This window comes from Myotis nattereri (assembly GCF_964212035.1).
Source record: "Myotis nattereri genome assembly, chromosome: 8".
NCBI lineage: Eukaryota > Metazoa > Chordata > Mammalia > Chiroptera > Vespertilionidae > Myotis > Myotis nattereri.
In genome coordinates this window covers 32,364,557-32,436,317 of record NC_138083.1, presented here as the reverse complement: position 1 = coordinate 32,436,317, position 71,761 = coordinate 32,364,557, and the positions used below count along the sequence as shown (strand labels likewise).

The window sequence follows — 71,761 nt, the reverse complement described above, 5'->3', positions numbered from 1 at the left end:
AGGGTTTAAGGGGAGAGTGGGATGGGGCAGTGGAGGTGAGGGCTCTCCCTTCCCCACTTTAGTTTTGGGTAGGGCTCTTAATTCAACCCAAAGACATCTCTCAACTTGGAGATAGTTCGGCCCTCAACAGCGCCTCAAGTCTGCTATGGCTTTGCAGCGCAGCAGCAAGAATGTTTAATATATAATAGATAAAAATTTCATCCAAAAAAAATAAAATAAAATAAAGATTCTTGCATCCCCCACACACCAATTCCTAGTCTAAAGTTAACCCATTATTTGTGCTGTTAATACTTGACTAACATGTAATTGAAAACCTAGATCCAAAAGACTGAAACTGAATCTTCACCCCAAAACAAAAATAAAAAGAGTAACTTGAGGTTTATGGCATGTAGTTTAGGTCAACACACATACGAGGAGAAAGGGGAAGAGCAAAGCTGGGTGACAGAACACATTCAGTCGGGGCAGATGTTTATACAAAGTGTAGTGGAACATCAGGAAAAGCTCCGCACGGATTCGCGTGTGCACGTCGGGGGCGCCAGATCCCTCCATGGCACATCTGTTGGGGACAGAAAATTTGTGAGTTCCAGCAACTCAGTGCTCTTTGTGTGCAGTGGGACAGACAACCACAGGGCTGGCTGCCACACCAAGTCCCTTCTTCAACATCTGGGAGGTCTTACTTGGACCAAGCTACCTCTGCTTGAGCTGGGAGAGGCACTGGGCTCAGGCTAGATTCCCAGATGAACCACCTCCTTCCTACTTAAATAGATTGTTCTTTTTTATAAACCTAAGGTAAGTTTATCTTGCTGAGGACAGTAGGAGGGGCAGTCCACCAAGGCCACTAACAAATACAGGTCCCTATTATCATTGGTTACATATAGGAATTGCTTGGGGGTGGGGGGTGGGGTGTTAAAAATCTTTAATGCCTGGATCTCACTCCCAGTGATTGTGGTCAACTGTGGCCTGGGCATCAGGAGAGTTTTAAAAGCTTCTCAGGTATCTTTAATGTGCAAAGCCCTAAACGGATATTCCCCATGTTGAACATACTTAAGCCTGTTCCCAAATCAGAATAACTCCAAGGCTCCCTCAAATACATTCATGTTCAAAGGACTCAGCTCTCCAAGAACAGGAAAGAGGGTTTGGACTAGGTGTAGACCTTTGGGCAGAGGGAGGCTCTCTAAAGTGTCAGGAGTTCCCCCCTGGTAGAAATAACAAATGGAGAAGCCAAAGTCATTAAACCTGACCAGGACTGTATGACCCAGGTGTGCAGGGTTCAAGCCACTAAAAGAGAAAATAACTACTAATTTTTAAAAAGCTCCTCTACTTAAGGAAGACCACAACAGGACAAGGTTACACCATAACCGACAGCTGGCAGACACCTATTGTAGCTTTCAAACAAAAGCATTCTTCCCAGCCACTGGCTGTGGTCCTCTGGTTCCTGAGGGGAGCAAACAGAAGTGTGGGGCCAGCTAGAAAGACGACAACATTCATGTGTTTTATGATTCATTAGGATATGGAGTTTTGTTTCCTACAAATGAAGGTAATGGGAAGAAAAAAAGTCTAGAAAGGGATTCTGGTCTGGTCCTAGTTTGCCATAAAATGAGACCTTAAGGCCCTTTTCTCTGAGCCTCAGTTCCCCACCTGTTGCATAGGAAGGCTGACACCCTAAGATTCCTTCCTACAGCTGTCTGAGAGCACCCTTTACACTTCCATAACATCCTCTGGCCTCACTTTCAACCCACTGATAAGAAGCTGGCCTGCTGGCCTCAACTATCCTGAGTTTGCTCCCCAAGGCAGGTAGCCACAAACTGTGGATGAGGAAGGTGTACAAACCAGGACAGGGTAAGCAAAGTCACCAACACTCTTACTTCTAAAGAACTAAAATATTGGCACTAAAAATCAGCCTAATATTTTCAGTTCCCAACTGAGGTTTAGCTTATAAGCTACATAAAAAAAAAAATACTTCATTTAAACAGCTACATTAAGCTGCCCCATCCCCATAAATACATTCAAGAACATAGGCCATCCCTTTCATAGGGTGACCAATCTTTACATTCAAGGTGTACACTGATAACTAAAATTGAAAGGATACCCGAGAGAGGAAGAAGAGGGGGAGGGAGGAGGCAGCCCATGACATTTTTCATTCTCTCTACTATCCACCCATCAGATGCTGAGCATAACATGGGAGGAGCAAAGGTAATTTAAAGGTTCTTTAGCATTAAGTTCCTTACCCAAGCACAGGGAACTCAGGGAGTAGGCCATTCCTGTCATTCCAGTTTTAGAAGTTCCACATCAAAGACGAGAGTGGCATTTGGTGGGATGATGCCTGGGTGCCCAGTGGCACCATAGGCATAGTCTGGGGAGATAGTCAGTTTGGCTCTCTGACCCACACTCATCTGTAAAAAGAACAAGGAAAAAAGAATCAGTTGGATGCATTCCTCAGCTGTCTCTGGAAGAAGTCTGGGTGTCCCTTGCCCAGGACAATGTGAGTAGGACATTACAGCGACTGTGCAGCTGCATGGGCATTGGGCACTCCCCTGTGCAGTACATGGAGATTGGCAGTCAGGTGGGATGATCCCTGCATCTGGCTCAAAGGGGCCCAAAGGCAGATAAAAACCTCTGGTTCCTGAAACAGTCAGGCCCTCAACCTTTCTGCCCAGGTGTTACTAACCTGACTCCAGGCAGCCAACACTCGGGAAGTGTCACCACCTAGTCCTTCAGTGGCCTGCTCAGTCAAAGGACATGTTAAGTGGCATCTATGCTCTTGAAAAAGGAGTACTTTGTCCAAAACTTTGCTTGAAAAGCACACAGAGAAAGTAATATTGGGGGCAGGAGGGTAGTCTACTTTTCTGCACTTCCTATATTTAGACTCATACCTCAGAAATATAGAAAAAGTTTTTAAAAGACTATGATTTTCTGGAGTACAAAGTACACGATACAATATCGATCACTTGTGTGAAAATATTTATATATTTGTACCTGCCTATAAAAACCAGCATTTTTCTATAGGGAGAACAGGGTATAGTATTGGCCAAGGTGGGAGGCAACTGATTAAATTAACAAAGAAAAAAAAGAAATTTTTTACTTAAAAAAAATATTCGTATTGCCCTGGCTGGTGTGGTTCAGTTGAGTGTCCAATGAACCAGAAGGTCTCAGGTTTGATTCCTGGTCAGGGCACACACTTATGTTGTGGGTTTGATCCCCGGCAACCAATAGATGTCTCTTTCATATATCTCCATCTCTCTCTCCCCCCCCCCCTCCCTCCTTCCCTCCTTCCGTCCCTCTCTAAAATCAAGAAGAAAAAGAAATTTGTGCTTTTTTCATTTTCTAATCAAATACACATATAAGTTTAACTAGCTATTTTATTCTGAAGAGTGAGCAGGTTTTTTGCTGTATTTCCATTCTGTAACTATCTCTGACCCAGACTAAGGGTGACTGAAGAGGAAGCAGCAGGCTGCAATGAAGTTTCCAATGAAACTCAAAAGCCTTGCTTCCTACAGCTCCCTTCAGAAACAAGGACATATTAGACCAAGGTGGTAAAGACAGTTAAAAGCATGAGTTAATATAAAAAAATTCAAAACAATTATATCTTTTTACCCAGTAATTCTACTTCCAGAATCTTCTGCTAACAACCCCAAATGCCCATTACAGGAGAAGTCATGTCAAAGACACATGCACACCATGGATTAGCCACTAGAAAGAATATAATGACTTTAAGTATATTAATATGGACAGATGCTCAAGATACAGCGTTAAATGAAAAAAGCAAGCTGCCAAAATAGTACTTGTGGTAGGATTACATACCTGTCAACACTTAAAACCAAAACAATATCAAAAGAAGGGGAACGGGGCACAAAACAATCCCATCTTCCTGTGCTTTTAGCTCACTTGCTGAAGTAGTACCTGTAGGAGTTTAAAAGATGCCCTGCAGAGGTCTCAGAGCACCCAGGCTTCTCACAAGTGAGCTGTGATTGATTCCAAAGCACACTGGGTCCAGGGGGAGTCTGGGCATCTTCCCAGTACCATGTCATGCCTTGCCAAGCCTGGGATGTGGAACAGGCTGATAATACTACCTTGGTGACAATTACGGCTATTGGAACACACAACGCAATTACTGTTCTAGTGCTAGAATAGCCACAGAAGATGAGTTGTGGTATGGACAATGGCTGGCATGGGAGGTGGGGGAAGGGCTACAGACCAGAAGCTGGCCAGACATGGGGGAGGGGAGACAGGATGAGACAGAAAGGTACAGCTGAAGGGGTTTCCAAAGGGAAGTAAATCACAAAGATCCTCTCCTTCTTATACTGCCAACTCTCTGCCCTGCAGGAACAGAAATCTAGATACCTAGGAGTGGAATGGCTTAAAGTTCCTAAAAGTTAAGCAATTTATTTGGAGGTAAATCAGTGATATTTTATAGAGGAAGTGGAGCAATGTCTATTCTAGAAAAGAGAAAGAGAGCCGTAGCCAGTTTTGCTCAGTGGATAGAGTTATTGGCCTGCAGACTGAAGGGTCCCGGGTTTGATTCCCAGTCAAGGCCATGTACCTTGGTTGAAGGCTCAACCCCTGGACCTGGTCAGGGCCTGTGTGGGAGGCAAGCAATCAGTCTTTCTCACATCAATGTTTTTCTCTCTCTGTCTCTCCCCCTTCCTTCTACTCTCTCTAAAGATCAATGGAAATATATCCTCGGGTGAGGACTAACAACAACAACAAAAACAAAGAAATCTCTCTACACTTTGGTTAAATCTCCCAATTCTCTTTGGTGAGAGGGAAACAGACTGATTAGTATTATTCAGGGCCTAATTATAAAGCCCGCTGGGTCTCAGGCCACTGTGAACACCCTTTACCTGGTAGAGGCAAGAAAAAAATTTCTGGACTCCATGGAAGGCTAGAATCCAACTAAAATTTGGCAACCCTATTGTGTACTGGAAATTTTGCAGTGTTGGCGGACAAAAGCTGTTTACACAATGGGGAGGGAGAGGTGAAGAAAGACTCAAGACAAACAAAACTACTTTATCCATGAATATGACCTCTCAGAAGTAGTCTGACACAACATGGTCCACAATAAGACAAACACAAATTGAAACTACCCCAAATAACATTTGCTACTCATACTGCCGAGCCAAAAGTCTAACAACATTCACTGCTGGCAGGGCTGAGAGGAGACAGGCAGCTTCAGAGGCCACTGGTGGCAGTTCAGTGTGATCCCTATGGATGGCAACTTGGCAGTATGTCAAAGACAGCCACTGAACCACTCACCCCACTACATAGAATTTGCCTATGCCAACACTTAACAAACGTAAAATAAAGTCCATACAAGGTTAGTCACTGCAGCACGGTTTACAATAGCAAAACGATCCAAACGGCCATCAATTGAGTTCAGGTCAAGTAAATTAGATTGCACACACCTAAGGAAACACTATGAAGCTGAAAGAAAACTTGTTTTTTTTTAATCCTGGTATATAAAGTGTTTTAAAGAGAGATTAAGTAAAAAAGCAAACTGCAGAACAATGTGTGTGTATGTCTAAAAGAAAAAAAAAGTATATGCCTTTATACATGCTTAAAGAAACTCTACAAGAAACATTAATAACAAGAGTTATTTGGCGGGGGGGGGGGGGGGGGGGAGGACTGGATAGATTGGGTGGGATGGGAATAAAATGTTTTACTTGTACCTTTCTTATTTTTGAACCATATGAATGTTCTAACCATAAATATAGTTTAAAAGGTAGACACTCAGAAACAGAACAAAACAAATGAGAGCATACCTGGGCAACCCCTTCTTCCCAGCCTCGGATCACCTCCTGCTTGCCTAGCATAAACTTAAAGGGCTTGTTTCTGTCCCGGGAGGAATCAAATTTCTTTCCATCTTCAAGCATCCCTGTGAAAAAGGGCAGTTGTAACATGAGCAACAAGGAGTAATGACACGAGGCAAGTCATAAGCCATCAGCAGAGTGCAAATCCCAGATGCCTGAACTGAAGGGCCTGGCAGGGTGTCTAGGCCTGAAGAGGGACTGCAGAGTCCAGGGAGCACTCAGTGGGTCTCTAAGGAGTAGGGTAGTCCTCTAGCCAGGCCTTGTGAATGCTCTTCCTTAACTCCAAGTAGTAAGTTGACCACGGGAGGCAGGCAGCAATGCACCTTGGTCTGGAGAATAGGAAAGTGTACACACTCCTTGCATGAATTTCCAGTACCCTGTGGATTTCCTCCCAGACTAACTGTGGGCCCTTTAGGCACACACAATGGCTCAAAGTCACATACAGGGTAAGCAGCAATATTCCTTCCTTAATTCACCCATCATCTTTTACAGAAATGTGGGTAGTGGCAGAACTGAACTGAGTTGTAGGACACCAGCTGGTCAGAATCAGAGGAGTGGCATGGAAAAGACACAGGAAACCTCTTCCTAGTGAACTGCTGACAATTCCAGTTGAACTGTGGGGCAGTGCTTCCACCTCAAGCCAGGGGCTGAGCGAGGCACTTTCCATATATAAACTCAGTCAATCCTCCCCATGGCACTGTCTCCATTTCCCAGACGAAGGAACTGAGGCAGAGAGTAGTGAAGTAGCTTGCTGAAATAATAAAGCTAGACTACAAATCCAAAAATCATGTTCAGTTTACTATTCCAGTTTCCCAGAAGCCAGACAAACCACAAAGGCACCTTCCTAAAAGGGGGAATTCCAGGGAAGAAGATAACGCCCGAGAAAAGAGGAACAGACATCTGCAACTCCTTGTTCAAAAAAGACTGTCAGTCATGGCCAGCTGGAGTGGCTCAGTGGTTGAGCATCTACCTATGAACCAGGAGGTCACGGTTCAAATTCTGGTCAGGACACATGTCTGATTTTCGAGCTCAATCCTCAATATGGGACATGCAGGGGGCAGCCGATCTATGATTCTCTCATCATGGATGTTTCTATCTCCCTCTCCCTTCCTCTCTGAAATCAATAAAAATAAAAATATCGAAAAGAGCCGCATTTTGGACAGCCAGTTGGCCTGGAGGTCAAATCCCCGCCAGTGATACCTACAACAATCTAGGCTTAACTACAACAAGACTGCGCATAAAGACCACTAGGGGTTGCCCCAAGAAAGCATAAAAAATGCGGAGACAAAGAAACAGGACGCAGATGTCAGAAATGGAAGATATAGAGCTCAAAACCACACTTTTAAGGTCTTTCAATAATTTTCTAAAAACTGCCGATAAATGTAGTGAGATCCTTAAGAAATCTAATGAGACCCTTGATGTTGTGATAAAGAACCAACTAGAAATTAAGCATACACTGACTGAAATAAAGAATATTATACAGACACCCAACAGCAGACCAGAGGAGCGCAAGAATCAAGTCAAAGAATTGAAATGCGAAGAAGCAAAAACACCCAACCGGAAAAGCAGAATGAAAAAAGAATCTGAAAATACGAAGATAGTGTAAGGAGCCTCTGGGACAGCTTCAAGCGTACCAACATCAGAATTATATTGCCGAAACCGGTTTGGCTCAGTGGATAGAGCGTCAGCCTGCGGACTGAAGGGTCCCAGGTTCGGTTCCAGTCAGGGGCATGTACCTGGGTTGCGGGCACATCCCCCACCGGTGGGGGATGTGCAGGAGGCGGCTGGTCGATGTTTCTGACTATCTCTCTCTCTTCCTCTCTGTAAGAAATCAATAAAATATATTAAAAAAAAAAAGAATTATAGGGGTGCCAGAAGATGAGAGAGAGCAAGATATTGAAAACCTATTTGAAGAAATAATGACAGAAAACTTCCCCCACCTGGTGAAAGAAATAAGACTTACAGGTCCAAGAAGCGCAGAGAACGCCAAACAAAAGGAATCCAAAGAGGACCACACCAAGACACATCATAATTAAAATGCCAAGGGCAAAAGACAAAGAGAGAATCTTAAAAGCAGCAAGAGAAAGAAACTCAGTTACCTACAAGGGAATACCCATAAGACTGTCAGCTGATTTCTCAACAGAAACTTTGCAGGCCAGAAGGGAGTGGCAAGAAATATTCAAAGTGATGAATGCCAAGAACCTACAACCAAGATTACTTTATCCAGCAAAGCTATCATTCAGAATTGAAGGTAAGATAAAGAGCTTCACAGATAAGGAAAAGCTAAAGGAGTTCATCACCACCAAACCAGTATTATATGAAATGCTGAAAGGTATCCTTTAAGAAGAGGAAGAGGAAGAAAAAGGTAAAGATACAAATTATGAACAACAAATATGCATCTATCAACAAGTGAATCTAAGAATCAAGTGAATAAATAATCTGATGAACAGAATGAACTGGTGATTATAATAGAATCAGGGACATAGAAAGGGAATGGCCTTACTATTCTTGGGAGGGAAAGGGGTGTGGGAGATGCGGGAAGAGACTGGACAAAAATCGTGCACCTATGGATGAGGACAGTGGGTGGGGAGTGAGGGCGGAGGGTGGGGCGGGAACTGGGAGGAGGGGAGTTATGGGGGGAAAAAAGAGGAACAAATGTAATAATCTGAACAATAAAGATTTAATTAAAAAAAACCAAAAAACAAAAAAATAAAAAATAAAAATACCTTAAAAATAAATGTACAGAAAATATTTTTTAAAAGACTGTCAGCCAATTGTGATAACTGTTAGTTAGGTCTTGAAAACTCTTATGCCAGGATCCCAGACTGGAAGGGGTCAGCCAGTTGTCACGTAATACAAAGCTAATTCCATTGGAGGCTGAGGGCAGGCACCCGACGTGTTTCTAAGAATCACTCAGAAGACCCCAAAAAATATAGAATTTAGTTGTGTTTGTATTTTTGACAGGAAGAGAGAAATCCCAACAAAATCCCAACCTAAAAATGTCAACACTTGTAGGTGGGATGGGGAAGCAGAGATCAAGTGAGAGCTTTATCACAGACACCAGACTATCTGTACTTTGACAAAATAGGGAACTGGGGAGGGAGGTGGACAGGAACTGCTGTCCTTACCGAGCAGGAGGGGAGATTGATGTCCTGGGGGCAGAGTACATGCTGAGACTGCCTGGAACTGGGAGCTAAGGACTGAGAGGAAGATAGAAGGACAGGAATCCACCCCTGCCAAGTGCAGGGCCAGGAACTGGCACCCAGAACTAACAAGCTGGGTTATAATGAAGCTCATCTCCTTGCCAGAACACATTCACTACCTGGTAAAAGAAACGACAAATGGCAGGACTTGAACAGTTTTCGATGAGTAACTAGGAGAAGAACAGGTCTCCGCTCTCCACAATACTCACTGTAGAGATCCCTTTTCTACACATTGGGCTCTGCTTCATACACTGAACTCAACCCAGCTGAACTCAGCATTAAGGGTGAGAGTAGGCAATGAACAGCTAGGATTCTCAGATTCTCTGTCTGCCAGGCAGGGAGCCTTCCCATTCACTCTCCTGAGACTGCGTGTAACAGAAATAAGGGAACCAACTTCCAGGTTCAGTAACCTGTTCAAGGTCAGAGCCAGTGAGCAGTGGGGTCTGGCTCTACCAAAAGGTTTTATTTAGCACAATGGGGACTGTGAGCTACAAAGGAGGCTAATGAGGAGAAAATCGCCTCTTCCTGGTCTGCATGTTATAGAGCAGAATGTGAGGAGCCAGCCCCAGGGTTTCCTGAGGGGCGATGGTGGGTAAGTCACTGGTGAGGAACCCCTCGGGGAAAGAGCCAAGGATGGAAGGATGAGGTCCCCAGCCCTGACTGTCTGCAAAGGCTAGCCAAACAAAACCCAGAGAAATACCTGCCCAGAGAGGCACCTGGAACCCAGGCTGTGGCACATTCCAAACTCAGTGCCCCTCCCCTCCTGTTTAACTGAATATCAACTTTCCAGGAGCAGCAACAGCCTGGCCCAGTACATGAACTGGAATCAATCTAAGCCGTTCTTTTATACCAGGGTTGGGGCATATGTGTCAGTCTGGGCATTCAGACCAACTGTGAAGTCTACTGAAATCTTGCAGGAAAATACCTGTCTCAGTGGTAAAAAAGAAAAACACACTCAGGAAGAAAGCTCCTGCTCTCCCTTCCTGTCGAATGCTGCTGTGCGAGGATGGCAGCCACCTTATAACCATGAAAAGGTCAGCACCACAGAGCAGTTGTCCCACTGATCTAAACCAGACCCAAACCACCTCCCTCAAGACTTGTGTTCTAAGATGACTGAAAGTCTGCTTTGCCTTAAGTCAGGTTTTCAGTTACTTGCAGCTGAAAGTAACCTAATCGGTATGAGGTACATCTTTATTTCACATTTACTTAGCATACTCAGTTGCAGTGCTGCCAAGAGGGGAGTAACAGAGAAATGGAACTCAACCACCCACCCACAAAGAGCTATCACTGATTGAGGTATTTACATTATGTAATAGTTACTACATGGGACATACTTCTCATTATTAAGAGGAATGCTGAGTGTGATCCCTAAATTTATTTCATGATACACTAATGGGTTGCAACTCACTTTTAAATACAGTAAACCTATGAAAGAATTATCCTATTTCCTGCAAAATTTGAACATGCCCTGAACCAGGGCAAGACTGCATTTAATTGCAATGAAAAACCACAGGGTACTGAGACAGACTCCTCTTATTCCTGATTAAATGCATTGCCACGCATTCTCCAGATGTGCATCCACCTCACTTTGCCTAAAGGTAATATGCTTTAGTGTCTGACTGGTATCAAGCTGGAAGCACAAGGTGGAATCCAGCCTCTACCTGCTACTGAGCCAGCCTAGAAAACCAGAGTTCAGCAAAGAGACTGTAGGTCTGGGAGAATGTCTTTCTTAAACTCTTCTGGGACACTGAGGGGCAAAGCCTCTTCCTATTATTTTAAAAAACTATAAATGCCAACAAAGGGGCTTTAAGCAAGAGCTTTGCCAAGGATCTGATTCTCCTACTCAATTTCAGATGAGCTCTTGTTTCCAGGAAGAGTACATGAGCCTTGCCCCAGATCAGACCACAGTCACCAACTGTCAATCCCGTCTACTTCCTTTGAGAAATCTTCACAGGGAAGGGCTGAGTGGTGGTATTGGTAAATGATAGGGGTCTCTTTGGCCTGAGGAGGGGATTTCCTATAATCTAAGTCTAAAAAGTAAACAATATCCCCAGAGCTGAGCACAAAGTCACACAACTGGCACAGGCTATAGGGGCAAGGAGGTGCTAGGAGGGCTTCCTCGCAATGGGGAGGAACAGACCACTTTATATATGGCTGTAAGTTGTTAGCCTGGGGGAGAAGCTGATTCAGGAGAGGAAGCAGTGTCCACTAAGCAGCAGGAACGAATGTGCATACAGTATTTTCTGAAGTGGGAATTAGGCTGGTCAGTGTTGAATGTAGAATGTAAGAGAAGCTGTGACATCAAAACAGGTCACAGTTCTGGCCAAGACGGAGAAACAGGAATCAAGGTTTACCCTCCCATCTAAACCAAAAACAAAAATCCCAAACAAATAAAAAAACAAACACCCCCCCCCCCCCCACACACACACACACACAAAAGAAACTAACAAGGTGAGCCTTATGACTGTGGCAGCTTACATCCTTGAGTTTCCAGGGAGAGGAAACTGGGATGGAGCTTAAGACAGCCCGAGTCTACAAGACATGTACCAGGGAGTGGAGAACTACAGAGAGATCCCCAGGGATTTGGAGAGGGTCCCCCTTAAGTATTCAGAGAGTACCAATCAATGCATGTCTTTGAGGAAACTACTTAAGGCCAGGAAAAGAACCACCCAAAATGTTCAAAAGGGTCAGCATCTGTTCCCACTAGCCAGACAGGAGAAAGACACAGTTCATGAGGCACTGGGTAGGATACCCAAGAAGATCTGAGGCAAGATCTTGGAAACTGCTTTCAAGTAAATAAAGTGGTTCCCAGTACAAAGCTCAGGATGATTTACAGGAATGAAAATAGCTAGTACCCCACAAAAAGATAAAACTCATAATGTATATTACCTGATTACCAAGCACGCAAAGAGGCAGGAAAACATGACTCACAATGTGAAGACTAATCAATCAATTGGAAACAACCCAGAACTGACACAGACATTAAAATTAGTAGAGAAGGACAGTAAGATTCAAATCAAACTTCCAGAGATGAAAACTACAATGCCTGAAAAATACACTGTGCTGGAACAATGGGATATCCACAGGCAAAAAGTAAAAATCTAAATCTGCACTTCACATCAGAATCAATATCAACTTAAAATGGGTAACAGATCTAAATATAAACAAGAAATCTATAAAACTTCTAGAAGAAAATGGGGAAATAATCATTGTAACTGTGGTTTAGGCAAAGATTCCTTAGATATGAAGCTAAAAAGCATAATCCATAAAAGGATAAACTGAACTTCATCAAAATTAAAAACTTCTGTACTTTAAAAGATACTTTTAAGAGAATGCAAAGTTAAGTCACAAGACAGAGAAAAAAAATATTTGCAAAGCATATAGCATTGCTGGAAAGGTGTGGCTCAGTGGTTGAGCATCAATCCATGAACCAGGAGGTCACAGCTCGATTCCTGATTAGGGCACATGCCCCAAGTACAGGCTGGATCCCCAGTGGGGGCCATGCGGGAGGCAGCCAATCAATGATTATCTCCCATCACGGATGTTTCTGTCTCTCTTTCCCTCTTCCTTCCTCTCTCTGAAATCAATTAAAAAAAGAAAACTATTCAGTAATAAAAAGGAATGAACTATTAACACATGGAATAACACAAAAATCTCAAAATAATTATGCCAAGTGAAAGACAGACAAAAAAGAGTACATACTGACACCTGAGACTAATATAATATTGAATGTCAACTGTAACTGAAAAGTTAAAGAGTACATACTGTATGATTCCATTTATATAAAGCTTTATAAAATGCAAACTAATCTATGCTGTCAGAAAAAATCGTGTGGTTGTTGGAGATGGGAAGAAAGGGTAACAAAGAAACACATCAAAACTTATGAACAGCCCTAACCGGTTTGGCTCAGTGGATAAGAGCGTCGGCCTGCGGACTCAAAGGTCCCAGGTTCTATTCCGGCCAAGGGCATGTACCTTGGTTGCAGGCACATACCCAGTAGGGAGTGTGCAGGAGGCAGCTGAATGATGTTTCTCTCTCATCGATGTTTCTAACTCTCTATTCCTCTCCCTTCCTCTCTGTAAAAAAAAAAATCAATAAAATATACTTAAAAAAACAACAACCAAAAACTTATGAACAAATTGTACACATTAAGTATGATCAGTTTATTGGATGTCAATTATGCCTCTATAAAACTGTTGTTTTTTTAAAGGGAGAAAAAAAAAGAGTGAGATTTACTAAAATCCTGCTTGTTACCTACTACACCCAACCTGGCAGTAGACAGTAAGGTGCTTTATCTGGGGAAGGAGCAGGTAAAGCAGGCAGCAAGTTAAGTCTCAGCAGCTGTTTCCATTTTAACTCTAGACATCTCCGTGCCAGGGCCTGGAGCCCGGCAACAGTGAAACCACCTGCCAAGTTAGTGCCATAATTTCCTAGAGAAAGCATGCTCTATTGCACAAAGGCAACTGAAGTTACAGTTCAGGCACGACAGCTGACATTCTTTAAGCTCCAAAGGGCACTCTTAGGGAAAATCATCAGCATGACCGAGTTCATTTCTGACTATACACAAACCTATATACCGCATGACCCAGAATCTTCCTGGGATAGCTCCATATTCTCGATTTCAAGAACTCTCTTGAGGTCACAGACCTGGACTCAGAGTTCTATGTCCTTGTGGCACTCAGCTTAACTCCTGGCACTCATGAGCACTTTCAGATTTGCTTCACTCGCATGATTTTTAAGAATTAGCAGGACAAGCACAAGGCTTCCATATTTAGACCTCTTCCCTATATGCAGAAAGAATCGGGTAATCCCAGAGCGGCAGATTTTACTTTCAGCACCTTTAAGTTACTGATCAGTGAGAAAAATGTAAAAATTTGGGAGTCTTCAGTTAAAAATCGTTAAGACTATGACAGGAACGAAGGCTGTATTGCGAGGGACTGTTAAAGCAGCCTCTGGCTGCAAGGCAGTCGATGTCACCTGTGTCTGGGTCTCTTCCCAAACTGTTTAGCTGTTCTTCTGGGGAAGAACCAGACTCAAATCCTTGGAGAGGGAGCAGATGGTCTTCAACAAGAACAAAAGGCATGGGGAGGAGTCTTGAGTTCATCTACCCCTCCGCAGGCTGTTCTTTCTTGCTGCTCATGTGTTTGAAACTGCTCTCGCTCAGAAGGAACCATCAAAGGCAGACTTGGCCAGCAGTTCCTGAGCAAAGCACCCCAGGACTGTGTTCCTGTGGCTGGCCCAAGTCGCAGAAGCAGTGGTTAAGATCCACGGTCAGGATTTAGATATTCAAGAGGACCACTGGGTTTTTATTTTGCTAATAATCCAACAGAAATAGAGCTATTTCCAGTGTATTCTGCTTTGTGGAAGGCAGAGTCACCATATACTCTCAAATGGATAAGGAAAGATAACTGAAGAAGGCATTTGCGGACTCTCTCGGGTCCTCGTTTCCAAGATGACCAAGAAAAGGAATAAGAGTCGTGCCAAAAAAGGCCGAGGCTACGTGCAGCCTATTCGTTGCACCAACTGCGCCTGATGCGTGCCCAAGGACAAGGCCATTAAGAAGTCTGTCATTCGAAACATAGTAGAGGCTGCAGCCATTAGGGACATCTCCGAAGCAAATGTCTTTGACACCTATGTGCTTCCCAAGCTGTATGTAAAACTACATTACTGTGTGAGCTGTGCCATTCACAGCAAAATAGTCAGGAATCGTTCCCATGAAGCCTGGAAGGACTGAATCCCCTCACCCTGATTTAGACCTGTGGGTGCTGCCCCATGATCTTCACCAAAGCCCATGTAAGGAGTTAAGTCCTTAAGGAGTGAAGAAAAGTTCTCTGGGGTAAAAATAAATGGAAATTGTACTTAAAAAAAAAAAAGATGGCATCTGGGGAGTTACGGCTTTAGCACTTGTTACAGCTCATGACTCACAATATGGTTTGCAGTTGCTGATGAATCTTTGCAGATGGTTTTCATAGGCAGCATTTTACAGGGGCCAAAAGATTAAAAAAATCAAAAAAACTCAAACCTAAATCAAACAATGGCAATAACAAAAGAGTATCCCAAACACCAAACTCTCAAAACAAAATAAAGTTCTTGTCATTTATAGCTGGGAGGGTGAGAAAGGATTTCTATTTTTAATTCAGTAGGTAGTTTCTTAAGTACAAAAAATACAACGGATGAATGGAGGTGGGGGAACCAAATTCAAAGTTGCCAACGTTTCTGCAGACTTGCATTTGAAGCCACCTGGAGCATTTCTCATACAAATGGATGTAATGACCCAGGTACGAATGGGTATACTAACTTAGGCTTAGCTGTTTCTCTTCTTTCTTATTATACTGGTATACAGAGCTCTCTCAAACACCTTTTATTTAACTGCCTTGCTAGAGACTTTATAAGAACCACAGTCCAACCCAGCCGGTGTTGCTCAGTGGCTGAGCATCAACCTATGAACCAGGAGGTCACAGTTCAATTCCTAGTCAGGGCACATGCCCAGGTTGCAAGCTCGATCCCCAGTGGGAGGCATGCAAAAGGCAACTGATCAGTGATTCTCTCTCATTATTGATGATTCTATCTCACTCTTCCTTCCTCTCTGAAAAAAAAAAAAAAAAAAAAAAGAAAAGAAAAAAAGAACCACAGCCTGTACAGCCCCAGCCCTGGTGGAGACTCCTTCCTGCCCCAGTCTTCAGTGCAGCCTCACTCCTTTCCCATACAAGTTCGATGCTTACCAAGTGTCCGTCAGCTATGTTTATTCCCAAATCCATTTAATGCAATTTTATTTACTGAGTATTAATAACATAATTAAATAGTATACAAACAAATGATATATGAGTGTGAATAGAAAAAGAGTGGCCCTGGATGACTGTTTGGAAAGACTCAATAAACACAAGTCACTAGAAAATATTGCTGGTCCCCTGGCTGGGTGGCTCAGTTGGATGGAGCATCATCCCATACACCAAAAAGTTATGGCTTCGATTCCCAGTCAGTGTGCATAAGGGAGGCATACATAAGGGAGGCAACAGATTGATGTTTCTCTCTCACTGATGTCTCTCTCCCTTCCTCTCTCTAAATATATCCTCAGGCGAGGATTAAAAAAAATCTGTATCGCCGAACCGGTTTGGCTCAGTGGATAGAGCGTCGGCCTGCGGACTCAAGGGTCCCGGGTTCGATTCCGGTCAAGGGCATGTACCGTGGTTGCAGGCACGTCCCCACTGGGGGGCGTACAGGAGGCAGCTGATGGATCTCTCTCATCGATGTTTCTGACTTTCTATCCCTCTCCCTTCTTCTCTGTAAAAAATCAATAAAATATATTTTAAAAAAAAAATCTGTACCTATTGACCTATTGCTGGTGAATAATTACGTATGGGTGAGACCAATGTATGTTTGGAGAAAGAAATCTTAAAAATCTAGAAAGGTTTGGCATTTAAATGACCTTACAATAGCCCTTGCTCCACTTTAAAAGCCAAAGTTAGGTTTTGCAAGAACCTTAATGGTAAACTCCCCAAGAAGAGCCATCCTAAAAGAAAGACAGTCATTTAGCCAATGATTTATGTTTGGATTTAAAATGTTTACAGAAAAGCCTTAGCCGGTTTTGCTCAGTGGATAGAACATCGGCCTGCAGACTCAAGGGTCCTGAGTTTGATTCCTGTCAAGGTCACATGCCCGGGTTGTGGGTTCGATTCCCCCAGTAGGGGGCGTGCAGGAGGCAGCCGATCAACGATTCTCTTTCATCATTGATGTTTCTATCTCTCCTCCCTTTCTCTCTGAAATCAATAAATATATGTTTTAAAAAATGTTTACAGAAGATGTCATTTTTATGATTAATGTGTCAACCATCCATTTGTCTCAACCCTGATGGTGAAAAGAGATTCTACACACTGAGATAGCTAAGAGATAATTCAAAATTCAGTCTTTGTCCTGTTTTTAGATCTCTGAGGTTGCATGCACATGGCAGTATTCCTGAATCAAAGTTCTGAGAGCCTACTGTGGTACAAAGGTCAAATGCCTACCTAAAGACAGAACCAGCTTCTTTCTCCCCACCACACAAAATGACTGCAAGAATATTTCCCATCTGGAAATGCTTCTAACCTTTGCCAAATCCCTCTAGGTTCTATGACTAAAAGTGTATTTTCAAAGGAGGGCCCATGAGGGGTAGAACACACAGGATCTCAGGACACAAATCAGACTGTGAGGAAGGCTAAGAAGGAAATGGACAGGTGCCTTGTTGGAGAATCAGAGGTGTGTAGAGGGTCAAGGTTCAAGGGCCATGGGAGATCTACTGAAAGGGTGTCATTACAGCTGCAATAACAGCCTGCCTTGTGGTGGGGAGTGGAGGCAGTGTGGTGGCACATAAGCATAGGGGTAGAGACCTTCCTAGAGGGGGGATGCTTGGTGTGCTTGAGGAAATGAATGCAAGCCAGGACGGTTTGAGTCCTGGGAAGGAAGTGTGAAGGCAATGAGAGCATAGACAGCAGCATCCAGGAGCTGATTATTTCTTTTGCGCTCTTCCTTTTCCCTCCTGCTTCTTTCTGAAACTGCTAGAATTTATCTGGTTCAAGTTAAAGGGTGCTGGTGGAAGGAATGCAAAGACCCACTTCAGTTCCTTAGTAGGTAAAAATAACAAAAACAAAACAGGACAGGGAAAATAGAAATGAAAACAAGCAAACATTACCAAGAGCACCAAAGGGAGAACTGGATCGTACATGCCTGTTATACAAAATACCCCTGGCCTTTTCCAGGAAATAGCAGGTGACAATACTATTTTTAGAGAAAATCGCAAGACAGACAAATGATTCCCCAGGGTGCGGGTACAGTGACTCCATTAGACTTCACAAAAACATTAGTTTTTAACCACCAAAAATGTTCAAGTTAAAAAGCCTCTGGGTAAATTGGTGAATTTTTGGTACATAACTTATATCCAATAAAGCTGCTAATGAAAATAAAAGTCCACGAGACCCACTAAAAGGAACCAGAGCAGTAAAACCAAGTTAGTGATTAAGAAATAATGGGAGCATGTCAAAAAGGCACTGGAGCCAGTCTGAAGGGACTCCTACTGGCAAAATTTGAGACAATGTATCAAAAAGAGTAATGAAAATCAATTATTTTAGGACCCTTAGTACAATGTATGAGTTCAGAGTATACTAAAAATAAATAGAGGAGGGAAAAGTCACTTGCCACACCATTGGGGAAGACTATAAAACTAACTTCTCACTTTAAAAACGTGGCCAGAACCGGTTTGGCTCAGTGGATAGAGCGTCGGCCTGCGGACTGAGAGGTCCCAGGTTCGATTCCGGTCAGGGGCATGTACCTGGGTTGCGGGCACGTCCCCAGTGGGAGATGTGCAGGAGGCAGCTGATTGATGTTTCTCTCTCATCGATGTTTCTAACTCTCTGTCTCTCTCCCTTCCTCTCTGTGAAAAATCAATAAAATATATTTAAAAAAAAATGTGGGGGGGTCTAGAGTTAAAATCACAAGACCATAGTAATCAAAAGAATTAAGCTTTACCCTACTTTATAGAGTTGCAGCTAACAAATGTACAAGGTATGAAAGAATTATAAAATCGCCATGTTGTAAATGGCAATGAAATAATTTCCTCCAGTATGAATTATCATTGGTGTAAATGCCAGTAGGGAGAAGCCTGATGAGGAGCAGGGCATTTGCAGGATGTGCAAGTACCTCCCAGACTGCCTGCTCCTTGCAAAGGGGAAATGTTCCTTTACAAAAAAGATCACATTTAAAATTACAAATAGTGAAGCTGAGTTTGACGTAAACAGCATCATATATGAAGTCTTCATACTCAAATGTTTAACCGGAAACCATTCAGACAGTCTCAGGAGGCGCAGCTCTGAGGAGATTCGTGTAAAATTCCAGTGAAATGGCACCTGTACAGCAGCTTGCATGCCATGGTCAGGGTTGAGCCTCACAGTCAGCCAGCCTGAGGATTGATCCCACCAACAAATGGGTCAACAACAATCAAGACCCAATTACAACAGGAAGGCCCATATAATCCACACAAAGGACATTCCTAGAGCACCCAGCTCAGGGGATCAAGGAGACTATTCCACTGGTCCCACAGGACACCTACTACATTAGGCCACCCCACAAAGACTGGGAGTCATAGAAATTCTACCTAATACGCAGAAACATATACAACGAGACAACCACAATGGGAGACAAAAAAAAAACAACAGGCCCCAAATGAAAGAACAGAAGAAATCTCTAGACAAAAACCTAAATGAAATGGAGGTAAAAAAATTTAGCAGATATAGAGTTCAAAGTAATGCTAATTAAGGATGCTCAAGGAAATCAGTAAGAACTACACCAGCATGAAAAGGGACACAGAAACTATGAAAAAGAACCAGTCAGAAATGAAAAATACCATATCTCACAAATATTCAAAGAATACACAGAAGGTATAAAAAGTAGGATAGATAAAGCAAAGGACTGAATCAGATTTGAAAAACAACGTAGAAAAAAAGTCAGAATGGGGTGAAGAAAAAATGAAAAAGAACCAGGATAGTTTAAGGGAATTTTGGGACATGAAATGAAACAACATGCACATCACAGGGGTACCATAAGGAGAAGAGACAGAGAGCAAGGAATCAAGAATCTGTTTCAAGAAATAATGACTGAAAATTTCCCTAACCTGGTGAAGGAAAAAGACACACAGTCCAGGAAGCACAGGGAGTCCCAAACAAGATGAACCAAAAGAGACCCATATCAAGACACATCTATATACATAAAAGGCTAATATGCAAAGTGTTCCCTTGGAAGTTCGACCGGGAGTTCGATCGCTAGCTATGATGTGTGCTGATCACCAGGGAGTGGCATGGAACATGGTGGGCCAACAGTGGCAGCAGCAGGGCGCTGAGGAAGGGGAAGGCGGGGGGGGGGGGGGGGGGGGGAGGGCGGGGAAAAACGCACACGCTGGTGGCGCGTGGGTAGCAAGGGAAGGAGGTGGGGAAGCGGGAAACCTGATCAGCCCTGATCGCAGGACAGGCCTAGGGACCCTACCCACACACGAATTTCGTTCACCGGGCCTCTTGTCATAATTAAAATCCCAAAAGATTGAAGACAGAGAATCTTAACACATTTCGTACCACTCAGGAGTTTTCTCGTGTTTCGCGCGCCATCTATTAAGGACCATTCACAAGTGTTCTCGGTTTTCACGCCCATGGAAAAAGGAGCGAATCTAGATACTTATGTAAATTTTGTTGGGTCCCTCTTCATAGAGGAAAATGTTTTACACACTACCATACGTTTAAAAAGTACTAGGAACTTTAATTGTTTAATTGTTTTTGTAAATAAAAATGTTGTAATTATTGAAAAACAACACCTAAAGTGCATTATGATGATTTAAATAACGTGCAGTTTGCCCAAAAATGTGCGGTCCCTGGCATATGTCTTAGAAATGTCTATGCGGTACGCAATGTGTTAAAAGCATCACGAGAAAAGCAGGTAATTATCTACAAGGTGTAGTTCAGTGGTTAGTATTGGCCTGCACACTGAAAGGTTGTGGATTCAATTCCCGGTCAAGGGCATGTACCTGGTGCAGGTTTGACCCCTGGCCCCGATCAAGATGCGTGCAGGAGGCAACCAATCAATGCGTCTCTCTCACATTGATGCCCCCCCCCCCCCGATTCCTCCCTTCCACTCCCTCTAAAAAAAACAATGGGAAAATATCCTTGGGTAAGGATTAACCAAAAAAAAAAAAGAAAGAAAGAAAATGACAAACAACTATATGCTAACAAACCGGACAATCTGGAAGAAATCAATAAATTCCTAGAAACATACAATCCTCCAAAACTGAATCAGGAAGAATCAGAGAATCTGAATAGACAGATTACAAACAGTGAAACTGAAGCAGTAAAAAAACAACCAACAACAAAAAATACCTCCCAACAAATAAAAGTCCTGAAAACTTCCAACAAATAAAAGTCCTGAACTGGATGGCTTCACAGATGAATTTCACCAAGCATCCAAAGATCTAACATCTATCCTTCTTGAAGTGTTCCAAAAAATTAAAAAGGAGGGAAAACTTCCAAGCTCATTTTACCAAGTTAGCATTATCTGAATTCCAAAACCAGATAAAGACATGACAAAAATAGAAAATTAGAAAAAACCAAGATGGCAGCATAGGTAAACACCGGAAATTGCTGCCCCCCACAACAACTTCAAAAATACAACTAAAAGACAAAACGGACATCATCCAGAACTACAGAAGGGCTGGCTGAGTGGAAATTCTACAACTAGAAGGAAAGAGAAAAGCACACTGAGACTCAGAGGAGGTGCGTGCAGAGTTACGGAGGCGCACATGGCAAGGGCTGGCACTGAGGACGCGGTTGTCTTTTTGAATCAGGAGGGAGTCACAAGCCCCCAACTGCTCTGAACTCCAGTTCCGGGTGAGTCTCTGGGGACCCAGACTCATACGGGGAGAAACTGGACTGTCTGGCAGCGGGCAGAACTCAGAACTCGAGGGCGGCTCTCTCTCAGAGGTGCTTGCAGTGATTACTGGGACACTGAGACTTGGGGCCTCTCAGGGTAGAACTGAGGATCAGCCATAGCTGTTTGCTCCGCCCTGTTGATTCCCTGAGACCCCGTCCCACCCAAGCTGTGGCAGAGGCTTTTCAATATGAATGCCCTGGCCCTTTGCAATCTGAAAATTACCTAACAAACTGCAGCTTGGCCAGACAGACCCAGAACTTCCAAGAGTAGGCCCGAGGCCCCACAGCAGCTTGCACTGCTTCACAGCTGGGCCTCATCTGGGCACCTCCAAACCCCAAACAAGGAGGGGGAATCTGCAGATCTCTTCGTAGCTCCTGCTGGGTAGCCTCAGGCAGAGGCTAAATTAGCACCTCCTTAGATCCAAGAGCCAGTGTACCCAGTGGTCAGAGTGGGTGGGACCATCCAGATTACAACTCCTCAGATCCATACGGGACACACTCAGGGGGCAGACTCAGTGAGCACCAAAGGGCCACTGAACCAAGTCTTACCCCATAAGGGTGTCTTCAGCACAGAAGTTCTCCCACTGTAGACACAGCTGATTCTCACAGCCAATTGGCCTGGAGGTCAATTCCTCCCAGAGATACCTACAACAATCAAGGCTTAACTACAACAAGACTGTGCACAAAGCCCACAAACAGCTGCACCAAGAGTGTCCACCTCAGGTAATTGGAGAGGCTGAGCCACTGGGCCCTATAGGACACCTAGCACACAAAGCCACTTTATCAACACAGGGAAGCATAAAAAATGCGGAGACAAAGAAACAGGTCACAAATGACAGAAATGGAGGAAAGCAAACTACTGGATATAGAGTTCAAAACCACGGTTATAAGGTTTTCCAGAATTTTCTAGAAACCACTGATAAATTTAGTGAGATCCTGGAGGATATGAAAAAGGACCAACTAGAAATTAAGCATACACTGACTGAAATAAAGAATAATATACAGAGATCCAATAGCAGACAAGAGGATCCCAAGAATCAAGTCAAAGATTTGAGATACGAAGAAGCAAAAAATACCCAACCAGAAAAGCAAAAAAAAAAAAAAAAAAAAAAAAGAATCCAAAAATATGAAGATAGTGTAAGAAGCCTCTAGGACAACTTCAAGCGCACCAACATCCGAATTATAGGGGTGCCAGAAGAAGAGAGAGAGCAAGATATTGAAAACCTATTTGAAGAAATAATGACAGAAAACTTCCCCTACCCGGTGAAAGAAATAGACTTACAAGTCCAGGAAGCACAGAGAACCCCAAACAAAAGGAATCCAAAGAGGATCACACCAAGACACATCATAATTAAAATGCCAAGGGCAAAAGACAAAGAGAGAATCTTAAAAGCAGCAAGAGAAAAACAGTTACCTACAAGGGAGTACCCATACGACTGTCAGCTGATTTCTCAACAGAAACTATGCAGGCCAGAAGGGAGTGGCAAGAAATATTCAAAGTGATGAATGCCAAGAACCTACAACCAAGATTACTTTATCCAGCAAAGCTATCATTCAGAATTGAAGGTCAGATAAAGAGCTTTACCAATAAGAAAAAGCTAAAGGAGTTCATCACCACCAAACCAGTATAATATGAAATGCTGAAAGGTATTCTTTAAGAGGAAGAAGAAAAAGGTAAAGATACAAATTATGAACAACAAATACATACATATCTATCAACAAGTGAATCTAAAAATCAAGTGAATAAAAAATCTGATGAACAGAGTAAACTGGTGAATATAATAAAACCAGGGGCATAGAAAGGGAGTGGACTGACAAATCTTGGGGGGAAAGGGGTGTGGGGGTGCAGGAAGAGACTGGACAAAAATCGTACACGTATGGATGAGGACAGTGGGAGGGGTAAGGGCAGAGGGTGGGGTGGGAACTGGGTGGAGGAGAGCTATGGGGGAAAAAAGAGAAACAACTGTAATAATCTGAACAATAAAGATGTAATTACAAAGAAAAAGAAAATTATAGGGCAATATCCCAAATGAACTTAAATGGTAAAATAATCAAGAAAATATTAGCAAACTAGATCCAGCAATACAATAAAAAGGTCATACACCAAGATTAAGTGGGATTTATGCCAGGAATGCAAGGTTGGTACAATATTCACAAATCAATAAACATGATATACCACATAAACAAAATGAAGGATAAAAATCACATGATCATACACATAGATGCAGAAAAAGCATTTAATGAAATCTAGCACCCATTTATGATAAAAACTCTAAGCAAAGTGGAAATAGAAGGAACATACCCCAACATAATAAAGACCATATGACAAATACACAGCCAACATTATACTCAATGGGCAAAAACTAAAAGTGTCTGCCTTAAGCCCAGCCAGCATGGCTCAGTGGTTGTGTCAACCAGGTCACGGTTCAATTCCTGGTCAGGGCACATGTCTGGGTTGCAGGCTCGATCCTCAGTGGGGGTCGTGCAGGAGGCAGCCGATCAATGATTCTTTCTCGTCACTGATGTTTCTCTCTCTCTCTCTTTCTCCCTTCCTCTTTGAAACCAATAAAAAAAAATATTCTTAAAAAAAGTGTTGCCTAACCGGTTTGGCTCAGTGGATAGAGCATCAGCCCGGGGACTGAATGGTCCCAGGTTCGATTCCGGTAAAGGGCATGTACCTTGGTTACAGGCACATCCCCAGTAGGAGGAGTGCAGGAGGCAGCTGATCGACGTTTCTCTCTCATTGATGTTTCTAACTCTCTATCCCTCTCCCTTCCTCTCTGTAAAAAAATCAATAAAATATATTTTTTTAAAAAAGTGTTTCCCTCAAGATCAGGAACAAGATAGGTATGTCCGCTTTCACCAATATTATTCAACACTAGAGGCCCAGTGCACGAAATTCGTGCACGGGGTGTGTGTGTGGGGGGGTGGTGCGGGGGTCTCTCAACCCAGCCTGCACCCTCTCCAATATGGGACATCCCTCTCTCACAATCGGGGACCGCTGGCTCCTAACTGCTCACCTGCCTGCCTGCCTGATTGCCCCTAACCCCTTCTGCCTGCCAGCCCGACTGATGCCTAACTGCTCCCCTGCCGGCCCGATCGCCCCCAATTGCCCTCCCTTGTAGGCCTGATGGCCCACAACTGTCCTCCCCTGCAATGACCCTCCTCCTCCACTGGGACCCGCATCCTCCATGCAAGGCAGCAGAGACACCAAGACGGACCTCCTCCATGCCACGCGGAGCCACGGGATCCCCAGACCTTATGGTGCAGAGCGGCACCAGGCCCCGCCTCCGCTGTGCGTGGGGGCCATTTTGTGGCAGCCATCTTGTGGTGATGTAGCGTGAGGGTGTGACGCCACCTAGGCTTTTATTATATAGGAGACAGTACTGAAAGTTCTAGCCATGGCAATCAAAGAAGAAATAAAAGGCATATAAATCGAAAGGAGGAAGTAAAACTCATTATTCACAGATGACATGATACTGTACATAGAAAACCCTGAAGACTATACCAATAACCTACCAGAACTAGTAAATGAATTCAGCAAAATTAATAACCAGAAATCGGTGGTATTTCTATACACCAACAATGAGCTATAAGAAAGAGAAACTAAGAAAACAATCCCATTTACTATTGCAACAACAAAAAAATAATGTACCTAGCAATAAATTTAACCAAGGAGGTTAAAGACCTGTACTCAGAAAATATAAATAAGGGGAAGCATATACCATGTATATGGATTTGAAGAATTAACATCATTAGCATGTCTATACTATCCAAAGCAAGCTATAGATTTAACGCAATTCCTATTAAAATACCAATGGCATATTTCACAGATCTAGAACAAATATTCAAAAATTTATATGGAACCAAAAAGACCCAGATAGCCTCAGCAATCTGAAGAAAGAAGAACAAAGTTGGATACAATACCTGATATCAATCCAAACAGTCCGGTACTGGCATAAGAACAGGCACATACATCAATAGAACAGAACAGAGAGCCCAGAAATCAACTGACACCTAAATGGTCAATTAATATTTGACAAAGGAAGCAAGAACATACAATGGAATAAAGGCAGTCTCTTCAACATACAGTGTTGAGAAAATTGGACAGGTACATGCAAAAAAAATGAAAGGAGACCATCAACTTACAAACTCAAAATGGATACAGACTTAAATGTAAGTCACAAAACCATAAAAATCCTAAAAGAAAACACAAGCAGTAAAATATCAGACATCTCTTGTAGTAATATTTTTATTGATATGCCTTCAGGGCAAGGGCAATAAAAGAAAAAATAAACAAATGGGACTCCATCAAACTAAAAAGTTTCTGTACAGCAAAAGAAGCCGCCAGCAAAATGAAAAGGGAACCCATTGTATGGGAGAACATATTTTCCAATGATACATCTGGTAAGAAGTTAATACCCAAAATACATAACGACTTATACACCAGTAAGACAAATAATCCAATTAAAAATGGGCAAAAGACCTGAATAGATAGTTCTCCAAAGAGGACAGATGGCCAATAGACATATGAAAAAATGCTCCACATTACTAACCGTCAGAGAGATGCAAATTAAAACCACAATGAGGTATCATCTCACACCTGCAATAATGGCTACCATCAATAAATTAACAAACAAGTACTGGCGAGGATGTGAAGACAAGGGAACCCTAGTGCAATGTTGGTGGGAATGCAGACTGGTGCAGCCACTGTAGAAAACAGTGCGGATGTGTTCCCTTAAAAAATTTTAAATGGAACTGTCTTTTGACCCAGCTATCCCACTTCTGGGGAACACATCCCAAGAATCCCCAAACACCAACTCAAAAGAATATATGCACCCCTATGTTCATAGCAGCATTATTTGTAACTAGAGGCCTGGTGCACAGATTCCCACAGCCTGGCCTGCGCCCTCTCCCAATCCGGGACTCCTCGGGGATGTCGGAGAGCCGGTTTCGGCCCAATCCCCACAGGCCAGGCCGAGGGACCCCACTGGTGCACGAATCTGTGCACCGGGCCTCTAATATGCATATAGATCTTTGGTTAATCTCTTCCCACCCTCCCACTTCCCTCTTCCCTCTGAGATTCATCAGTCTGTTCCAGGTTTCCATGCCTGTGGTTTCTGCTCCTGCATTGAGCATCTGCCCCCCGTGATGGTCAGTGCATGTCACAGTTGGTCGGCTGGTTGGCCGGTCACTTAGGCTTTTATATATAGAGAGAGCCAAGATCTGGAAACAGCCCAAGTGTCCATTAGTAAATGAGTGGATATGAAAGCTGTGGTACAATGGAATACTATGTGGCCATAATAAAAGAAGGAAACCTTATATTTTGTGACAGCATGGATGGACCTGGAGATTATTATGCTAAGTTAAATAAGCCAGTTAAAGAAAGATAAATACCATATGATCTTACTTATATGTAGAATCTAATGAACAAAATAAACTGACAAACAAAATAGAAATAGAAACATAGATACATGGAACAGTGAGGACAGCTGTCAGAGGGGTTGGGGGAAAGGGGGTCTATATGAAAGAAGGTGAAGGGATTAGCCAAGTAAAATATATGCATAACCCACAGACAAAGATAACAGTGTGATGATGGCCAGAGGGAAGGGGTGGGGCGGGGGCTGGGTAGATGGGGGCAAAGGGAGGGAAAATGGGGACACATGTAATAGTATCAAACATAAAATTATTATTTTTTTAATCCCCATGTATTTAATACATGTTCATTGATTTTTTAGAGAGATGGGAAGGGGGAGGAGGGAATGGAAAAGAGAAGGGTGAGAGGGAGAGTGAAGCATTGATGTGAAAGTGAAACATCCATGGGTTTCTTCCTATGGATGGGATCGAATCCACAACCTAGGTATGTGCCCTGACCAGGAATCGAACCTGTGACCTTTAAGTGCATGGGAGGACGCTCCAACCAATTGAGCCACACTGGCCAGGGCGACAATAAAATTATTTTTAATTAAAAAATATTTTTAAAAACCATTCAGACATTTCAACTTCCAATGTACAGGAAATCAAGGCAGAGAACAACTGTGGCAGTTTCAATATGAATCTGGTTTTATATACTACTGAATCATTTTCATTTTTCTTAAATATGACCCATAGGAGAATAAGGAGACTATTCTCATTCTTAGAGCATGCTCAAATATTTAGACATAAAGTGCCATGTCTGTAACTTTAATGGCTCAGCAAAACAAAACCCCTGAATATATATACATTCATATCATTCTGTAAGTAGACAAATGGCGAATGTGACAAAACGTCAACCATCACGGAACATAGGTGGTGAGCACATGGGTATTTACTGTTCCATTTTTATTTTTCTCTATGTCTGAAAACTTTACCAATAATAGCTGCATATACACACAATGCTGTGGGGCCTTTGGTTCATTTAAGACAAGCAACAGCATTTGCAGGATTTTGTATTATGATGATCACAATCCCAAAGAAAAGAAAATAATGTGTTCATAGCAAGGTCTATTTTCAAAATGTTAAAATCTCATGATGTTAAGAAAACTTGAGGAGAAAAAGGACTGGCAGCTTAAATTGCCCACATAGCCAAGCTGCTATAGCCCAACCTTGTCCCTCTCATATCCACAAAAAACAGTAACAAACACTAAAAACCTCCCATGGTCCTCAAATTTAAGAAAACTGCTGCAGCCTTCTTAGCCATTATATTCTGCAGGCAACGTGTAGGCCTGTTTTAAGATAAATCTTAGCTCACATTCATCTCTTTTTTATAGGTACCTATTTCCCTATCTGTAAAACAAAAGGAGAGTGAGGTCTTGGCCCAACCCCCTCCACTGACCCTAAACTGCACGTACATTTGGGCCACACCAGGAGCTGCAGTGATAGACTCACACCAGGGTTTCTCTAGACATCACAGATCATGTTAGCTGGACAAAAGATGTGGGGGCAGAACACAGTCCAGTGACTGGGACACAGGGAGCCTTAATGACAGTATGTGAAATAACAGCATCACTGTTGTCACTGTCCATCTGAGAATGCACTTGCCCTAGCGACTCCTCACACCGGACATTGTCACTCCCATTATACAGATGGCACATGGAAGCTGAGAAAAGTGGGTCAATTTTCCTAAACATTCTTAACGTGTCACACACAGAAGAGGCAAGATGTGAACCCAACAAAGGACCTACATATCCTCTTGGGGCTCACAGCAACTTGGCACCACCTCTGCACACCTGCCCTAGCTGGCACACTCTACCCACTCAGGATACAACCAGGGCCCTGTTTCTGCCCTTGCCACCAAACAGTTCAATGTCCACACAATAGCCAAAAGGAGCCTATTAAAACCCAAGTCAGCTCATGACCCTCCAATGATCCCACCTTACTCCCAAAGACAATCTATATATATAAAAGCCTAAGCAACCGAACGACCAGTTGCTATGATGCACACTGACCACCAGGGGGCAGACGCTCAACGTAGGAGCTGCTCCCTGGTGGTCAGTGCGCTCCCACAGCCAACCTCTTGTGGCTGGCCAACCTCCCGCGGTCCCTCCTGCTGGCCAGCCCCGATCTCGTTGGCCAGGCCAAGGGACCCCACCTGTGCACGAATTCATGCACCGAGCCTCTAGTGTTCCTATAACAATTTACCAGGCTCCACCATCATTTCATCTTCTCCCACTCCTCCCCCCTCTCCCCCCCCACCCCCTGCCCCTTACATAATCCATTCCAGCCACACTGGTCTCCTTGCTGTTCCCCTAATACACACAAAGCATGCTCCAAACTCTGTGCTAGCTCTTCCCTCTGCCTGGAATACTCTTCCTCTAGAGCAGTGGTTCTCAACCTTGGCTGCACATTAGAATCACCTGGGAATCTTTTTAAAATCCTGATTTCTGGACCACATCCTCTGGAAATTCTGTTTCTTTGTTAGGGGTGAGGCCACAACATTAGTAACAAAGAAACAGAATTTCCGGAGGATGAGGCCCAGAAATCAGGATTTTTAAAAGATTCCCAGGTGATTCTAATGTGCAGCCAAGGTTGAGAACCACTGCTCTAGACAGACATGCCACTCACTCCCCAACTTCCTTTGGGTAAATATTAAAGTGCCATTTTGTCAGAGGCCTTTTCTGACCACCCTCACTAAAAGCAGCAAGTCTGCTCCCCATGCCCTCTAGCCCTGTTTATAATCTCTCCACAGTGCTTCTAACTACCTTCATGCTATTAGTCTTATCACTCAGGTAAGGCCCCCCACCCCGGCCAGATTAGGTCTTTATCCATTTAGCTCACTGGCCACATCCCTATTGCCTGGCTTGTTGCTGTTGCTCACTAAACATCTGCTGTAGGAAGGAAGGGTTGTGCAGCCCAGCCCAAATAGCTATAGTCTGTCCACCTGAAGAGAGCCTGGGGAAAGCCATCTGAGGGGTGTGCCTTCCTCCAGACATCGGATCATCATCCAAGAAACACCCAGCGGGAAAGTGGATGGAATTAAACAGAGAGAAGGGAAACAGGCTGAAGAAAAGCAAGGCGTGGGAAGGGGCTGCAGGCAAGTGGCCACACCTGCCCGGGGAGCTCAGTCGCCCTCCAATTGGAGCTCCTGAGGAAATGGGGTTGAGGGGACCTTGGTTTTTCTGTCAGAAGCCAGGCTTCTGACAAATCTGATCCCAAGGACATGATGTCAACTACTATTTAAGAGGATAAAAAAAGAATGCCTTCTATCCACTTGAGGTTGCTCTGACAATGGGAGGCACGTGGCAGCTGATGTGAGTAACAGGGATATAAGCCTAGCTCTGTGTCAGGACAACTCAACAATCAAGATGACAAAGCTACTGGAGGCAAGGAGAGAGGAGCGAGAATCCACTTGATCCTCAAAGCACATATGTGGCAGGTTATATTCCCACCTCCTCCCTTCCACCTCAATATAGCATGATAGCATGCTATTAGGAGGTGCTTGGCTGGTTGACAGTCAAGTTTTCATTTTCCCTCTGGCACCACAAAAAGGTGTCACAAACCTTTCTTTGAGGCCATACTCATGCTTTGTTCTGCTAGAAGGCACCAGAAGAAACCTTGAGACCGACATCAAGGCTACTACTGACAGCCACCAGAAGTATTCAGAGGTAGGTAATCAAAAGGAGACACAGAAACTGGATATGGGATTGGGGTGCAGCAGGGGTGGGGGGCACACAAGGGACTTCCACCACTTGGGAGTAGAAAAACAGAAATCTGTAACAGGAAACAATAATTAAGGCAGCCAGGCAGAGAAAAGCAGATATGAAAACTAGGGGTATATCATGAGAAACCCTTCTCCCTTCTTAAGGCCCAGAAGGCTTCCTGCCTTTGAAGACCTTTGGACTTTTATGATAATCTCACTGCCCCCCTCCCTGCCAATCATGTTCCCACAAGATGGATCTGTTCCCAATGGCTTAAAAGCTTTAACTACAGATGAAATCTCAAAGTGCTTACCCATTCCTCTCACGCCCCCACAGGTCTTAAACAGGTTCTTCCTGGGAAGCTGGTGGCAAAGACTCAGGGGAACAAAGCCACCCACCTGAGAACAACCTATTCTGTGAGCATGAGACAGAGCTGACTTCTCACTAAGGTGCCTTCGTAGGGCTTATAAAAAATAAAATAAAAAAGAAAGCTTTTGTCCTAATGCATGCCAGGGTCCTGCTGCTGTTCTGGGAATGTGTGGGTGGGTGCCACCCTCAAGGAAAAACACAGACTTTGAGAAGAGGCACTGGGAGCCCTGATGGTGTTCTAGGTCCCACGACCATCTGTTCTCTTAGAGAAAGGCTCCAGGCATGCTGTGTGGGGACAATTCATCAAGAGGCACAGTGAAATGTGGTCCTGCCTACGTACTGGTGTCCAGTCCTACTACAGCACCAGCAGGCGGGTAGGACTGATGGAGTAGCCAATTATCTGAATGTGGCTACTTTCAAATTGGGGGGTGAGGGGAGGGGCGCAGAAGTCACTGCATCCCCTGAGCTCGTCTCTGCCCAGCTGGCTGTAGGAAGTGAATGAGCTGCCGACTCACCCCCAACACTGTAACAGGCAATGGTCACTCTTCTCACCCCACTGATCACAACTAACCATACAGACAAGCTTTCCTCCGCCAGCCGCCTCCCTAGGCTCAGGTGCTGATTGTGGCTTACAAATACAGTCATTTACAATGTCAAAGCCACCTTCCAGTTTCCTTCACAGGCAGCAGGCTGTTCCTTACAAAGTTGGGTTTCAATGCCTCCTCTTCCACAGCCTTTTAAAGGGTTCTAGTCCTTAGCATGTCCACCCACAGAGAAGGGCCAGTGAAATAAGAGCACACTGGAGGGGGGTGTTAAATGCCCTTTTCCCTTCAACAGAGGGCTGCCCCCATGGTCTGGGAGAGAAGGTAAAGCTTGGAAGGGTAGACCTGAGCAACTCAGAGCTGCCTACAGCAGCGGTTCTCAACCTTCTGGCCCTTTACATGGTTCCTCATGTTGTGACCCAACCATAAAATTATTTTCGTTGCTACTTCATAACTGTAATGTTGCTACTGTTATGAATCGTAATGTAAATATCTGATATGCAGGATGGTCTTAGGCGACCCCTGTGAAAGGGTCGTTCGACCGCCAAAGGGGTCGCGACCCACAGGTTGAGAACCGCTGGCTACAGCCTACCACCCAGGCGAAGTAACAGAAGAGAAAGGAGAGGAGAAAAAAACAGAGGAAGGAAGAGGAACAGAGGAAGGATGGGAAGGGGGAGAAAGGGGGGGAGGAAGGGGAAGGACCGTGATTCATATCAGCAACTGGAGCTGCACCGACCTCCCCCTCCACCCACAGCAGGGCGCCGCCGCCTGCCCGCGCAGCCCCCACCCCCGCCTCGACACCGCCCCGGAGGGCCTTGCACGGGCATGGAGTCCAAGAGGGTCTCCGGGTGCTGGGCGCGGGTGCGAACTCCGGCCGAGGGTCCACAATTCCCTTTGGCTTACATTGCTGTTTGTGACCCTAACTGGGCCCGTTTCCTTATTTTAAGATGGAGATGAGAAAAGTCACCTCGTAGGGCGGGGGGACTAAATGCCATACGCGTTCTGTCAGCCTGGGCCATCAGCGCCACGGGAGCTGGGATGTGTCAGCGCCTCCAAAGCATAAAGAGGTGAGAGACGTGCAGATGTGGTGTCTCCGCGGCCAGGCTGGGCCACAGCAGGGACTGGGGAGCCGGAACGTTCCGATTCCCGGGCGAACGGCAGCGCCGCAGATTGGGAAGTGCCTCGCCCTTCTAATCGCCAAAGGAGGGAGGGCCGGAGCGAGGCTGGGAGTGGGGTGGGGTGCGGGCGGGGGTGGGAGTGGGGAGTGGGGTGTCAGCCGGGACGCCAATCCTTTCTGACGGTCTCTGGCCGGCGCTCTGCCGGTTCCTGAGCGTCACCTTGGGCAAGAGCCTTCGCCTCCCCCAGCCTCAGTTTCCTCCTCTGTGCAGTGGGCACAGGGGCAGCATCCGAGGCACAAAACTGCTTGTGAAGGGCAAAATGAGACCCGGTCCGAGGTCAGCGCTCACCGGCGCCGGCTCGGCCGGTCGCGGGTTCCGCAGGCCTGAGACGGCCCCTCGGGGGCGCTGCCCCCGCCCAGGCCTCAGCCGCGGGCCACGCGGGCCTCGCGCCGCCACGCCTCAGGCCTTTGCCCCCAGGCCGCCCTCCCGGCGCCCCCACCCCCGCCCCACGGGCCCGCCGACTCACCCGTGTAGTGCACCACACAGGTCTGGCCGCGCTTCGGGAAGGTGCGCCCTAAGGAGACAGACAGACGGCGCGGTGAGCGGATGCGCACGGCAGCGGGGGCCCCAGGACCGTCGGATGCGCCTACTCACCGTCTCCGGGGGAGATGGTCTCCACCTGCACTCCCATGGCGGCGGCGGCGGCGGCGGCGGGCGCGGGGCGGGCGGACGGACAGCGCGATGGACGGCGTGGACCGAGAGCGGATCAGGCGACTGCGCGGCTTTGCCTCGTCCCTCCGCGCGACGCCTGCGCACGCGCGCCCCGCCCTGCACGCCCCGCCCTGCGCGCGCGCCCCCCACACACGGCGCGCACGTCCCCGCGCCCGGGAACCGGAAGCCGGGAGGCCCGCGGCTGCTACCTTGCGGAGGCTGCCGTTCGGACGCCGGACCTGCCCCGCCCCCCGCCCCGCTCCCTTTCTCAGAGCGTCGGGCCAGGCCGGCCTCTCTTCAATCAAGTTTCCGCATCTGAGAAACGGGGAGACGATTTGGGGCTCCGCCGGTAATCGAATAGGTGGCTTTCAGCAGGTTCACACTTCTCAGTGCACACGCATCCTGTACAAAGGATGACTGTGAGGGCAGCGCAGATGTGCGTGCATGTTAGCGTTCAATGAATGGTTCGCGATGAGGAGCTCTGCTTTTCCATGTTGGAGGAGGAGTCATTATGTGCCCTGGATTCATTCATTCACGCATTCATTCATTCACGCATTCATTCATGGCTTATTTTGTGCTAGGTGCTGGGGAAACAGTAGGGAAGGAGACAGACTCAGTCCCTGACCTCACAGAACTTAAATTTTGGTGAGAGGCAACCAGTACCACCCACACAGGTAAATGTAAAGTTTCAGATCTGTAAGTTCTGTGAGAGAGCGACCCCTGACGTTGTGTTCTGAGAGACAGAATAGAGAGGCCTGTCTCAGCCTGGAGGGTAGTGACATGGTCCGTGCAGGTAGCTAGGTTTAGCCAAGGTCTGAAGGAGCTGACCGGCTGTGTGCGGCGCTGGGAGAGGCAGAGGAACACGCAGGAGGCACTGTGGCAGGAGGGAGCGTTGTGACAGTCTAGGGTGTTTCAAACATGACTTCAAAGTTCTTTGACACTCTTTCCATCATCTGTGTTCCCTTCCCTACAATCTCAGGGACCTTGTGACTGAAATTGCTGTCTTATTTTTTTAACTATATTTTTATTGATTTCAGAGAGAGAGAGGGAGAGGGAGAGATAGAAACATGGATCAGCGGCCTCCTGCACACCCCCCACTGGGGATGAGCCTGCAACCCTGGCATGTGCCCCATGGGAAATCGCAAACTGAACTGTGACCTCCTGGTCGATGCTCAACCACTGAGCCACACCAGCCAGGCTATTTTTTAAAAATATATTTTTATTGATCTCAGAGAGAAAAGGAGAGGGAGAGATAGAAACATCAGTGATGAAAGAGGATCATTGATCAGCTGCGTCCTGCACACCCCCCACTGGGGATGGAGCCTGCAACCCAGGCATGTGCTCTGGACTGCCCTGATGGAGAATTGAACCATGACCTCCTGGTTCATAGGTCAACGTTCAATCACTGAGCTAAGATAGCAGGGCTCTCTCTCTCTTTTAACGGTCCAGAGGCAGGTAGGACAGCTTGCCTTCACAGGCTGTCCAGAGGATTGTGTTCATTTTACTTGTGCCTCTCCATCTGTAGGATCCTACCTCCTCTGCATGGTCCAAGCTGACTCCAACACACTTGCATTCCAACCAGTGGAAAGGGGGAGTGAAAGCTTACCCTATCCCTTTAGGTGCATGACCTAGAAGTTGCACACATCTCTTCTTCTCATCTCTCATTGGCTACAACCTATTTGTATGGTCAAATTTAGCTTCTTGTGTGCCCAATGAAAAATAGGAGTTCTGTGCTTATAGGAGAAGGGAAGAACAGATATTAGGAGAAAAAAAAGGGGGTGGGGAGAGAATCCTGCAATCAATGTGCATGTCCTTGACCGGAATCAAACCAAGGACCCTTTGCCAGTGCTCTATCCACGGAGCCAAACTGGCTAGGGCCAAAGAGTTTTAAAATTTTCGGTTACTTTATTTTTCAGTTCAAAGAGTTTCATTTGTTCTTTACGTATGAATTTGCTTAAACTTTCTGTCTTTCCATTTGTTTCTAGATGGTTTGTCCTTACTTGCTGGAGCATGTTGATAGTAGCTGCTTTAAAGACTTTATCAGATAATTCCAACAGCTGTGTACTCTCAGCATCTTTTGATTGTCTTTTCCTTTGTGAGTTGAGATTTTCATGTTTCTTCATACGTGTTAGCTCTGATCATATAATCAAATCGATATCCCCTCCTCTGGGAAACTGACCTTTAGATCATTTCACAACTGACATTCTCTTTCACTTAGACGACATTCCATTTGCTAAGAACAGTAACAGTAACTTTCCCCTCCAAACTTGCCCAGGATCTGGACCTGCCCAGAGAATTCTCCATGGAAAAAGCCCTCCTAGAGTCCTTTAAAATTTCTGAGCCCATCCCTGGCTGCTGATGCCATTTTGGCTCAGCCCATCTGGTCTCCAAATGATCTAATAAATTTATAATCCCTTGCCACTCTTGTCCTTGTGCATTTCCTCCTTTGGTGACCCTAACAATATGTCAAGTAATATTGGAATATATCCTGAACATTTTGAGTGTCATTATACAATATTCAGTCTTTTTAAACTCCTATGGAGAATGGTGATATTTTTGTTTTAGTAAGCAATTGACCAGATTGGGCTTAGGCTACATGTGGTAGTCTGAAAATGCTCCTTGATTCAGGTTCTGAATAACTGAGGATTCTAGTGGCTGGATCCTGAGGAGTGGTGGCACAACCCAGGATGAGGGATGCTTGACAGATATGCCTGAGAGGGACAATAATGCTGGCATGAAAATAATATTGTCAGGCGGACTTACAAATTCCTATCAGAAGCTGCTAGATTAGAGTGTCATTCTGTCATAGGTTTAGCAGGTGGGAATACATCAAGCCCAAATGGCTTGAGGGAGTTTATTATTTACATGGATGGCAAAAGCAAGATCAGCTATGGTGTTAGCATCCCTAGTCCACAAGATGATACTGAAACAAAAGGGGCTAGGTGACATGAAACCAGAATAATGGGGTCCCAATTCCATGCTGCAGCTAAGCTGTTTGACAGCCTGAAACTGGAAGGAAGGTAAAGTAGAAGGGGATGAACCCCCACCTCATCAGAATCAGGGAGGCAGATGAGAAAGAGCCTATGGCTACAGCCTTACTGGGAATAGAAATGGCCTTGTGGCAGCTCCTCTCATGACCACCTGACTTCTCATGTTCCAGGAGGATCCTCGGATGTTCCATCAAGGCGTAGGTCAGCTGTGGTTAATTTAAGCCTTGCCTACATTTCCTAGGTGGACATGTGCAAAGTTGTCAGGGCACCAGAACAGAACAGTTTCCCTACAGAGATGAGCCAGTCACAGAGAAGAAATATAAGGGACACAAAAAAGTTTCCAGGGTGAGGTGCGTGGTACAAGTGGGAAGAGCTATGGGCAGGGAGGCAAGAGTCTGTGGTGTGCTGTCCTAGGCTCAGGGATTGAAGAAGACATGATTCCTGCCTCCATGGAGCTTCTGGGAAGAGATTAAAAAGAAACACACATGCACACTAAGTGATAAGTCTAGGAAGAAAAATAAGAACAGGTTAAAGGAGCATGAGGAGTGAAGGGTATTAATTCAAGTACTACACGAGGCCTTGGTTTTAGTTGAAATGTGATGGGAGCTACTGGAGGGTTTTGAGCCAGAGAGAGCCAAGATTTGATTTATCCTTTTAAAGCTTTCCGACTCTCACCAGAGCTTACAGTCTATCCGGCCTATTAACAACATGGATTCTCCGAAGGATGAGAATGATTGCTTCCATTTCACAGGGCAGGAGATTAAAGCACACACAGGGGCAGTGGCTTGCCAGTGGGATCAGCTTCACCAGGATTGGGGCTGGGTGTCCAGGTTCTCCTAGGGCAGGCAGTGCCTGTTCTGTCACAGGTGCCTGGATCTGCCCCCCATTTCCACCGAGGACTGGTGACAATAATCAGCAGTGACACGCAGGAGTCCCCACAGCTGGGGAGCCTGAGTCCACATTTGAGTGCCCACACGGCCTGAAGCCTGAAGTGCTTGAACAGAGGGCTGGAAGGGGCAGGAGCGGGGACTCTGAGCAGAGCATCTTGTCAGGCTCAAGGATGTCCTCTCTGGACTGATTCCTCACTCTCAGGCCTGGGTGCCCTTCCACTTTCATTCCCCCCTCAGAGCTGAACTCCTGAGTCTGCTGTCCTTGCCAGGCTGTGAGCTTCCTGGAGCGCTGGGAAGTGGTGCTGAGTGTGGTGGCAGCAGGTGGGGACATAGGAGAACACAGGATTTGTGCAGGACTCCGCATTGCTATGTGCTCCTGTGTGACATTGGGCAGGTGATCTTACACTGTAAAATGAGAGCAAACCCTCATGCATCATTTGAGGCAATATACTATATTAGAATGGCCTTTTTAAAAATATATTTTTTTACTGATTTCAGAGAGAAAAGGAGAGGGAGAGAGAAATAGAAACATCAGTGATGAGAGAGAATCATTGATTGGCTGCCTCCTGCACGCCCCCTACTGGGGATTGAGCCCACAACCCAGACATGTGTCCTTGACCAAAATCGAACCCAGGACCCTTTAGTCTGCAGGCTGATGCTCTATCCACTGAGCCAAACTGGCCAGGGCTAGAATGGCCTTTCAAGAAAGCAGCTGGCAACACAAATCCATAGTGTTAAAAATGTGCTTACTGGATTTCTGGTTGGACAAGATTATATAGACCCACTTCTCTTCTTCCCGGTTAAGCACAATGATAAACCAAGAGGCAACCTAAGGAGCACTATGACAAGTGGTAAAGGAAAATGAACTGGTTTGGAAGCCCAGGATTGAAAAAGCAACACAGAGGCAGGGCCTCTAATATTCCCCCACCCCAGTGGTCGGCAAACTGCGGCTCGCAAGCCATATGTGGCTCTTTGGCCCCTTGAGTGCGGCTCTTCCACAAAATACCTACTTCTGCGCATGGGCCATGAAGTTTCAATCGCACTGTACATGCGCGCCCGCAGGTGGTATTTTGTGGAAGAGCCACACTCTAGGGGCCAAAGAGCCACATGTGGCTCACAAGCAGCAGTTTGCCGACCACTGCGGTCCACCCCATAGAAGAAGGAACCTGGACCTGGCACTTCCTCACCCCAGCCAGGCAACAGAAGGTAGCCCAGGTAGGCAGCCCTGGATTGAATGGGAGCCCCTCTGCCAGCAACAGGTGCACCCAGCACTGCTGGCAAGGGGGATTGATGGGGAGCCTCACTAACAGTAAGGATGGGGGGGAGCACTCCCCTTCCCACAGGGAGACACGGGAAAGGTGGGCAGGTGGAACAGGCAGGAGGGGACCTGGCACAACAAGCAACCACAGTAGGTCTGCACTTCCCTCCCCACCAAGAGGCACATGGTGGCCAGGCCTGGGGAAACTCCTTCCACCCTCATGGCAGCTTAAGGAGAGGCCAGAGGAAGACCCTGTAACACCAGATAATCCAAGCAAATCAAACTGTCATTGGGACCACAGCCAACAAAAGTAGGCTGTGTGCTAAACCTAAACAGGGTGAATGCCTGCTAAAATAAAGGATTTAAATAGAACCCAGAGTGAAAATCACCCATAAAAATAAGAATAAAAATGTCACAACTTGAATGAGAACACAATCAACCAACTCCAACATTGAGATGAATTAGATGTTAGCCCTGGCCAAGCAGCTCAGTTGGTTGGAGCATTGTCCTGATGTGCCAGGGTTGCAGGTTCAATCTTCGGTCAGGGCACATACAAGAATCAACCAATGAATGCATGAATAAGTGGAATAACAAATCTCTCTCTCTCTTTTCTTCTAAAAAATCAATTAAAAACATAAAAATGGAATTATAGGACAAGGGTTTGAAAGCAGCCATCATAAAAATGCTTCAACAATCAATTACAAATCTCTTGAAACCAGGAAAAATTAGAAATCTCAGTGATGAAATACACATTATAAAAAAAGAGCCTCTGTTAAGAACTCGTTTAATATAGATACAGATGGTTACATATAGTAATATTTATGGATATGTGTATATTGTGGGTTAGTATTCAGGTATATATTTCTTTACTCTGTTAGCTAAGCGGTTCTCAACCTGTGGGTCGCGACCATCGGAAAACACATATAGCATATCAGATATTTACATTACGATTCATAACAGTAGCAAAATTACAGTTATGAAGTAGCAACGAAACTAATCGTATGGTTGGGGGTCACCACAACATGAGGAAGGGTCGCGGCATTAGGAAGGTTGAGAACCCCTAGAAGAAAGACACCCAAAGAGCAATGAGCTTGCCTGGTGCCCAGATCTTGGTTTCCTACACAATTCTCTAAGTAAAGAAACCAGGGCTGATTCTAGGACTGGGATAGGAAACATACAAGATGAGCCTGGAGCATCTTGTTGTGATGTAAAGTAATAAAGTGCTCAAAACAAAGAAACAAACAAAAAACCCCAACCAAACAGACAAACAAAAAGTGAGGACCTGGTACAGGAAGCTGGGAGAGGGCAGGCGGGCGAGACTGGAATGTCCCAGATGATGGTGGAGACTGTGAAGATGGTGGTGGTGGACATAGAAGTGGAGGTACTGGTAATTGTGCAGATGGTGGTAAAGGTGATGGTGACGGAGGAAGTGGTGGAAGATGGCAGAGATGGAGGAGGAGGAGGTGGTGCAGGTAATTTTGCACCGTTAGGTGCATTTCATCTTGTGACCACTTGGAAATAAAAACCTTATTATGGGATCCTCTGACCCTCTTGAGGTTTTGTAGTGAGACTATATTGAACTTCTTTGTGAATCACTTATTTCCTTGTGTCCAACCTTTGATTGTGGTATAGACCCCGATGGCCCTCGTTGAAACCACCTGACACAGGTTACTATAACTTGGCTCTTTATCTAACTCCTAAAGCCAAGGGTTCAGGCAGTCGGGGGTTCAAATCTTGGCTGTGCCTTTTACATGGTGTGGACCTCACCACGCTGAGCCTGTGTATTCCTCCATAAAATAAGCTAGCCATGGTACCTTTGGGTTGTTGTCAAACTACACGAGGCAAGATACATACAGGGCCTAGCACAAAATTGTGCTCAAATAATGGCAGCTGCTGTTATCATTGGTAGTGGCTGAAGATCTGGTCCTGGCATTGAGGGTCTTAGGTACTCAAGATGGAGGGTGACTGGCCCTTAAACTTCTGAGTCCAGTCCTGTCAAGGTGGGGAAGGTGCTGAGGCACCCCCTGCACACCTTGCTCTCCCACCCCACATACATATCTGCTTTGTTGTGGGGGTATATTTTTTTGTGGTGGTTGTTGTTGTTAATCCTCAACCGAGGATATTTTTCCACTGATTTTTAGGGAGAGTGGAAGAGAGAGGGGAAAGACAGAAACATCGATGTGAGAGAAACACATTGATTGCACGAGCCCACTAGGGTTTGGGCTGGGGAGAAGCCCACAATCAAGGTATGTGCCCTTGACGGAATCAAACCTGGGACCCTTTGGTGTGTGGGCTGACGCTCTGTCCCGGCCATATCTGTTTTAGTTCCACCTTTTCTTAAGTGTCTTTGCTGGAAGAACCTAGATCCCTTTACTGGCAGCTACAGGTGCCCTTTAGAACGATGCCCCCCTGTGGCTGAATGAGAGCCTGCTTTGGGAGAGAGGGATGGACTGAGTTACCCAAACACTACTTCATGGGACACTTTAAGCATCATCACCTTCACCCTTTAGATAGGGAGGTCTTATCTCCATTTCACAAGTTCATACAACCAGTCATTTGTTGAAGACCTAAGATGTGTCAGGCACTGTGCCAAGTGCTCAGAGTCATGGAGCTTATAACCCAGTGGAGGGACAAAGGAAACAAACACATAGAGAGTATATAATGCATCACATGGAGACAGAATAAGAAGGAAAATACAGCAGGGCAAATGGATAGCTAGTGGTGGGCCAGGTCCTGCAGGGTTCTTCAGGGACCAACCAGGTCACTGCAGTTGTCGATGTGAGAGATGATGGAGGCTGGATGCAGGAGATGGCAGGGTAGGGATGATGAGTGGCTGGATTTGGGATGCATTTGCAGCAGAACCTTAAGAGCCTGTTCATGGACTGGATGTGGGGTGAGCAGAGATGTAGTCACACAGCACAGAAGCTTGCTCAGCTGGGGCCAGATTGGTCACTAGAAGTCAACAATGTGCTTCCCTGTCCTGGCCTGAGAAAAGTGGAACTGGAAGAAAGTGTGTGTGTATATGTGTGTGTGTGGTGGGGCGGGGGGGGGGGGGGGGTATCGGGTTCCATGGGGGGGCGGGGGGGGGGGGGGGGAGACTTTCTTTCATTTGGCTCTGGCAGGGAGAAGTCCTGACAGCAGTTCCTCTGGAAATCCTAGTGGTTGGGCTAGAGAGCAGCAGAGAACCCACACTTCTGCACCAGTTGCTTCCATGGAATGAGCTTAGTCAGCTTGAAGGAGTTCCTGGTGAGGACTAGCATGTTTTGTAGTGCTGGTGGGTACACAAAAGGGCACTGCCGCTTTTTGGAAGATGCCATCCAAAGCCACAAAGACATGCTCAGCTCTTGCCGCACATACCTGCTTCTGAGGAAGCAACCAGATGTGCCCCAAACTGTACCTACAGGGTTGTTGGGCATGGTGTGGTTTACAAGACCAAACAGGAACACCACATATGCCCCACAGTAGAGACTAGTTTAAGCTGAACTTGTTAGGAAGGGCATCATCATAACTAATTTGCCTTTTTCACTGTGGATGTCATTCCATCAGGACATGTCCCATGCATTGCAATATATTCTTGGCCTGGCCTATTGAACTCCCTTACTTGCCAACCAAGTTCTGGGATGATCCAAAATGTCCCTACCAATTAACAAAATGCCTCAGTTGAGAAACCCCTGAATTCAGAAGCTCCATAACCAGTGGCTGAGTATCCTTTATTTTTTTAAAAAACACTGTGAAAGCCTATCTGTGGGTGGATGAACCTTTCCCTCTGGGCCACCTAGAGAGAACCAGGACTGAAACCAGCCTGGATGCAGACAAGTGTGATCCTCGCTCTGTGGCCGACAAGCTCTCTGACCCTGGGATGGTCTAAACTGCGATGGCTGCATTAGATCCCTTCCCCTGGCTGGGTGGGAATCCCAAAAGGCCTTTGTCCCTTTCTAGAAGATGCAGGTTTTAAGTGGTGTTTGTGTGATCTCTTCTGATAGGTACTAGTGAAACTTAAGCAGAAACTCTGATAAATCTTAATAAAAATTTAAAAAAGCATGCCCTGGCAGTGTAGCTTAGTTGGTTGGGCGTTGTCCAGTGCACTGAAAGGTTGCCAGTTTGATTCTATCAGGGTACAGACACAGGTTTCGGGCTTTATCCCCAGTAGGGAACATGTCAGAGGAAGCTGATTGATGTTTCTCTCTCCCTCTCCTTTCCTTTCTTCTCTAAAACAAACAAACAAGCCGAACCGGTTTGGCTCAGTGGATAGAGCATCGGCCTGCGGACTCAAGGGTCCCAGGTTCGATTCCGGTCAAGGGCATGTACCTTGGTTGCGGGCACATCCCCACTGGGGGTGTGCAGGAGGCAGCTGATCGATCTCTCTCATTGATGTTTCTGGCTCTCTATCCCTCTCCCTTCTTCTCTGTAAAAAATCAATAAAATATATATTTTAAAAAAACAAACAAACAAAAACCCCAAAACAAACAAACAAACAAAATCTTTGGGGGGAAAAAAGAAACTCTGAAGCAGGGTAGGAGGGGGTTGAGTGTATGTGTACAGGGCCCGGGTTGGGGACAGCGTGTACCTATGTGGAGCGAGGTTTAGAGCATAACCTTTGGAAGCAAGCAAACCTTACCACTCACCAGCTGGGCTTTAGGTTTTGCACTGTAAAATGGGATGCTTGTGGCACAGATGTACTTACAATGGTTGCTATTACACTTCTTCAAAGCAACCCATTATAAAGCATCAAACTCCATTGTCCTCATTCTGGTTCAATTCCCGGTCAAGGGCATGTACCTGGGTTGCATGGTCAAGGTGACAATAATTTACAAAGTTTTTCCAGACCGGCAGGTTCCACAGTTACTACCACCTGCTGGAGGACACTGGCAGATGCTGCAGCCCTGGCAGGCCCCTGCCAATTTGCGATCAGAAATAACAAGCTGTGTGTGTTCCTTTCTCAGGATGGGTCTTGGGGAAATCCAAGCCATTCCCCAGCTCTGGATATAAGTAGTGTTGGTTCTTGGCTTGTTGCAAGGTGTGAAGCAGGATTGGTGATGACTGCTTGGAAAAGAGGATTGAGGGACATTGATTCAAAACCAGGAGATTCTGAGTCAGTGTTGATTCTAAGTCTGTGCTTCACTTAATTGGGAGGTGGAAAGGCTTTCAAGACCCCAGTGACCCTTCTTTCCAAAACTTGCACAGAAAAAAACCACACTTATTTATGGGGGAGGTCTGTATCCGACTGCCTAAGTTGCTGTAAGTCTGAAATCAATGGGGCAGAGAACTGAGGCGGAACCTGCACACCAAAGCCAGGCACTTACATTACTCTTACTCTCAAAATTTACTCAGCACAGGCCTCCCCTCCCCTTTCAACATTTGATTTGCCACACACATCATTATCGAATAGCTGGGTGAGATATATACATTGCTAATCCTCACCAGAGGTCATTTTTCCCATTTCTTTTTTCAGAGAATGGAAAGGAGGGAGGAAGAGGGACAGAAACATTGATTGGCTGCCTCCCACATATACCGACAGGGCAGGGGACCAAATCTGCAACCCAGGTACACGCCCTTGACCGGAATTGAGCCTGAGATCCTTCGATTCGCAGGTCTACACTCTAACCGCTGATACACCGGCTAGGGTGCTCAGTGATATTTTGATTATTTCTCACTAAGATACCCTGACTCTGAACTCAGGTTGGCATGAGCTGTTTCCCAATGAAAAGATACCCCATCTATTACCTAGGTACACACTTCTGCACATGGAGTAAAGCAATGGCAGAGAAGCTGAGAATCACCAGGATGACAATGACCCAGATGATGAGGGAGGAAAGGCCCGAGGCAGACAGGTGAAATCAGAATCTCAACTGGTTTGAAATTCCCAGGGTTTGAGCGAAAGGAGCACAGGGAATATTTATCTTCATCTGAAGGAGTCATGTGCACCTATATCTGGGGGACTTTTGCTGCTGCCTGGTTTTATCTGGGCAAGAGATTTGTCCTTATGGGAGTAAGTGGCTGCAAATCCTCTTTCTACAAGTCCCCCACTTCCTTCCTTATAAAGGGGGAAATCCTCCACTAGTCATCGTGGGAGAGGCAGGTGGACATACAAGTAGATGGGTATTGTGGGCCACAAGCAATTTTTATGCAGGAGGGTTCTTCTCACACGCCCTGGAGAGAAATTATTTTAAAGCAATCAAAGCCTACTTCAGTGGGAGAGGTTCCCTGGAACATGCTGGTGATATTCCTTCCATTTTTTTAGTTGTTTTTATTTTTTTTTCTTTAAAGTCCATTGATCGTCACAAAAACCCAGGAAATGCAACTAAGGAGAAAACAAATGTCCAACGGAGATCTAAGAACCCAGAGCTACGGAGGAGACGGCACTGGACTGCTGGGTGTTCAAGAGGGGGCGGGAGGGGCAGTCTCCACGGGGCAGCTGGCCATGGGAAACACAGGAAGGTGAGGCCACCTGGCAGGGCCGGGTGGTTATGTTAATCGTTGCACGATGACGGCGTTGAGCAGGTTGGCTTCCTTAAGGGTCTGGTTCTCATCAGCCAGCTCTTTGTTCGGGAAAGTAGTCATGAGGACAAAGCTGGTGGCGGCCATGGCCGGCCGGGCGTCCACAATGAAGAGTCGGATGTCACTGATCCTGGTGGAGCAGGGATGAGTGGGAAGTGGGTGAGCAGTGCCCTTCTCTGCTGCCCACAAATCCCACCCTGCAGCAGGATCCACCACATCCCCCAAGCCCCCTCCCCTGGCCCTGTCTTCTAGAGAGTGGCCAAAGCTCTCCTTTGGAAGCCCATCTGAGCAGGCCACTCCCTTGCCTGAAACCCTTCAGGGTTACTCCCATTTTCTTTGGGAGAAATACCCATCTCCTTACTGTGGTCCCAAGGCCTGACCAATTTTACACCACCCTCCTTCTCCTTTCAGTTCTTCTTCATGCTATGCTCCCTCCCTACATTTGGGTTCCTCTTTCTAGAGGCTCCTCTGCCTGATTCTTTTCCTGTAATCCTAATCAAACCTTAGGCCTCAGCTCAAATGCTGCCTCCTTAGGGCAGCCTTCCCCCCCAGCTCCATCCCCTGATCTTACTCCCACAGTACTGATCAAGTTTGTAATCAAACAATTTTGGGATATGATTAAGGTCTGTCTCCCCCTATAGACCATGAATTCCACAAGGGCAGCAAATACTATGTCTCTTTTGAAAACCACTAAAACTATTAGTGAGAAGAATTACTGAAGGTCAGTAACCCTTGAGTGCCAGGAATCCCTACTCTAGATACTGCTTGTGTCCTGAACCTGGTGACCACAAGAAAAGTCATCTGAAACAGCCAGCCTTCTCCCCTAGAGTGCTTAAACAGAAACGTCTTTCTACCTCCAACACTTAAAATTTATGTGATTCACAATCTGGCACATCTAAGGGCGTAGATATCCATGATACAGTCTGAGACCTCCAGCAGAGTCCTCTTACCCACCAGCTGGTAAACTCTTGGGGTGGGCTGTCCACCCGGGGGAGTTAGCAATCATGCTGAAAGGCTGGAATTACTGAGTGAAATGAAACTGAGGCAAAGAACTCAGACAAGTGACAGGAATTAATTCCCTTAAACACAAAGCACCTGACAGTGCAGTGAACAGTTCCTACTGAACAAGAAATGTTTGAACAAAGATTCCATGTGCTTCTGGGGCTTGTTTCACAGCTTACTCAACACGAGACCCTTGTCAACACTCAAGGATTATCAAGCCATTCACTGAGTCCCACATGTGGGTTCTGGTTCACCTGGCCTATGATTGATGACATTTAGACACTGCTAGTCTAGAAAAAGGAGTTGTCAAATATCTTTACTCTATCCTCCCCTGCTAATCACTTCATTACTCTGTGTCTGTAAAATGAGGGAGGCAGTTTGCTTTGATCCAGGCCAGATGATCTGAGATAGTAGAGCAGGTGTTCTGGAATTCTCAAATGCCAGATCTGGAAGAAACCTTAATAGCCTGGTCATTTTCAGAGGCCCCTTGTGGGAAGGAGGTGGAGAAAGCCATGGGTGGGATGCTGGTACTGTGTCTCCTCTCCTCTCTAGCAAGCACAGCTGTTCAAATTTTATCTGTTCTACTTTTGGGATTTAGCACGAGATTTCCTTTGAACAAAGAGTTTGATGGCTGAAAAAATCCCTAAGGAATCCAATCCCCTAATTTTACAGGTAAGGAATAAGAACCACAGTAGGTAAGAGAGCAATCACTGGCCACATTTAATGGAATTAGGGGCCAAAGGCTTCAGACTTGCATGCTTTCCATTCCATTGCCTCCTTTTCGAAAAGCATGGAGTGCCTGCTGGGGTTAGAAGAAAAAACAGCCCCCTGCCTCCCCCTTTGGTGGGAATCTCTGGGACCCTCCTAAAATAAGGTAGGCCAGACAATATAAGGTACCTGTGGCTGTGATTAAATTTCTGCACCAGCCTTCCGCCATCAGCAAGCCGTATTTGGATGTTTGTGGTAGGCTGTGACTCGTCGATGGAGATGGAAGAGCTGGCTTTGGCTTCATTTTCTGCTTGCTGGGCTGGAAAGACGGTATTCAATACCTGGGGTGCAGTGCTGAGGAGAGAGGATCCTGTCAGGACACTAACAAAAACAAGGCAGGAGGGAAATCCTGTCTCAGATTTGTACTAAGCATTTGCTGCACCTGGCATTGTTTGGTGTTGCTGAAACAGGAATGACTAAGACAGAATGCCTGCCCTCATGGAACCTACAGGCCCAGCAGAATTCTCCTCACACTCTGAGTTACTGCTAGCTCCCCCTCACTCCTAATAACATTGGGCAAGTTATTCAATCCCCTCTTCCTTGATGTCCTCACATGAATAAGGGCTTAAAGAGAGAAAGCTGTATGCATGGCAGCCTGGGGTGGGAGAGACCATGGCCGGAACTTGGAGGGTCCAACAGACCAGGATGCGTTTAGCTTCAGAGAGGTGGAGGGCAGAATGGGGAGAGGAGCACTCCAAGTCTGCAGTGGAGGCAGGCTTGACACAGCCGGGCAGTGACTGATGGGACATAAGGGATGAGTCTAGACCAGCCGTGGGCAAACTACAGCCCGCGGGCCAATAAAACTAAAAAAAAAAAAAAGACCGTACCCTTTTATGTAATGATGTTTACTTTGAATTTATATTAGTTCACACAAACACTCCATCCATGCTTTTGTTCCGGCCCTCCGGTCCAGTTTAAGAACCCATTGTGGCCCTCGAGTCAAAAAGTTTGCCCAGCCCTGGTCTAGACTCTTTCTCTGTGATGGACTTCTCAGGCCTGCATTCCCTACTGAAATCTCACTCATGAGTCTATTTCATACTCATGTGCCAACTATGAGAAAGGGGGGTGGATGCGGGATTTCCTGAAGACCAACTAAGTGCCTGGCACCACAGGGGTTGATTATGTCTTATGAATAAGACACGGTGTCTGCTGCAGTGTTCAGAGCTCGCAGATGGACCGGGGCTGGAATTCACCCACTAGCCATGGTGTGTTGAGCAAGTTACTTAAGCTCCCTTAATTTCAACAAGGGTAGTAACAAGGATTTTTAACAAGGGTTAAGGCTACCAGCTTTGCTCAGTTTTTGTAGGGATTTAAGGAGTGAATCAAATAAAGCAATTAGGGTAGCTGACAAACAAAATGTACATAGAACTCCCAATTCTCCACAACCATTTAAAGCCTTTGTCTTTCTCCTGTAAACCACCATACATCTCACCCTCAGCCTTTCTCTTAGTACAGTGGTCGGCAAACCGCGGCTCGCGAGCCACATGTGGCTCTTTGGCCCCTTGAGTGTGGCTCATCCACAAAATACCACGTGTGGGCGCGCACGTATAGTGCGATTGAAACTTCGTGGCCCATGCGCAGAAGTCAGTTTTCAGCCTGGGCGAGTCTATTTTGAAGAAGTGACGTTAGAAGAAGTGTGGGTACGTTCGCTGAGGTCGACCCCTCAGACTGAGGATGTTTTTAGCAAAGGCCAGCTTAGGAGTAACCTAATTAAGTTAATGACAATGTACCTACCTATATAGTTTAAGTTTAAAAAATTTGGCTCTCAAAAGAAATTTCAATCGTACTGTTGATATTTGGCTCTGCTGACTAATGAATTTGCCGACCACTGCCTTAGCAGATGCCCTGGCCTAGGCCTTTGCAGATCAGAGGCTATTAGACGAAAGCTTGCTTGTTTCCCCTCAAAGCCGCTAATCAGATCAGTCCCTATACCTCTCCCTTCCCTCTGATCTTTAAACCTAAGAAGGGTACTCTTAGCACATTCAACTGGAAGTCGTTTCCCAAGTGTGCTTCCTGGGGTCCTAGTCCCTTGGGATATCTCCAGGAAGGTTTCAGAAATGCCACATATTACTACACCAGCAGCATCATGGGGCACTAGTGTATTAAAGGTCTTGAGAGATTGTGCGGTTAAGGCAAACTTATTCTAGCACCATGTTCTTTTCATGTTACACTTGTTGATCACTTGCAAAGAATTTCAGTCTACTAAATGGCAGCCATTATTATTCAGGAGTCAGTGTGATGCTGGAGAAAGAGCATAAGACCGGCCATCTGGTCCCAGTTCTACCACTAAATTAAACAAGAGGACTGGCCTTGAACAAGTCACTTGACTTCCCAGGGCTTCAGTTTCTCCAGGTGTAGCACAAGGAACTGTTCTGCTATGAGGATTAGATAAGATAATGTATGCAGAATGCCCAAGATAGGACACTCCAAACAAGAAAGCAACTGATATTTTTGGCTTTCTTCCTAGCACAGCCTCTTGCATAGAGCTGGTGCTCATCATCTGAAGGTCAAAGAAAGCCTGACACATGGACTTGCCATGCGTCTGACTGTTTCTTTTGCATACTCTGAAAATAAGGTGGGTTAGGGAAGCATGATGACTATAGTGTATGTTTACGAAGTACCCATTACCAAGCTGGACCCTGTGCTGAGTACTTTACAAGTATTAGTTCACTTAATCCTCACAACAGCCTGCAAGGAAGGGATTCAGCACCTCCACTTTACAGATGAGGAAACCAAGGCACAGTGGGATTAAGCAACTCACCCAAAATTCCAGTGTTGGTTCTAGGTGAAGCCAGGATAGAATCCAAGCTGTCTAGCTCTAGGTCCTGTGCTCCTAACACCTACCACACTCTCCTGCCATGTCTGGGAGTCAGGCAGACCTAGACTTGATTTCAGAAACATTACCCCCAAGATGAAATTTCCTCATCAATAAAATGGGAGTTAAACAAAATCCCCCATAATTACTAAGATAATAGCTAAAAATAATGCACCATACCCAGAATATAGAAGAAACACAAATAAAAGTCTATGTGGCTATGTAAGAACATCCAGGGTAGCCCTAGCTATTTGGCTCAGTGGATAGAGTGTTGTCGGCCTGTGGACTGAAAGGTCCCAGGTTCGATTCAGATCAAGGGCACATGCCTGGGTTGTGGGCTCGATCCCCAATGGGGGGGCATGCAGGATACAGCCAATCAATGATTTTCTATCATCATTGATGTTTCTATCTCTCTCTCCCTCTCCCTTCCTGTCTGATATATTCCAGGGTAAAATGTAGTATGGAGGGACATGGCAGTCTTGCAAACTCAAAGACCTAAGTAACCACAAAGGATGGTCTGAAATTAAAATTTAACTAAAAGCAGTTGGTGGGTAGTCACCTCCTAGGCCGGTATCTTCACTAATAAGGCCATCCTTTACCTTAACTGAGCCTATCTGTCTTTTTGCATCTATGATAACACATCCTTGAAACATCTGGGTAACTTGTAACTTCCCTTTTTCTGGGCCCCTTGGTTCACAACCTAATGTGCCTGGGCACCAGGACAGATACCACAAATTCCTTTGCTGTCACTGTTGTCGTGTTAATTGTTGATTGTTAACTATCCTGCACCCACTTATGTGCTATCATTTTGCTTTTTATCCAATCCCAGATGTTTCCCCACTTTGCTTTCTCCAACCCCTCTTGTCTATCACCAATGGATTTCATGTAACCCACCTACATCTCCTTCTTTGATTGCAATGTATAAAAATAGATAAAAGACCGCCATTTTCTGGAGCATTATCCCAAACCATTGAGATACTGCTTCCTGGTAACTGTCGACAGTTTGGCTCAAATAAACTCACAAAAATTCTTTACAGGTTTAAATATTTTTACGTTAACATGTTGTAGAATTATGTACCTAAAACCTGTATAATTTTGTTAACCAGTGTCACTCCAATCCTATCTAATAATAGACAAACATGGTAATTGACCGTACCTTCGCTACATCCCCCACTGGCTAATCAGCATGATATGCAAATTAACTGCCAACAAAGATGGTGGTTAATTTGCATACATAGGCTCCAAGGGGTGGAGCGAAGCCTGGCGGCCCGGGACAGCGGAGCAGCGAGGCCTGACGTCTCCGGGGCCAGCGGAGCAGCGAGGTCTCACGGCTCTGGGGCCGGTGGAGCAGCGAGGCCGGACGTTTCCTGGGCCGGCAAAGCAGCGAGGCCTCATGGCTCTGGGGCCGGTGGAGCAGCGAGGCCTGACGTTTCCTGGGCCAGAGAGCAGCAAGGCCTCATGGCTCTGGGGCCAGCTCCGGCCAGAACTCGGCCAGAGCGAAGGCCTGGGCCCCGGGCGCCAGAGGCAAACCGGTGCCAGCAGCCAGGGGAAAGGAAGGCCTATTGCACAAATCTCTTCATGCAACAGGCCTCTAATAAACTCAATAACAAGAAAAAAATAAGCCACAGAATCCTTATTTGTAGAATGTGAATCAAAACAGGATTAAAGGCCATAATACATATGAAATGTTTAGTATAGTGCTTAGTTAACTGTAGAAAAACACTCAAATAGCTGATTGCTATCATTCTTCAAGGTCCTCTTCCACTTATGTTTGCCCAAATTCTGGACCCAAATCACTCAGAGATGCTACTGTCTACCCATGGGCTGTAAATGGAAGGTCACTTGAGAGGCACTCCAGCCTAAGCTGAGAGGTAGGGAGTGGAGGAGAAACCTCAATACCAGCCTTGTGATTCTAATTTGAAGCAAGACATTCAAAGAACATTAGATCTATATTGTTCTAATCATCGTGTAGGACAGCCATGTGCATCCGTTCAAGGGATGCCCAGTCTGTGTCTGGTGCTTGAGAACTGCTATCACCTGAGTCATTCCTCTCCAGCAGTGGCTGGGCCATCTGTAGCAATGGGAGCACTTCATCCAGGGGCAGAATGGTCAGATCAGATCAGACATCTATCAAAAAAGGAGTTTCTTTACTGTCTCCCTGAAAATATCATGAGTCACAGGGAAATTGAGTCTTATTCAGATCAAGAGCTTGAATCACCTGACTGCTCATTTCCTTTGTAGTGAAAATAAAATAGACACTAAGATGCTTTGTTTCCACAATTATAAGTTTTGAGACCCTGCCATCAAAATTGACTACTACAAAGCAAGGTGAGCAGCCAAAGCTCATCCCCACACTGTAATGACCCAGCTCCACCCAAGTGCAACTCCTGGTGTTTGTTACTCAAACTCACATAAATGCAGTCTTATCCAAACCTTCAAATTAGTTCCCATGCAAACTGCAACAGCTAAAACAATAAAGTAAGTGTAATGTAACTGAAAGAATTTTTTCAACTGAGAACAATCTATTCATTCACTTCAAAGTATTTTTCCAGATCATCAGAGAAAAACCTCCAGGATTGACTTTTGAGGCAACTCTGAGGAAATTTTTTTAAACTTTTGGTTCCTGATCATTTTAGTTGACAAGATGACAATGGAAAACAGTAAAATTTATGGGTAAAATTAAAAAACACACAAAAACAAACAAACAAAAAACCCCCCACAAAATGGAACAACAACAAAAAACAAACCCAAAAGGTTATCCATCTGGTTTAGACTAAAAAGCTAAAATACCATCTCACTTAACTATATAAAACTTTTTTTTAAAGCCCTGGCCAGTGTGGCTCAGTTGATTGAGAATTGTTCTGTGCACCAAAAGGTTGCCTGTTTGGTTTTTTTTTAAAGTAATTTTTGACATATTTTTATTGATTTCAGAGAGGAAGGGAGAGGGAGAGAAAGATAGAAATATCAATGAGAGAGAATCATTGATTGGCTGCCTTCTGCACGCCCCACTGGGGATCAATCCCACAACCCAGGCATGTGCCCTTGACCAGAATCGAACCCAGGACTCTTCAGTCCACAGGCAGACGCTTTATCCACTGAGCCAAACCGGCTAGGGCAAAAGGTTGCCAGTTTGAGTCCCCATCAGGGCATATGCTTGTGGGCTCTATTCCCGACAGGGGGCGTGCCAGAGGCAGCCAACTGATTGATATTTTACTCTCACATCAATGTTTTTTTTCTCTCTCCCTCCCTCTCTTAAAAAACAAAAAAAGTCAATAAGAACACATTAAAAATAAAAAAACACCAGAACTGAAATAAAATGAAAGTGGAACTGGCAATGAACATTTATTTAGCTGACAAACACCACATCTGATTATCAAACTGTCTCCATCTGTGGGTTCATCCTCCACACTAATAAAGTATGTATTCCCATCCTGCTAAAACAGCCTGCCTTAAAAATATTTCATTTTTTGAGATGCGGAGTCTTGTACACCTAATATTGTTGGATCTTCCAATAGTACAAGCATTTCCTGTTAGTATTATGAAACTGAGCAATCCCCAAACTACATGGTGTTCTGAGCCTTTCCCTATAATTGCTGGTGGGTAAAAAACTGGTAAAACCTTTTTTGGAGATCAATTTGACAAGGTAAAAATGTGAAGACCTTTGGAGCCAGCAATTTTCCTCCTAGTCCATGATTAAGGGGCATACAAAGATTTAATTAGGGATATTCACTGCAATGTTGTTCATAATACTGGCAGCTGCCTAAATGTTTAACAGCAGAGACTGGTTCAATTATAGCACATACGTAGGGCAGAAAATTATATTAGCATTAGAAATAAAGTTATAGAAATACATCTGCTGATATGGAATGACAGCAATACTATATGGATTAGGCAAAATAGCAGGTGCTAAAACAGCATGTTTACACACATACTGTACATATACCAGTAAAACTAGAAGGATACTTCCAGGATACTGACTGAGTATACTGGGAGTTAGGTTTAGGAATAGTTTTTATTCTTTATCTGCATTTTCTATTTTTTTAAAAAGATAAACACAACCCATTTTAATAATATTAAAAGAAAAAAATTATCTGGTGCTCTACCAAGCTTACCATAGCTGACAGGGAAGCTACAAATGGACTACCTTGAGAATAGTTGTCCTGGACTAACCCAGGACCCCAATGTGGTAGGTGAAATGATGAGCAGGGTGGGCTTAACTAAGTTGGTTCTGGTAAATTATACTCTGTTGGTCTCTAATGCCCTGAGCTATGACCCTTGCCTCTGATGAGGCATGATGGCCGACAGGGAGGTAGGGAATCCTAGGAGAGGGCCAGCCAGCAGCTCAAAGAGCACAGCTGTTGATAGACCACATTTTGATCCCTGCAGATGAGGGTGAGAAGAGCAAGGGCAATGGAAGAGCTACCAGATCTAGGTCAGAGAGAATGACTTGTGATGCAGAAGTGTGGGAAGGAATGCCATTAGAAGCCTGTGTTCTGGCTCCAACACATACCAGTCATGTACCCCAGGGTAACCCTTAAAGTCCAAGAGCCTCAGCTTTCTCTTTGTAAAATAAGGACTATGCTCTGAGTGCCTCTCATGTGTACTCAGTTCCCTCTGAAGAATAATGGTCAAGTGAATGGGACCCTAAGAGAAGGCAACCTGCATATAGACTGAACAAGGGTCTGGTGGGAGAACTCTGCCTATCAGAGGTAACAGTGCCTATCAATTAACCAGATCCCATCAGAGGTCTGAATGCAAGATGGAGGCCGTGGCAGAGGAGACAGGCAGAAAAGTCACAGGAAGTGACAGAGTGAGTATTAGGAAGGACCACAGAAGAGATAGGAGCTAACATAATGGTTGACCAGTAGCCCGCACTGGGCAACAGTATCCTTGAGCTTTTCTGGATCCTGAACAATGCTGCTGCAGGGCTTGCTGGGAGGGAAGAGTCCAAGATCCCTTATTCCCCCTGAATCCCCATTTCAGATGACCTGAGTATGTTTCTGTTTCAGCCTAAAGTAATCAAGGCTTCACACTCTAAATTACTGAGTCAAAGCAGCAATGTGTTACCCTTACTGCTCATTGTGGGGCAGTGCTCTGTGTGCTCCTCAAAACAATAATCAGAGGTAAGGACTCTCATCAGTCCCATTTTATAACTGGGAAGACTGAGGCTATACAATCCAAGGTCATGCATGGGGCTAGAAAATGAAGATTTAAACTCAGGTCTATTAACATCAAAGTCCACATTCTCCATAATTTTCCTCCCATAAAAATAAAATGTGAAATACTTTGTAAAGAGTAAAGACTTATACAAAGTGAGCAATACACAGGATATGCTGAGCCTAACAGGCAGTTCCACTCCTACCGGTGCTGCTCCTTACCTGCCCAGTTTCTGACCCTCGCCAGTGAAGGCTTTGAAGGCTCCTTTGGGCTTCACAAAGTCCTCATCTCGATGGTCCTCCATGTCCAAATTCACCTGTCCACCATGAGCTAACCTCCGCAGCTCTGCTGGCACCTCCCTGCAGGAGAAAATGCAATGCTGGGACCCACACAGAGAAGGATGGGAATGACAGTGATAGTATAAACTTTTCAGTGAAAATCGTTGGGCCTCCACAGAAAGCTGGCTACTCTCATGGCTATCTGTTTGCCTCCCCTTCTCTCTTGTCTACTCAAAGGCATGGTAGAGACCTGTATTTATTTGGTCAGTTGGTTATGCTCAAGGACCAAACAAAACAAGACACAGAAGCAGATCTGTGAATCTATACCTCAACTGTGCTAAATCTGCTTACAAATGTTTACTTCTTAAATAGTAAATACTCAGATCACCCATCTCACTCAATGACATGGAATCTAGAAGAAGATTTTTCTGCTCACCCTCTGCGGATTGACTCCAGAAACTGGGCATTAGATGGGTCTTGGTAGCTTCTGAGTTCACCATTGTCCAGGCTGAATCCACTCTTCCAGAGCTTCAACACTATATGAACCTGTGACAAGAGGAGGTAAGCAGTCCATACATTGTCAGGAACCTCGCAAGCACACCATTGTGAACCTGCAAGTTAGCATGTTTTTACTATTTTACTGTGCCATTATTAAAACACAGACAGACAGACAGCCTGGCTGGTGTGACTAAATGGTTGAGCATCAACCCATGCACCGAGAGGTCATAGGTGCGATTCCCGGTCAGAGCGCGTGTCCAGGTTTCCGGCTCAGTCCCCAGCAGGGGGTGTGCATGAGGCACCCAACTGATGTTGATGTTTCTCTCATCAATGTTTCTATCTCTTTCTTAACCTCTCTCTCTCTCTCAAATAAATAAATAAATGAATACAGCACAAATACTAATGTACGCTCAGGAAATAACCAATCAAATAAGTATTAACCTAAAATAAGAAGATAATATAGCACAGATTAAAAGAATGGGCTTTAATTTAAGCAGACCTGGGTCTGTGCTTTCATTTTGCCAGTCGCTAGCTCAGTGGCTGCTCTGAGCAGATGACTTAATTGAAACTGTGGCTTCCTCATCAGAAGGGTTGCCAATGTGCTTGGCATGTAGCTTGTGCTCAACTAAACTACCTACAGACTATTTAGCAGTCATTAAAAATATCTAGAACTCCCTATATGTATTCATAGAAAAGGGTCTAGAAGGCTAAAAACCAACATATTAGCAGCTGCCTCAGGTGAATAGAATTTCTATTTTCTTCTTCCTGGCCTTTTATTTTGGAATAAAAGCCCAAATGATTAAAAAATGAATACATTATGGAAACTAATGGTGACAAGGCTATATGAAAAAGTTTATGGCCCTAATTGGTTTGTCTCAGTACATAGAGCATCACCCTGAAGACTGAAGGTCCTGAGATCAATTCTGTGTCAAGGGTATATGCCCGGGTTGTGGGCCCCAGTAGGAGGTGTGCAGATGCAGCCGATCAATGATTCTCTCTCTTCATTGATATTTCTATCTCTTTCTCCCTCACCCTTCCTCTCTAAAATCAATAAAATATATTTTTTAAAAAAGCGAGAGAGAACTTTTAAAAAAAGATTATGGCATTAATATTAAATTAAAACAACCTCAAAATTGTTTATCCTATATAATATAATAAAAGCCTAATATGCAAATCAACCAAACTGTGGAATGACCAGTGGAATGTCTGATTGTTATGAAGCTCACTGACCACCAGGGGGAATATGCTCAACGCAGGAGCTGTTCCCTGGTGGTCAGTGCGCTCCCACAGGGGGAGTGCCACTCAGCCAGAAGCCGGGCTCACGGCTGGTGAGCGCAGCGGCGGTGGCAGGAACCTCTCTGCCTCTGTGACAGCGCTAAGGAGCAGTGAGCAGGCGGGGGATAAGGAGTGAGGGATCCCAGAGTGTGAGAGGGTGCAGGCGGGGCTGAGGGACCCTCCCCCTCAGTGCACAAATTTTGTGCACCGGGCCTCTAGTATAGTATGATTAGTCTTACTGAAGGGGGGACCCTTATGCACAAGGACAAGAGAACTGGGTAATAGTAAGGAAATTTTCTTTTAAAAGTTGCATTTCATGCCTCTTCTGGTTGTCTGGAGATCATTCTTTAGCTTTGCCTATCCCACCAGACAACCCTGAATATACTGCCCCTCTGCCTGAGATCCATGGAGTGCCAGTAGACTTCTTTGTTTGTCCATCCCCTCTGCTTACCCCTTCTCAGAGCCCTCTGCCCAGCCAGATGAAAGCTACCTTGGATTCTCAGGGAAGCTTCTCTGTTCATGGGCCACAGCAAGGGCACTGTCTCTTCCCTTTCACAGGCTGCTGGCTCATATGTAACATGACCAATCCCTTCTGAAAAATGGTAGAACAGTTCACAAACTTCCCCCTAAGGAAGGTAGATGCACACTCACATCTTGACTGGAATGCCGCCTCCTTTCTCCTGCTACGTAAGCAGACTCTTCCTCTGGTGCTGCCCCAAGGCGGTAGCCACCCCCAGCAAATGGCTATAAAAGAAAAATCATAAAGACTTGAGGAATGGGTCAATAGAGGTGGGGTTACTCACATACAAGGATGTATTAAAAGCTCATTAACTACTAGATCCACTTTCCACAAATGCAGAGCTACAGGCCCAGGTGGAACTGCAGAGCCATTTACATGCCTGGTCATTAAGTGGCCAGGAAGAGGGGAATGCTGCTTGGCTCAAGGAAACAGTTGCTCCTCGCTCTAGTTAATCACCACCAGGCAGAAATTGGTGTATAGGATAACAGCAGAATTTTTGATTTCCCCAAAGAGACAGAAATCCAGATTTTAAATAAAACAGGTGCCTATTAATTCAAGTAAAACAAAATAAAGAAAAACACTAAGTCAAATTGGATAGGCCATATAAAATGTGTGCAGAACCCAACCCAGACCACAGGTCACAAGTTTGAAAACATTGCTCCAAATCTTGATTTCATATTAAAGGGTGGGAGAAACCGTGCTGCGCTTCTGTGTATGAGAGTCAGCGACAAATGAAAAACAGAACAAAAATTCAGTCACTACGGGGGTGAGGAGGGCCTCCTTCTCTTGCTGGAACCTGAGTCCTGTGGACAGAGACGAACTTCTATGCTCACTTTTGGTTTACTGGTCTCTCCAGGGCTCCTGGTCATTTGCTCCACAGCTACAGCTCCATGTTCCTTGGCACCTTTAAATAGATCATCCACCAGCTCATTGGGACTTCTCTTCCTGGGAGGACCAACAATCTGCTGTCCACTTCTCTCCGAGCCTCCGGCATAAAACCTGTGCGGAAAATGCACATCTAACACCAAACGTACTTGAAAACACAAATACAGTATGTACCAGGTGCTGGGCACACTGAGGAGAAGGGTACTATGCCCATTTTTAAGGAACTTTCTATCTAGTTGGGGACACATGTAAGGAGGCAGGCAGGCATAATGCAGTGTGAGCAGCAACAGAGGCCAGTATAAGGGGTGCTCTGGAAACACTGAGCTGGGGAGGACAGTCAAGGCTTCCTAAGAAAGGTGTCTTCGGAGCTGAGTCTTGAGTAAGAGGATGAGATTATCAAGTGAAGAAATCAGGGAAGGGCATTCCAGGCATGCATGATAGCAAGTCAGCTTCACAGAGTCCCAACTGACAATTAGCCATCCAGTGGCCAACACCTCTCCAGAACATAGCAACTATGGCCACAGTCACAAGCAGCTACCACTAGCAGTTCTGTGCTAATGGTGACAGTGGCATAGTTAGCACAGGCAGCGAGGCTCCAGTACTGGCTCTGCTGCTGAGTGACCCTGGGCAAGCCAGTGCATTGCCCTGTATCTTATTTTCCTTGTCTCTGAAATGGGAGGAAAAAAATCACATGCCCTACCTACCTGCTCCTTAAGTCAGGGCCGAGGTTCAAATCAGCAGATGTATGCAAAAGAACAAGCACAAAGTAACGCACACATGTAAGGTGGTGTGATACAGCACCAAGAGCTCACCCAAGCCTTACCTCACCTTGCTATTCTTGTCACGTATCCTGGGGGCACTGTGGTGAGGGTATTTGAAAAGGTCAGGGATGCTCAAAAACAAGCCTGAAGGTACCCACATTGGGTTTTGCAATGGGCCAAGCATGGCTTGAGATTAAGTTAGCACTTTTTTACCTGGGTCTGAAAACCAGGAGTCACATTGCCTGGCTAGCTGCCTCCTTATTACTCCTATTCACAGCTGAGTCAATAGCATGTACTTGGGTAGGGGGAATTAAGAACCTATAAAAATCAGTCTCAACCTTTCATTTCCTGACATTCCCTAAGAAATGCAAGGCAGCTCTAACCGGTTTGGCTCAGTGGATAGAGCATCGGCCTGAGGACTGAAGGGTCCCAGGTTCGATTCCAGTCAAGGGCATGTACCTTGGTTGCGGGCACATCTCCAGTAGGGGGTGTGCAGGAGGCAGCTGATCGATGTTTCTCTCTCATCGATGTTTCTAACTCTCTATCCCTCTCCCTTCCTCTTCGTAAAAAAATCAATAAAATATATACAAAAAGAGAAAAGAAATGCAAGGCAAAGCTATAGGCTTTGGCAAGAACACTACCACCAGAGTCATGAGGTCTAAAATGCTGAGGAGCCAAGGAAGTAATTAGGATGTGAAATGAAGAGTCAATGCCTGGAAGAAGAGGTCATTTAGGAGCAGGGCAGTCACATACTTGATGACATTGCCTGTCACTCAAGGAGTGTAAAACCCCAAAATTAACATTTATTTCTGAACCTTGAGTGTACCCAAGAAGGCTGAAGGCAGTGTAAAGTGTATTCAGATGAAATCAGAGAATAAAACACATGAAATTTCTCAGCCCACTTCCCAAATGACCATGATAACCTAACTGCATTTCCATAATGGTTATTACACAACGTTCCTTAGGAATGTGTGACAGACTGAGGCAGAGTCCAGGGAGAAGCAAAACCCGTGAAATGAGGCTGCAGCCAGTTCATTCTTGCTCATTCCGGGTATATGAAATTCTGCTCAATGGACTGTAAGATCTCCAAGCCTTGCTTATGAACTAGGGGCCTGTTCATCAATTGCCTTAAAATCATTCATGCCCATAGTCCATGGACACACACAATAGTGTGATAAAGACCAGAGGTGGGAGGCGGGGGGCAGGGGTTTGCCCAGAAGGAGTCAATGGGGGGGGGGGGGGGGGGGAGATGGGACATCTGTAATACTTTCAGCAATAAAAATTAAAAAAACAACAACACTAAAGTAAATTCATTCAAAAAACATTCATCATTCATGGTCATCACCTGGTATTTTCATTTCTAGAAACTATTCTAAGAAAGTAATCTGAAATGTAGTCAACGATTAATAGACAGATATGTTCACAGCACTAATATTTATAGTGCTAAAAAATGAAACAATCTAAATGTTGGACATCCATATGATGTATTATTATAGTCATTGAAAACACTTATAATTTTAACGACGTGAAGTATTTAAGATGTAGCAGTAACCCAACAGAACAAAAAACAAAATTATCTGACCGTCATCATGTAAAATACAGTATTTAAAACAAAGTATATTTATACACAGAACCAAGACCAAGTGAAAACAGGCCAAAATATTAATGTAGTTACCAAATAGTAGATGAGTGTTTGTATTTTTTTTATTACACTATTCTGTATTTTCTATAATGAACACTAATTTCATAACATTCCTAAAAGTTAAAAACAAACAGTATGGGTGCATGTATAGTGTGGGAAAGAAACATTTATAAGCCTTTTATTGTTTATTATGTGATGTACTGCTTTTTATTTTATTTTATATTTTTATTAATATATTTTATTGATTTTTTACAGAGAGGAAGGGAGAGGGATAGAGAGTTAGAAACATCGATGAGAGAGAAACATCGATCAGCTGCCTCCTGCACACTCCCTACTGGGGACGTGCCCATAACCAAGGTACATGCCCTTGACTGGAATCGAACCTGGGACCCTTGAGTCCGCAAGCTGACACTCTATCCACTGAGCCAAACCGGCCAGGGCTATTTTATTTTATTTTATTTTATTTTAAAATATTATTTTATTGATTTCAGAGAGGAAGGGAGAAGGAGAAAGAGATACAAACATCAATGATGAGAGAGAATCATTGACCAGCTGCCTCCTGCATGCCCAACACTGGGGATGGAGCCCACAACCTGAGAAGTGTCCTGACAGAAAATTGAACCGTGACCTCCTGGTTCATAGGTCGCAGCTCAACCACTGAGCCATGCCAGCAGGGAATGATGTATTGCTTTTTTTAAAAAAAATGGTTTTCTTTGTTTTTTTTTTTTACTGATTTTTTAGAGGGAGAGAAAGGAAGAGAAACAACAATGTGAGGGCAGAACATCAATCTGCCTCCTGCATACCCCCTACTGGGGATTGAACCAGCAACTTAGGCATGTCTCCTGACCAGGAATTGGACCAGCAACCTTTTGGTGCCCAGGAAGATGCTCAATTGAGCCACACTGGTCAGGGCTGTAATGCATTGCTTTTTTTAATTAAAAAGAAAATGCTGGAAAAAAATACACCAAAAATATTGATACCTGGTTACTTCTGGGTTGTGGTATTATAAGTTATTTTTTCTTTCTTATTGATTTGTTTCCCTTCCCATAATTTTCTTCAACAAATATTTTAACAATTAAAAACAAAAATAAACCCAGAATATACCAAAATAAGAGCAGTAGTAACAGGGGACAGGGATTACTTCTAAGCTATCTCTGGGAGGTGGGGGAGACTGTTTCTACTATGCGTGTGACTAGTCCACAGTAGTAATAGCTAATGGTAACCAAACACGTTTATCCTTCTAGATGACTTACACATTACCATGACTTACACATTATCAAGGACTTTTCTGTGGACTATGCTCCCCCATGAAAGACTCACCTCTGGCCTTCTTCCTCTTCCTCATCTTCATCTTGGTCATGAATGAGATCTTTGAAGGATGTTACCCTGTTATCGCTGGAGATGGAGAAAAGAACAAAATTATCTCAGGGAAGTTCATGAAAGGTAACCCGCATCACCAGCTGTTAAGGAGTTGAGGACACTGGGGTTAGATTTTTTGGTGCACAGGAAGAGGATCCTTGTAGAAGACAGTTTATATGTCTTCAAGTTTATATCTCTCCAAGTTTATATGTAAAATAATGTGGCATTTATTTCTTCAAGGTGACATAGGATTGAGAATAAGTTTAGAAAGGGGGAGAGGAACAAAATGGGAGTATGCACTATTTAAAAAACTTACTAATTGCCCTATCTGGTTTGGCTCAGTGGAGAGCTTTGGCCTGTGGACTGAAGGGTCCTAGGTTCAATTCCGATTGAGGGCACATGCCCAGGTTGTGGGCTCGATCCCCGGTTGGGGGCGTGCAGGAGGCAGCCAATCAATGATTCTTTCATCACTGATGTTTCTCTCTCTCTCACCCTCTCCCTTTCTGAAATCAATAAAAAACATATTTTTAAATAAGTATTTTTAGTGTTTAGAAAAAAGCAGAGTTGTCTGAGGTGTGGTAGAGAGGCACACACAAAATGGGTGTGTGAAGGATTAACTCCCTCTTCTGATGTTGTCTTACTGCCACTTTTTTTCTAGTTTAGATTTGTCCACGAAGAACAATCTTAGTTTTTCAAGGATCACAAGACGCTAATTTTATGAAAACATTTCCTGTATTTCTTAGGAGAAAATAATAGCATTCCTATGATATGGTGGCAAGAGGGCAATACAGATTTAGTGAGGCTAAACAGGAAAGGAAGAATTGTTTCACTAGGAAGAAAGTTCCAGTTCAGTCTAGAAGGAAACAAGTAGGGGACAGAACAGGCTTTGAGGTTCCATCAACTAGAAATGGGAAGACAAAGACCAAGTGATGAGGCGAATATATTCCCTGATCAAGTTAGTTGTGAGCAACTTCCTGGGCATTCTTTGATGCTCTATATGACACGGGTAAAAAAAACCCAAAACACAAAAAATCCTGGCTTTCTGTTGTTAAACACCTTCTAATACACATGTGTGCACCTGCTTGAGTAAAACACTTGTTCTGGATATGGGTTTCTTTCCCCAAAAGTTCTTATATCTAGACTCTGACATTACCTAATACAGATTCTGATGTCCACGTATCTGGGTCCGATCCCAACTTAGCGTCCTACCCTAGGATTCTGGGCATACTAATGAAGTTTCTAAGCCTTTGTTTTTTCATGTGGAAATGGAGATAATCACAGCACCAACCTCATAGGCTTTCTGTGAACAACCGGGGTACTGTGATGCATAATGTAGCATATTTCAAGTGCTACTCTTGAGCAGCGGCTTTCAAAGTGTTGGTCCTTGGACTGGAGCATCGGTATTACTTATGAAACTGTGAGAAATGCAAATCCTCGGACCCCACTTTAGACCTCTTCAAACAGAAACTATGGAGGAGTGTCTAGCAGTCTGCTTTTAAGGAGCCCTCCAAGTAATTCTGATGCATGTTCCAGTTTGAGAAACTCTGCTCTGAGAGTTACCTTAATGGTATGGATGTCTCGAGGACACTGCCAATTTCAGAATATTTTGTCTATGTCCTCCACAAGTTGGCAAAATGTCTCAGAAATCTCAATTTTCAACATCAAAACTGTCTCTCCCAGGCTACCCTTGAACCCTGAAGTGGCACAAATGTCCTTTGCCAGACCACATTTTCTGCAGTGCGGATTATCCAATACAGAAACCACTAGTCACATGTGGCTACTGAGCGTTTGAAATGTGGTTAAGTACAAATATTTAATTTTAATTAAACAACCACATGAGGCTAGTGGCTATAATGGACAGTATAGTTTTAGATCAGACAATGGTAGTCCCTGAAATTCTCCAAAAGTATAGTTTTGTAGGATGGAAGAAAAAAACAAAATAGGAACTAACTACCTTTTGATTGACCCTGTGCTAGGTACAGGGGTGGGAGATGCTGAACGGGGAAGTAGAAGTAACTCTGGAATTAGACAGACTTGGGCTTGAATCTGGCATAAGAGCAACTGTGAGTTACTCAACCTTTCTAAGGCTCAGCATCTTGACCTGTGAAATGGTGAGCACCCTACCTACTTCCACAGCTACTGAAATGTAAGAGAACGTGAGGATATCTGGCAGAGCTTGACAGATGTGGGTGCTCCTGAAATACCAGCCCCTACCACTTCTTGGAACTTATGATTTACTTAGTGATAAAAAACGAAGTTAAATGTCAGAAGAAGAGTTCACAAAAACACAGTAGAGATGTTACCGAGCAGAAAAAGGATATGGATCAAATAAGGGAATTACAGTTGTGACTGGAGTTCTGAGGAACAGGGTTGTGGTGTCCTGCCTGTGGGTTGGGGATAACATGCTCAGGAGGGAAGGTGGGGATGGAGGTAAACCCGGAGAGAAGCAGGAGATCTGGACAGGCAGAAAGCAAGAGTGGGCATGCCCCGTCCGATAAGAGGCTCAAACAAAAGAGAAGGAACCAAAAACAAGGCAAAATCGAGACACCAAGAAATCAGTGAGGTGAATGAGAAAAGGGGGTTACGATTAGGATGGCAAGTTCACTGCACTCTGGAGGACCCTGAAAGTCCACAAGGAGAGGCAGGAATAATTCAGCTGAACGCTGAATGCTGGAACCAGACTGCTGTATTCAGGCCCTTGTTTACCAGCGGTGTGATCCTGGGAAAATGCCCAGCTTCAGCGTCTTCACCTGTAAAATGGAAGTACCAGCAGTGTCCACCTCACAGAGCAGTAGTGAGGACTAAAGGACATATGTACACACTTAATCCAGTGCCTGGTACTTGGTAAGTGCTCAATAAATGACTGTTACTATGAAGGAATTTAGATTTTCTCCTGTAGCAATGATTAACCTTTTTATGTCCTGAGGACCTTTGAGAATCTGACAAATGCTATGGATTTCCTTGCCAGAAAAAATACTACAAACAAATTTTTGCCTACAATCTCAGGTAATTTATGAACCTTCTCACCATTCCATGGATTTCTCCAAAGAGTTCAGAGCCACCCCACTAAGAACGCTTGCTCTAGAGTCAAAGGAGTAACTTACTAATTGTCATTCACAGCAGCAGCGACGACATGAAAGATATTTTTTTTTTAATATATTTTATTGATTTTTTACAGAGAGGAAGGGAGAGAGATAGAGAGTTAGAAACATCGATGAGAGAGAAACATCGATCAGCTGCCTCTTGCACATCTCCTACTGGGGATGTGCCCGCAACCCAGGTACACGCCCTTGACCGGAATCGAACCAGGGCCGACGCTCTATCCACTGAGCCAAACCGGTTTCGGCGGCATGAAAGATATTTGAGATGAAAGAGAGTGGAGCATGGGGAGAGCCCAGAGACGAAGTGCCCTGCAACAGTCAAGTCAAACCGGACTGGGGTGGGAAGAAGCAGGCCCACACAGAATTCCTCTGAGGAGCCAGCACAAGCTCGGCTTCTGAGAATGCAGTCAGTGTTTTCCTTCTGGACAAGGACAACATTGCAACAAACTGCCCTTCCTTTCCCTCAATGCCAAGTCTGAGGTTTAACCAAAGCAATAAAGTAAGGCCTTTGGGTCTGCATGTGTTCAGCCTTTTACTGCCCTCAGTCTGAACATTAAACTCTCCTATTTCCTTGATTCTTTTACTTTATGTCTATTTCTAAATATGTATACTTGCTGTGAAATGACAAGAAACATAAAGAAAAAATGGCGAAGGTGAGAATGGATGCCAGTAGTAATAAAATGACAATAATAGCTCTTTGTGTTCAAAGTGCTTTTTAAATATTAACTTATTTAATCTCCTATTTGGTAGGGACTATTATCATTCCCATTTGACAAGTGAGAAAAACTGAGGGACTGAGATGTTAAGTAACCTGCCCAAGGTCACAGATCTCTTAACCACTCCCTTAATAGGACGTTGGGATTACTAGGAAACAGAGGTGTGAATACGTGACTGACATCATAGGCTAAGTTTCAACTTCTCCCGCTCTCTCTCTCTGACATGCCAACACCCCAATAGTAACCTGGGGTGGCTATGAAATCAGCTATTTATACCAGCAGCTGCAAGAGCCCTTATTCTATAACCATGTCCCAAGCAGTAACAACGTGATGTGCCATTAAGGACATCTCACAGGTTAGCACCTAGGAATAATGAAAGGATCAGTTGTCTACAACCTCTTTCTTCTGGAAATGGGAGGAAGGGAAATTAGTTAAGGAAGCAATGAGATCTGGGGTTAGTTTTCTGTTGAAGGGAGGAAATGTGCCTTGGCGGTGTGGCTCAATGGTTAAAGCACCAGCCCAAGCACTAAAGGGTTGGAGGTTCAATTCCCTTTCAAGGGCTCATACCTGGGTTGGTAGCAGGTTCACTCCCTGCTGCAGTCAGGGTGCATGCAGGAGGCAACCAATTGATGTGTCTCTCTCACATCGATGTTTCTCTCTCCCTCCCTCTCTAAAAATTAATTGAAAAAATATCCTCAAGTGAGGATTAACCAAAAAGTAAATAAATAAATAAAAATAAAGGGACATGTAATTTAAGGCTCAGAAACACAATTAGCAACTCACTGGCAAAGAAACACTATATCTACATTCCAGGATTGAAGTCAAACCCAAATACATTTACTTTCTCTTAAGACTTTTTCTTCTTAAATATATTTTTATTGATTTCAGAGGAGAAAGGAGAGGGAGAGAGAGATAGAAACATCAATGATGAGAGAGAATCATTGATCGGCTGCCTCCTGCACACCCCACCCCTGGGATTGAGCCTGTAATCCAGGCACGTGCCCAGACCAGGAATCGAACCATGACCTCCTGGGTCATAGGTCGACACTCAACCACTGGGCCACGCCAGCTGGACTCTAAGACTTCTTAATAGGGTAATGGGCATCCTAAAATGTCAACAAACAAACAATCCAAAACAACAACAAAACCCCTTTTAAAGTCTAATCTTGTACATCTACAGCACCCCTGGAAGGAAGTCCTTGTTTCTACTGAAACCTCAGAGATGAAGAGGCCACTCCTGACTTTCATAAATAAAAGACCCTCAAACATCTTAAAAGGAGGTTCTGAGGTTTCCCCCAGGATGATCATAAACCACACTCACTAAGAGTCCCCGCCTGAGAGTGTCATGCATATCTCCACGGGAAGGGAGCAGGGAGGGCAAACAGGGCTGGATTGGGGGAAGGCAGGCTCGACACAGAGTCCCTCTAAGGAGCTAGCACAAGCTCGGCTGCTGAGAATGCCACCGGAGTTTTCCTTCTGGACAAAGAACTAGGACCCACCGGTCAGTCTAACTTCGTCACTGAAACTCACTGTTCCATATGCCAGGCCCGAACCCTCTGTCAGCGAGGAAGCAGCTCCTCATCACTGCGGGAAGCACACCCACAGAGCCCTTACCTGGAGACTGTGCCTCTGGACACTGAGCTGGGGGCTGCCTGCGAAATGGTCACAATGTCTTCGTCCCCTCCGTCCTCATAAAAGCTCGCCAGGGCGATCTGAAACAGAGAGGTAGTTGCTTGGGATCCTTAAACAGGCCTTCATCTAACACGTAACTCCTCTGAGTACAAAGGAGCACAGACACAAAGATACGGCCCACACTTACAACTAGGTCTGTACCCAAGGGTCATAGAAAACTAGACCAACTGTTACCTGAAACAAATCCCACCTACTCGGAGGGGGGAGAAGGCAAGAAGGAAGGCTGGGATGGAGACACTCTTCATTCTCATTTTTTTTAAAAAACATGATCTAGTAAAAGCCGTGTACAATTACTGAGCACTTACATCCTCAAAGAACCCTATGTAATTTTAACTACTACCCTCTCATTTTATCGTTAATACAGAAGTCCTCAGAAATGAAGAAAACGGCCCAGGTCACACAACTGGTAAGGAGCAGAGCCAGGTTCCACCCCAGGCAGAGTGGTCAGGCTCTTGTTCTCGGCTCCGGTGTGGCAGCCAGGAGCCCGGAACTGTGCGGCCCGTCCAGATGCTGCTTCTGCTCTCTCTCTCTGAGGCTCGGCTTCCTACCCATCCCACCAAACCTGCACGAGGGATGAGAGAATCCTTTAGTATCTACAGAGCCATGTCTTAGCTCTATTCGCAAGGAACACGGAAGTCTTTTGGCCATTTGTGATGGTTTCTCTCACCGATTCAATGGGCCGGCGTTTACTAATCACTTACTCTGCACAAAGAAATAAAGAGCAGGGAGGTCTACAGAGACGAAAAAGACACGCTTCCGCCCTCAAGGTCACCGGCCGTAAAGGAGGCAGTGAGCTGCTGTGGGGCATAACCATCCCACTAGGAGCTGCGTGCCCTCGCGGGGTACAATGTATAACTGTGTGCCACTGCAGGGCCTGACAGGCTTGCAAGGAGCAAGCGTGCAGCCATGGGATACGAGTGACAGGCACTGCGAGGCGCCTTCACTCAGGGGGTGGCCCCGGCCAGGCACATCAGGCCTCGGGCGTGACCCTGTTCGCCCCCCACGGTGGGGAGACGGGGCTGGTGGCTGCCGATAACCCGTGGGCTCCCGGGTGTTTCCGGCAGAGTCCGCACTCTGTGTTTCCGCCCGGCACAGGAGCCCTGCTCCCTCGGTCTGCAGAGGTGTGACGCTGGCTCTCTCTGGGGAAGCCATTGGAACGGTGGCGTCAACCGGCCCAGGACAAATCCCAAACCCACTGCTTACGGGCGGTGTGGCCCTGGCATGCTCGTCCCCGCCGAGCTTCCAGCTCCGCCCCTACACAACGAGGCCCGCCTTCCGGACCTCAGCCCTGCCAGGGTTCAATGAATCCTCATCGGTGAAGCGCCTGGCACCGGGCGGTGACGAAGCTGGGTTTGGGATCAGACAGCACTGAGTTCTAACGCTCCCTCTCCGCCCGCGAGGGGGCGAGGCCCTGGGCACGGAACCGACGCGCCCCGCACCTCAGCTGCAAAGTGCGGAGCTGGCGCGACTCAAGACACGGAACAGCAGTGCGAACACCATCCGGTTCGTAAACATTAATCACCCCCTTCCCAAGAGGTACGCCGGCCAGGCACATTTATGCAATTCTTTCTGCGATTTTTATGTGCCGGGCAGCGTTCCAGATACGAGTGATTTAAACAGTTTACAAAAAAAACAAAACAACCCTGCGTGTGGCTCATCTTCATGTCTGAATAGGTATTTATGAATATTGAATGCGTGCCGGGGAACTAGCCAGTCACCTCTCCGAGACCTCCATTTGACAGGGAAGGTAACGAAGAAAAATGAATCCAAGCCAACCCTGCGCCACCGCCCCGGGGGCAGGTTCTCCCAGCAACGGGGTGGGAGGGGGCGTGGGCCAAATTCTGGGCCGGCTTCTCCCTCCTCCTGCGGCCGGGAATGGCCATCAACGACCCCCCGGCCCCGCGGCGGGGTCCCTCGGCCCGGACTCCGGCCGAGCGTCGGCGCGGCCGCCACGCCCCCAGGGTCCCCCATCCACGCGGGCGGCTGCAGTGCCCGGGTCTCGCTGGCCCAGCGACCTGGCGAGGCAGGAGGGGGAACTGAGGCCAGGCAGGGCCGGGCCGGCCGGGGCTGCCCCGCGGTTGCCCACGACCGAGCCGCGCTGGAACCGGCCGCAGGCCCCTGAGGCCTGTGTCGGGCCGCGACCCGGAGGGATGACTGTGCGCTTCGGCCACCGCGGGCTGGACGTGCCAGGCGCCCGCGCCTCGCAGCCCCCGGCCTGCCCGACGCAGCCTGCCTCGCCGCGCTACCTGCAGATCCCAGCCGGCCGACTCCAAGAAGAAGCGAGCCCGGTCGTCCTCGGTACCCGTCACCGCCACGAACTCCCTCAGAGCCTCCTGCCTCTCCGCCATTTTCGCCCGGTGTGCTCCCCAAACTGCTCCGGTCGTCGCTGCACAGCCTCGGCCGCTCCCTCGCGTTCCGGCTGCGGGTGGGTCCGGCCCAGCTGAGCGGCGCCCGCCCCGGGGCCCCGCCTCACGCGGTGCCTCAGGGAAAGCCTTCCGTGCTGGAAACGCCACCGCTCCGCGCCCTCTGGCGGCCGTGGCGCAGAGCGGCAGCCCAACGGCGCGGGTGGGAGCGGCACGGAGGAGAGGCGGGGCGGGTTTGAAACATTGGGGTAGATAGAATGCAGGGTGGCTGAAGGAGTCAATTACTCATGCACTCATCCGGTCTTTGCATTAATGTATTCATTTGTTCATTCACTTGTTCAAATATTTACGGAGTGTTATCCAGGGCCCGATGCTCTTCCAGGGCTTGGCGATCCGCAGCGAGCAAAGCAAAGTCCCTGCCCTCCTGTTGCTCACTCACACTCTAGGGAACAAAAGCAGACCCTGAACAGCAGGTCACACCTCTCTTCCAACCCTTCAGTGCCTCCTCATCTTCCCCGCGTGGGTCTCTAGGGGCCTGCCAGGCCCACGTGACAAGAGCCTGCCCCTCCGCCGCTCCTCTTAGGCTTCTCTCTAGCTTCCTCTGCCCCAGGCGCGTCACCCTTCTTGATGCTCCTCAATGTGCCAGGCATGCATTTGCATGAGTCTTTGCATTCGCTGCTCTGGCCAGGTACACCTTTCCCTCCTTGCTGGGCAAGGCGCTCCCTCACTTTCTTCAGGCCTCTGGCCCAAGGGCACCTTCTCAGACACAATCCTGTCTTTCAGGTCCTGAGCTGCTTTGCCCTCTTGCCTCTTGCCACCCGCCTGGATACGCTTCACTTTCTCATCGTACCTTGGCCAGATCCCGCTCATCCTTCTGGTCTCAGTTAGCTATCCTTTAGGCGTCAAGGAGGCTTATCTGTTTCCACATAGACAGTCAGGTGGGGGCCAGGGGGTCTCTCCCATTGGCCAAGGTGGCGCAGGGGGAGATTCTTACCCTGAGAGGCCCAAAGCCAAAAAGATGAATGGATAGAGAGAAAAAACAAACGAAACCTCCTGGGCTTAAACAGAAAGGGGAAATGGGCGTTGAGACAGGAGAACACCATTCTCCCAGGTCACCTGACTAAACCTCTTCCCTTTTGCACCAGCACGTCTCATGATTTTGACTTTTGTAGGGAGCAGGCAGCCAAACCTGTGTTTTCCGTTACATGGCTGCATCCCCAGGCTCCATCAGACAGTCTGCTGTGCATTCCCATTAAGCGTCTGCCTTCCCCAATCCCGGTGGCACCAGGGCTGTCTCCAGCATAATAGGGCTTAAGAGCACCTGCCCTGGATTCACACAGCCTGGGGTTGAAACTCAGTGATTACTGCTTATATGACCTTGGGCAGACCTCTCTCTAAGCTTCAGTTTCCTATGTGTAAGGTGGAGCTCCCAACAGTACCTCCCTCAGAGGGATGGATGCTCAAGGATTAGTGGGACGTGCTAAGAGCAATGTTTGATACTTATTAAGCCCTCAGCAAACGTTAGTTGTCATTTTTTCTCCCCTGACCTGCAATCGCTGGCATTAAATAGCCCTAATGACTCTTTGCTGAATTAATGAAGAAGTGAGTGAGACCTTTGTTAGGGGCAAAAATAGAATATTGGGGACTAGCTGGGGTTATGGGAAATATTAATTATGCTCTGTTAACCATGATTGCCTTGTTCTGGTTAAAGAAAGGGCATTCTAACTTGGCTGGAAGTTGTATGCCCTGGGACCTGGGAGTCAACCTTGGACCTGGGAGTCAATTTTGGGATGTGGGCCTCCTGCATGCCACCCACTTGGGATGGAGCCAGCAACCTGGGCATGTGCCCTTGATAGGAATAGAACCTGGGACCCTTCAGTCTGTAGGCCGACGTTCTATCCACTGAACCAAACTGGCCAGGGAAAAATCTCCTCTTCTTGAGAATGACTGCCCTCCATTATGCTATCCTACTGCAGGTGCTGTTTCCTTG

General features: G+C 45.7%; 2 protein-coding genes and 1 pseudogene across 3 annotated transcripts in view; 1 reads left to right on the top strand and 2 right to left on the bottom strand.

Annotated features, from left to right (window-relative positions):
* FKBP1A (FKBP prolyl isomerase 1A) overlaps positions 1–33,457 on the bottom strand; it is a 33,985-nt gene extending 528 nt beyond the window's left edge. Inside the window, exons 1-5 of the mRNA XM_081096844.1 lie at positions 33,247–33,457; positions 33,119–33,166; positions 5,760–5,872; positions 2,229–2,393; positions 1–556 (exon numbers count right to left, since the gene is read on the bottom strand). The exon at positions 1–556 is cut by the window's left edge and continues 528 nt beyond it. Coding sequence (XP_080952970.1) covers positions 2,265–2,393; positions 5,760–5,872; positions 33,119–33,166; positions 33,247–33,283 — 327 coding nt within the window. The 5' untranslated portion in view covers positions 33,284–33,457 and the 3' untranslated portion in view covers positions 1–556; positions 2,229–2,264. The remainder of the gene's footprint in view (positions 557–2,228; positions 2,394–5,759; positions 5,873–33,118; positions 33,167–33,246) is intronic.
* LOC308522860 (small ribosomal subunit protein eS26-like) lies at positions 14,463–14,807 on the top strand (annotated as a pseudogene). The gene has a single exon. The product of its transcript is annotated as a small ribosomal subunit protein eS26-like (transcript).
* Positions 33,458–44,545: 11,088 nt separating the features above from the next.
* NSFL1C (NSFL1 cofactor) lies at positions 44,546–69,819 on the bottom strand. The gene is made up of 9 exons (XM_081096843.1): positions 69,655–69,819; positions 67,331–67,428; positions 61,861–61,935; positions 58,086–58,251; positions 57,384–57,476; positions 55,396–55,505; positions 54,903–55,040; positions 46,839–47,003; positions 44,546–45,069 (listed from the first exon to the last, which is right to left on the bottom strand). Exons 1-9 carry the CDS (start codon positions 69,754–69,756, stop codon positions 44,907–44,909), a joined length of 1,110 nt encoding a protein of 369 aa, XP_080952969.1. The 5' UTR covers positions 69,757–69,819; the 3' UTR covers positions 44,546–44,906.
* Positions 69,820–71,761: the final 1,942 nt, after the last annotated feature.

What these genes read in the sequence shown, in the direction of transcription:
- NSFL1C (XM_081096843.1), bottom strand. Translation starts at nt 69,756, where the DNA reads ATGGCGGAGAGGCAGGAGGCTCTGAGGGAGTTCGTGGCGGTGACGGGT. An exon ending in CGGCCGGCTGGGATCTGCAG is followed by an intron (nt 67,429 to 69,654) that starts GTAGCGCGGCGA and finishes TCTCTGTTTCAG; the next exon opens with ATCGCCCTGGCGAGCTTTTA. An exon ending in GGCGGCATTCCAGTCAAGAT is followed by an intron (nt 55,506 to 57,383) that starts GTGAGTGTGCAT and finishes CTCTTGTCACAG; the next exon opens with GTTCATATAGTGTTGAAGCT.